At 42.1% G+C, this 60,948-nt stretch overlaps 3 protein-coding genes across 6 annotated transcripts in view; 1 reads left to right on the top strand and 2 right to left on the bottom strand.

Annotated features, from left to right (window-relative positions):
* The window catches only part of RBP7 (retinol binding protein 7), a 23,140-nt gene extending 21,090 nt beyond the window's left edge, over window positions 1–2,050 (bottom strand). The window contains 1 exon segment of the mRNA XM_018060370.1: window positions 1,906–2,050. Within this exon segment, the coding sequence (XP_017915859.1) occupies window positions 1,906–1,978 (73 nt within the window). The 5' untranslated portion in view covers window positions 1,979–2,050.
* Window positions 15,585–43,759, bottom strand: NMNAT1 (nicotinamide nucleotide adenylyltransferase 1). 3 transcript variants are annotated; one of them, XM_013970282.2, is made up of 6 exons: window positions 43,658–43,759; window positions 42,410–42,538; window positions 21,812–21,980; window positions 20,051–20,234; window positions 16,896–17,041; window positions 15,585–16,142 (listed from the first exon to the last, which is right to left on the bottom strand). In XM_013970282.2, exons 3-6 carry the CDS (start codon window positions 21,924–21,926, stop codon window positions 15,742–15,744), a joined length of 846 nt encoding a protein of 281 aa, XP_013825736.1. In that variant the 5' UTR covers window positions 21,927–21,980; window positions 42,410–42,538; window positions 43,658–43,759; the 3' UTR covers window positions 15,585–15,741. The 3 variants fall into 3 exon arrangements, with proteins under 3 accessions (XP_013825736.1, XP_005690773.1, XP_005690774.1); XM_005690716.3 differs by lacking the exon at window positions 43,658–43,759 and adding an exon at window positions 43,220–43,332; XM_005690717.3 differs by lacking the exon at window positions 43,658–43,759 and adding an exon at window positions 43,009–43,206.
* LZIC (leucine zipper and CTNNBIP1 domain containing) lies at window positions 43,330–52,849 on the top strand. 2 transcript variants are annotated; one of them, XM_005690719.3, is made up of 8 exons: window positions 43,330–43,401; window positions 44,017–44,175; window positions 47,431–47,539; window positions 49,052–49,187; window positions 49,758–49,856; window positions 51,158–51,253; window positions 51,551–51,632; window positions 52,124–52,653. In XM_005690719.3, exons 3-8 carry the CDS (start codon window positions 47,439–47,441, stop codon window positions 52,180–52,182), a joined length of 573 nt encoding a protein of 190 aa, XP_005690776.1. In that variant the 5' UTR covers window positions 43,330–43,401; window positions 44,017–44,175; window positions 47,431–47,438; the 3' UTR covers window positions 52,183–52,653. The 2 variants fall into 2 exon arrangements, with proteins under 2 accessions (XP_005690776.1, XP_005690775.1); XM_005690718.2 differs by having other exon boundaries at window positions 43,391–43,481; window positions 52,124–52,849.

The raw sequence follows: 60,948 nt of genomic DNA on the forward strand, positions 1-60,948 counted from the left end.
GTCTGACTCTTTGCAACCCCAAGGACTGTAGCCTGCCAGGCTCCTCTGTCCATGGGTTTCTCCAGGCAATAACACTGGAGTGGGTAGCCATTTCCTTCTCCAGGGGATGTTCCCAACCCAGGGATCAAACCTGCATCTCCTGTGTTGGCAGGCTGATTCTTTACCACTGAGCCACCTGGGAAGACCAAAATGGTACATTCCAAAATGGCTAACGTACCTGATTTTATGTTTTTTTTTTTTTTTTTTTTAGGTGTGGTTAAAAGAAAAAAAAAATGGACCCGCTACTCTCAGTTTGCAGATGGAGAAACCCAAGCCCAGGTCAGATAATGCAGAAGAGGAGCCAGAGCAGCCCCCAGTCAGCCAGACTTCTGGAAGCTCCGGCCCTATCAAAATTGCCCCTGATCAGGGACTTCCCTGGTGAGCCAGTGTCTAAGACTCCATGCTCCCAATGCAGGGGGTCTGGGATCCATCCCTGGTCAGGGAACACGTCCCACCTGCCCCAACTAAGAGTTTGAATGCTGCAACTAAAGATCTCACATCTTGCAACTAAGACCCAGCGCAGCCAAATAAAAAAATAAAGTTCAAAGAAGATGCCCTATCTCCTTTCACCATTCCTATAGCCTTCGCAAGTTCTGCTGGCTGGTAGGGTAGCCAACTTCCACTTGTGTCCGTTGAATATTAGAAACATGGCTACTTCTGACTTGAGGTGTGCTGCCAGCTTAAAATGAACTCCTATTTAACAACAGCAACACAAAAAGGTGCCTCTGATTGCTGGTATTTAGTCAGAAGCGCTAGGCATGAGCAGGTGCTCAGAACCACCAACGCTGACGAATTAAATTACCCGCAGGAGGAACTGAGCATCAGTACCAAAGGGAAGCATTCTACCGTCAGGGCAGGAAAGAAACTCTGCGGACTCCGTCGCCCCCCTACACCCCCTGAGGCCCCTCCCGTACTTCTTTCTCCCTGCCCCGCAGGGGAAAGTGGAAGCAAACCCTCCAAGCACTGACCCACAGTCCTCCTGGCTGGAATTGGGCCCCGGGGGGAGGGCGGGGAGGGGGTAGCGGCTTCTAAAGGGTCTGGGTTTATTAACCCCCGCCCCTCGATGAGAAGAGAAAACCAGAAAACTAAAGATTTCAAATATGTCTCCAGAACTCTAACCCGCACTAGAGCCGCCGGAGGTCTCGGGGCGGGGGGCGGGGCGAGGGCGGGGCCGGAGGCCTGGCTCGGGACGCTACTCTGGGGCCCCGGAATCTGCGTCCCGGAGCATCTCCAGGGGGCGCTGATGCTGCGGGCCGGGACCTCCCCTGGACTCGGGGATTCCCTCAGCCCGTTGCCCAGAGACCCGCGTTAAAGCGGCGGCGGGGCTAGGATCTCCGGGGAGGGGCTTCGGGTCGCGGCGCCTCCCCCGACACCCATGGGGAACCCCATCGTGTCCCCAGCTCTCCCTGCGAGGTGGCCTACGCCACGGTCGCCCCCACCTGCTTGGGAGTCCGCGATGGGACAGGAGCCTTGGCCGCGTGGACCGGGCACCGGCGGACAGAGGAGAGGGCAGACAGACTGGCGGAGTAGGCGAGAAAGGACGGGAGGGACCAGGAGACGGCCAGACGCGTGGAGAACAGGGGGATGCGGGAGACCGAAGGATGGGGGGACAGGCGGCTGGACTGAAGGACTGGCAGACGGACGGAGGTGGGAGACCGACGACAGTCAGATGGACGTTCAGGGGGATGGAGGATAGACGAGGGTGGGGAAGTGGGGGACCCGGTGAACCCGTAGTAAGACGCGGGGGACACACGGGTGCAGGTGAGGGGACGCAGGGAGACGGACCAGCAGGCAAGCCCGGCCGCCTCTGCCCCGAACTGGACGCGTGGCCGAGCCGGTGGCTCCCGCACGGCCCCTCCCGCCTACCTAGCGCCCGCATGTAGCCCTCGACGTTGTCGCTGCTGAGCAGGTTCCAGGTGCCGCTGAGGTCGGAAGCCATGGCGGGGCTGAGGACGGCACTGACCAGGGGCAGCGGGGACTGGGAGGCCAATGTCTGGCCGGGGAGGCAGGCCCGGAGGGACCGTGAGGGGACAGAGCAGGGAGGGGCCTTGCGGGGAGCTTTGGGCACAGGCCTCCTGGAAATCCGGTCCACTTCCAGCCTCCTGTCGACGTGCTCCTGGGCCTCTGTCCTCTTCTGTTTTAACTCCAAAGTGGACGTACCCCACACCGGGATCAGAGCTACACTTTTTTCTCTGCCTACATGTTAATATGCCTTTCCCAGGTGGCTCAGTGGTAAAGACTCCACCAGCAATGCAGGAGACACCCGGTCAGATCCCTGGGTTGGGAAGATCCCCTGGAGAAAGAAATGGCAACCCACTCCAATATCCTTGCCTGGGAAAGCCACAGACAGAGGAGTTTGGCGGGCTCCAGTCCGTGGGGTTGCTGGGGTTGCAAAGTTGGACACGACTGAGCCCACGCACACACATTAATAACCAAGAGACCTCCTTCAAATACATGGCATGGATTGCTGGGTCAACTGCAAATAATATACCAATAAATCCAATGCTAGTGGTCTCAATAAAGAGGCGGTTATCTTCCTTACCTATCAAGCTGTCCTGGGATAAGTGGCAACTCCATGACATAGAAGTGGCATCTCTGGACTTCCTTGATGGTCCAGTGGTTAAAAATCCACCTGCCATAAAAGGGGACATGGGTTCCCTCCCTGGTCTGGGAAGATTCCATATGCCATGAGCCATTAAGCAGGTGCGCCACAATTACCTGGCCCCAACCCTAAAGACCATGCTCTGCAACAAGAGAAGCCACCGCAAGGAGAAGCCCACAGCCCGCGACTAGAGAGTAGTCCCCCGTTCTGCAACTAGAGAAAAGCCTGAGCACAGCAATGAAGACCCAGCACAGCCAAAAAAAGCTTATTAATTTAAAATATTACATATTTAAAAGTGGCATCTCTGTATTCTCCTGGCCTTTCATCCCTGCTGGTTACCTCACTGTCATGAGTTGGCTGCTGGAACATCCACATTCAAGGTGGGAAAGAAGAGGCAGAGAACCACCTGCCATTGTCCCTTCACCAGATTCCTGTTTACACTCGTTGGCCAAAACCATGTCATAGGCTACTTCTAATTGCAAGGGAACCTGGGAAATCTAGCATTCAGTCTTCAGTCTTGACAGTAGAGAAGGGCAAAAGAGGAGGGTGTTGGGGATATGGGCTAACCTATAACGTTAGCCCCAAATAGCATCTCTATAGGCTGGCTCCAAGACTTACCTGTTCATTTCTTTTTTTTTTTTCTTTAAACAAAAAATAATATTTATTTGCATTATAAACAAAGTCCTGTTGATGGTTTGGGAGATGTGTGTGTATACGGTCACAAATTATCCTTCATAAAACCTGAAGCAAAACTGGCCACCCTGTTGGCATACCCTCATTTACACAAATCTGATACGTTTTTCTGGGTTTTTCTTTTTAAAGGTAAAAAAGAGAGAGAGAAAGAGAAACATGTACACAGTACGGAAGCTTTTTGTCAATTTCTCAACTGTGGCAAGAGTTTCATCTGCTGCCTTGAAGAAGCTCTGGACACCAGCCCTGTGAGGTAAAATGCAGTTGGGCAGAGTTTCCATGGCCTCCCTCACATGCTGAGTGCTGGCTTGCTCAGGGACCCTCCCCCGGCCTTCACGCAGTCCAGCCACCTGGGAAAACAGAGTTTGGAGAAGGAACAAAACTGGAGGAAGATAATGGAATCCGTGGCTTTGTTCTCTGGACACGAGGCATTTCTTTCTTTTTTTTATTTTTTATTGCTGTAGAGTTGATTTACAATGTTGTGTTAGTTGGTGTACAGCTTATCTGTCCATTTCTGATCTCTCACATAAGCGCCAGGCTCAAGTACATTAATAGCCAACATCTATTGAGTGATTGGTCATAACTTTTCTTTCAAGGAGTAAGCGTCTTTTAATTTCATGGCTGCAGTCACCATCTGTAGTGATTTTGGAGCCCCCCAAAATAAAGTTTGACACTGTTTCCACTGTTTCCCCATCTATTTCCCATGAAGTGATGGGACCAGATGCCATGATCTTCGTTTTCTGAATGTTGAGCTTTAAGCCAACTTTCTCACTCTCCCTCTCACTTTCGTCAAGAGGCTTTTTAGTTCCTCTTCACTTTCTGCCATAAGGGTGGTGTCATCTGCATATCTGAGGTTATTGATATTTCTCCCGGCAATCTTGATTCCAGCTTGTGTTTCTTCCAGTCCAGCGTTTCTCATGATGTACTCTGCATAGAAGTTAAATAAGCAGGGTGACAATATACAGCCTTGACGTACTCCTTTTCCTATTTGGAACCAGTCTGTTGTTCCATGTCCAGTTCTAACTGTTGCTTCCTGACCTGCATACAGATTTCTCAAGAGGCAGGTCAGGTGGTCTGGTATTCCCATCTCTTGAAGAATTTTCCACAGTTTATTGTGATCCACACAGTCAAAGGCTTTGGCATAGTCAATAAAGCAGAGATAGAGGTTTTTCTGGAACTCTCTTGCTTTTTCCATGATCCAGCGGATGTTGGCAATTTGATCTCTGGTTCCTCTGCCTTTTCTAAAACCAGCTTGAACATAGGGACTTCATGGTTCACGTATTGCTGAAGCCTGGCTTGGAGAATTTTGAGCATTACTTTACTAGCATGTGAGATGAGTGCAATTGTGCGGTAGTGTGAGCATTCTTTGGCATTGTCTTTCTTTGGAATTGGAGTGAAAACTGATCTTTTCCAGTCCTGTGGCCACTGCTGAGTTTTCCAAATCTGCTGGAATACTGAGTGCAGCACTTTCACAGCATCATCTTTCAGGATTTGAAACAGCTCCACTGGAATTCCATCACCTCCACTAGCTTTGTTCGTAGTGATACTTTCTAAGGCCCACTTGACTTCACATTCCAGGATGTCTGGCTCTAGATGAGTGATCACACCATCATAGTTATCTGGGTCGTGAAGATCTTTTTTGTACAGTTCTGTGTATTCTTGCCACCTCTTCTTAATATCTTCTGCTTCTGTTAAGTCCATACCATTTCTGTCCTTTATCGAGCCCATCTTTGCATGAAATGTTCCCTTGGTATCTCTAATTTTCTTGAAGAGATCTCTAGTCTTTCCCATTCTGTTCTTTTCCTCTATTTCTTTGCACTGATTGCTGGAGAAGGCTTTCTTATCTCTTCTTGCTATTCTCTGGAACTCTGCATTCAGATGCTTATATCTTTCCTTTTCTCCTTTGCTTTTCACCTCTCTTCTTTTCACAGCTATTTGTAAGGCCTCCCCAGACAGCCATTTTGCTTTTTTGCATTTCTTTTCCATGGGGATGGTCTTGATCCCTGTCTCTTGTACAATGTCACGAACCTCCGTCCGTAGTTCATCAGGCACTCTATCTATCAGATCTAGGCCCTTAAATCTATTTCTCACTTCCACTGTATAATCATAAGGGATTTGATTTAGGTCATACCTGAATGGTCTAGCAGTTTTCCCTACTTTCTTCAATTTCAGTCTGAATTTGGCAATAAGGAGTTCATGATTTGAGCCACAGTCAGCTCCTGGTCTTGTTTTTGTTGACTGTATAGAGCTTCTCCATCTTTGGCTGCAAAGAATATAATCAATCTGATTTTGGTGTTGATCATCTGGTGATGTCCATGTGTAGAGTCTTCTCTTGTGTTGTTGGAAGAGGGTGTTTGCTATGACCAGTGAATTTTCTTGGCAAAACTCTATTAGTCTTTATTCAAAAGCAGAGACATTACTTTGCCGACTAAGGTCCATCTAGTCAAGGCTATGGTTTTTCCTATGGTCATGTATGAATGTGAGAGTTGGACTGTGAAGAAGGCAGAGCGCCAAAGAATTGATGCTTTTGAACTGTGGTGTTGGAGAAGACTCTTGAGAGTCCCTTGGAATGCAAGGAGATCCAACCAGTCCATTCTGAAGGAGATCAGCCCTGGGATTTCTTTGGAAGGAATGATGCTGAAGCTGAAACTCCAGTATTTTGGCCACCTCATGCGAAGAGTTGACTCATTGGAAAAGACTCTGATGCTGGGAGGGATTGGGGGCGGGAGGAGAAGGGGCCAACAGAGGATGAGATGGCTGGATGGCATCACTGACTCAATGGACGTTGAGTCTGAGTGAACTGGAGATGGTGATGGACAGGGAGGCCTGGCGTGCTGCGATTCATGGGGTCGCAAAGAGTCGGACAGGACTGAGTGACTGAACTGAACTGAACTGATTGAGTGATTACTATGTGTATTATCATTTATTACAAAATCCTACCTCTCCAATAGTTACTTTATTTATCTCCATTTGAAAAAGCCAAAACCTGAGACAAAGAGAGGTTAAGTGACTTACCCAAGGTCGTACAGTTGGTGGAAGAGTCTAGTTTCAATCTCAGATAGCTCGACTACCAAGCTCATGCGTCACATCTCACCACTTAAGCTGCCTCTTGGATGTCCTAAAGGCACTCAAATGTAATATATCCAAAGCAGAAAGCATAAAATAAAATTATTCCTCAGCTTTCCTCATCTCTATAAATTGTACCACTAGTCACCTGTTAAACCCAAAGCCCAGTAAACACTGGATTTTCCCCTTTTCTACTCACCCATATCCAATCCACCAGCAAATCCTGTTGGTTCTTCCAAGCTACCATCATGTCTTGCCTCCTCCCTGGGCTTGTTGCTTCAACTCTTATCCAACCAAACTATTTTCCATTCTGCAGCCAAGAAAGCTTTTGAGAAATATAATTCAGATTTCATTACTCCCAAGATTCAAATGCTTCAGTGTGTAAATATTTGAATCTCTTAAAAAATCTGAGTCACCTTTTCAGAGCAACCTTCTGGTATACAATTACTCTGCATCACAACTCTGCTTATATCCTTTGTAATTACCATAGTCCATAATTATCTTTTTTTTTTTTTGCTTTGTTTACTGACTACCTTTTTCATTAAAATGTCAAGAGTAGAGACTGTGTTCATCTTATTCACCTCTACAGTATCCCCAGTACTTAGCATGCCTGGCAAGTGATTATTGAATGTTTGTTGAGTGAATGGCTATGAACTTTCCAGAGGAAAGATGCTATTTTTACTGAGGAAACCATAGCAGCATTGTGCTTCCTTGGTGGCTCAGACAGTAAAGAATCTGCCTGCAATGCAGGAGACCCAGGTTCAATCCTTGGGTCAGGTAGATCTCCTGGAGAAAGGAATGGCTACTCACTCCAGTATTCTTGCCTGGAGAACTCCATGGACAGAGGAGCCTAGCGGGCTACAGTCACAAAGAGTCAGATATGACTGAGCAACTAACACTTTCACATGGTGACATTCAGTTCAGTCACTCAGTCATGTCCGACTCTTTGTGACCCCATGGACTGCAGCACGCCAGGCTTCCCTGTCCATCACCAACTCCTGGAGCTTACTCAAACTTATGTCAACTGAGTCAGTGATGCCATCCAACCATCTCATCCTCTGTCGTCCCCTTCTCTTCTCGCCTTCAATCTTTCCCAGCATCAGGGTCTTTTCCAATAAGTCAGTTCTTTGCATCAGGTGGCCGAGATACTGGAGCCTCAGCTTCAGCATCAGTCCTTCCAATGAATATTCAGGACTGATTTCCTTTAGGATTGACTGGTTTGATTTCCTTGCTGTCCAAGAGACTCTTTTTTTTTTTTTTTTTCAAGAGACTCTTAAGACTGTTCTCCAACACCACAGTTCAAAAGCATCAATTTTTTTTTTAGGTTTAAAAGAAAAAGCACAGATAAATGTTTATTTGTACATTTTTACATTTGTGTGGAAGGAAAGTCAGAGGATTCTTCTCTACTGCTTGTCAAACCAAGAAGAGGCTATTTACAGTACTAGTTTTACTAATAAAATTCAAATAGTAAACAATTATAATTTTATTGTGCACACACACACATACACACACACACACACACTGGGTTTTCCAGGTGGCGCTCGTGGTAAAGAATCCATTTGCCAATACAAGAGATGTAAGAGACGCGGGTTCAATCCCTGAGTGGGGAAGATCCCCTGGAGGAAGAAATGGCTACCCCTCCAGTATTCTTGCCTGAAAAATCCCATGGACGGAGGAGCCTGGAGGGCTACAATTCATGTTGCAAAGAGTCAGACACGACTGAGCATTTAAGCATATATATATATATATATATATACAGTTGTTGGGGTTTTTTTTAAGTGAAGTGTTTCTTTACTGTTAGGCAAACGCTACATTAATTAGTGCTCTAGCAGAAAGAGCGGAGAAGGCAATAGCACCCCACTCCAGCACTCTTGCCTGGAAAATCCCATGGACGGAGGAGCCTGGTAGGCCGCAGTCCATGGGGTCGCCAAGAGTTGGACACGACCGAGCGACTCCACCCCGACCCCTCACTTTCATGCACTGGCAAAGGAAATGGCAACCCACTCCAGCGTTCCTGCATGGAGAATCCCAGGGACAGCGGAGCCTGGCGGGCTGCCGTCCAATGGGGTTGCACAGAGCCGGACACGACCGAAGCGAATTAGCAGCAGCAGCAGTAGCAGAAAGAGTGTCAAAACTAATAGCCTTTGTTTTATTTAGAAAACATGCTGCTCAAAAGCATCAATTCTTTGGCATTCAGCTTTCTTTATAGTCCAACTCTCACATTCATACATGATTACTGGAAAAACCATAGCTTTGACTAGATGGAATTTTGTTGGCAAAGTAATGTCTCTGCTTTTTAATACACTATCTAGGTTGGTCATAGCTTTTCTTTCAAGGAGCAAGTGTCTTTTAATTTCATGGCTGCAGTCACCATCTTCAGTGATTTTGGAGTCCAAGAAAATAAAAATAAAGTCTGTCACTGTTTCCATTGTTTCCCCATCTATTTGCCATGAAGTGATGGTACCAGATGCCATGATCTTCATTTTCTGAATGCTGAGCTTTAAGCCAACTTTTTCACTCTCCTCTTTCATCAAGAGGTTCTTTAGTTCCTCCTCGCTTTCTGCCATAAGGGTGGTGTTGCCTGCATATCTGAGGTTATTGATATTTCTCCTGGCAATCTTGATTCCAGCCTGTGCTTCGTCCAGCCCAGCATTTCGCATGATGTACTCTGCATAGAAATCAAATAACCAGGGTGACAATATACAGCCTGGATGTACTCCTTTCCCAATTTGGAACCAGTCTGTTGTTTCATGTCCAGTTCTAACTGTTGCTTCTTGACCTGCATACAGATTTCTCAGGAGGCAAGGTGAGGTGGTTTGGTATTCCCATCTCTTTCAGAATTTTCTAGTCTGTTGTAATTCACACAGTCAAGGCTTTAGTGTAGTCAACTAAGCAGAAGTAGATATTTTTCTGGAACTCTTCTGCTTTTTCTATGATCCAGCGGATCTTGGCAATTTGATCTCTAGTTCCTCTGCCTTCTCTAAATCCAGCTTGAACATCTGGAAGTTCTTGGTTCATGTACTGTTGAAGCCTGGCTTGCAGGGTTTTGAGCATTACTTTGCTAGCATGTGAGATGAGTGCAATTGTGCAATAGTCGAACATTGTTTGGCATTGCCTTTCTTAGGGATTGGAATGAAATCTGACCTTTTCCAGTCCTGTGGCCACTGCTGAGTTTTCCAAATTTGCTGGCACATTGAGTGCATCACTTTCACAGCATCATCTTTTAGGATTTGCAACTTGAATTCTATCACCTCCACTAGCTTTGTTAGTAGTGATGCTTCCTAAGGCCCATAGTGACATTGCCTTACTCAAAATGAGGCTACTGATTCTCATAAGTACAAAACATTGATTCCTTTGGTGGAATATGATGGGATGATATCAAGTCCTGAGATTAGATAAACTTTACCACTTTAAGGGCACAGAACTATGAACTCTGACCAGATTTCTGGAGCATGAAACCTATTTAAATTCCAGATAACTAAGGGAACAGGACATGGAGAAATCATATTTCCTTCCTACCCTTAAAATCTTATTGTTCTAAATGTTGGCCTGAAAATGAAATTCATAGGAATAATAGTGTCAGCAATTGTGCTGGTTAGTATGGCTCTTGGCCAGTTTGGGCAAGGACCATCTATTATGGGTAGGGTTGAATGGATGTTGAAGTAGATTGGACATAGATTGGACTTGCCCATGGGAGAAGGAGAAATCTTCTCCTCTACAATTCCAAGATCTTTCTTCCTGACTAGGACCAAAGCTATGTCTGGAAAGGAAAGACAAATGTTACTTGTCCAAATTTGTGCTTTCTTTCCTTCCATTTGATACTGGCAAAGTGAACCATAAAATTAAGAGCCAAGATGCAGTCCTATGCTTGTGGACGAGCAGTGCTTTCTCCTAGACAGTGATGAGCAGGAATGATGAGGGGCATTTGTAGTGGAAGCATTTTTCTGGCATTTGATGGAATCTGACACTGGTCCAGGAAAGAACAGTGCATTCAGTAAAGACATAAAATAAACTTCACCTTAACTATACCTCCCCTCCTAACACAAGGAGGCAGCGCCATGAGGGAGCTTGGTCCCATTTCGGGGATAAGACCTAGATACACAGGGGATTTATTACACTTCTTTTTGGCGGTGCTGGGTCTTCGTTGCTGCACGGGCTTTGCTCAGTTGCAATGAGCGGGGCCCACTCTCTAGTTGTGGAGCACGGGCTTCTCACTGCGGTGGCTTCTCTTGTTGCACAGCATGGGCTCCAGGTGCACGGGCTTCAGTAGTTGGTGCACATGGGCTCAGTAGTTGTGGCGCATGGGCTTAGTTGCTCCAAGGCATGTGGGATCTTCCCAGACTGGGGATCATACCCATGTTTCCTGCATTAGCAGGAGGGTTCTTTATCACCAGGGCTTCCCCGGTGGCTCAGAGGTTAAAGTGTCTGCCTGCAATGCAGGAGACCTGGGTTTGATCCCTGGGTCAGGAAGATCCCCTGGAGAAGGAAATGGCAACCCACTCCAGTATTCTTGCCTGGAGAATCCCATGGAGCCTTGTAGGCTACAGTCCCTGGGGTTGCAAAGTGTCAGACACGACTGAGCTACTTCACTTTCACTTTATCACTGAGCCACCAGGGAAGCCCCTATTATACTTTTATCACTAATTCTGTTTGAAAATTTCCCTAACATTTTTAAACATGTCATTGTTGTCATGTTACCCACTGGTCTGGAAAAACTTGGGCACTTGATTTGGGAAACACTGTCTGCTGCATTATTGACTGATAAGGCACTTGAGGCAGACATGGATCTGAATCTCAGCACTGAAACCAAGGTGATTTCCTGAGCGGAGTGGGGGTATTGTCCCAGAGGAGGAGTCCAACAGACAGGAATTCCCCACCATGTGCTGGTGCTACTGTAACGGTCAAAAACTGTATGTGGACCCCACCAAGCTTCCCTCCTATGAGCCCCACATCCCACCCCACACACTTGACTTCAGTCGGGCTGGCTCCATGAATGGGCTTCTCCATACTTCCTCTCAGATTTGTTCTTCAAATAAACTAGAAACAGGATTCTCAAGTTTCAGATACATGATAAATAATTTGTAGTATTTATTAGGCATTCTGGGTGGCTCAGTGGTAAAGCATCTGCCTGCAATGCAGGAGACCCAGGTTCAACCCCCCCGGTCAGGAAGATCCCCTGGAGAAGGTCATGGCAACCCACTTCAGTATTCTTGCCTGGAGAACCCCATGGACAGAGGAGTCTGGCGGGCTACAGTCTATAGGGTTGAAAAGAGTTGGACACAACTGAAGCAACTTAGCAGCAGCAGCAGCATATAAACAAAAAAACCACCACCCCTACCAGCATCAAATAATACACCAGCTCTGCATAATTCCTAAACTAAATTCACATTATAAGTGCCAAATATGAGACATGATAGAGAATAAACAATGGCATTTTCCCTTCTTCCTCAATGAAAGCTGCAACAGTTACTATTTATTTTCTTGTTCAATTCACTGTCCTAGTTTCATTATCCAAAGAGGAACCTGTGTCCTTAAGGAGGCCCCAAAACATGCTATTATGCATGGCATTAGCAGCATCCTGGTATGGGGACAAAAAGCCAAGCAGCTCCTTCTGTGTACAAAGTTGCTGATTCATAAATGCCACAACAATAGGACCATTTCACTGTTACCAGGTCTCCTGGGAGGGTCCCTATGAGCCTTACCCAGCAGGCCCTGAGGTCAATACAGTCAGCAAACTTTGGGCACTTCTAGATGAAAAGGCTTCATAGTAGAAAAGAAGTTTCTAGCACTGGAACCTTCCTGCAGTTCAGACATACTTCAGATAAACTTGTGTAATTTTCCAGGAGAAGAAATCAAAGTTAAATTTTGATAACTTCATCGACTTCTAGCAAGTTCTATTGCTATTTTTCAGTACTGCTCCAATTTTTAAACTCCAAAAAACTGAGGAGCAGGGGAACGATTCTCATTTCTATGATCTGAGGTTATGACCTTTCATTCATTCAGCAGGTTAAGAGACTGAAACCACTGAGTGTCAAGCTTTGTATTCTCTGTCTTTGAGAAACAGATCCATTGACTTCAGTAAGAATAAGCCAGGAATGGGGACTTCCATGGTGGTCCAGTGGTTAAGAATCTACCTTCCAATGCAAAGGACACAGGTTCAATCCCTGGTTGGGGAACTTAGATCCCACATGCCACAGTTGGTGAGCTGCCACTATTGACCCTGGGGGCCTCAGCTAGAAAGAAGTCTGCATGCCACAATGAAAGATCCCACAGGCTGCAACCAAGACCCAATGCAGCCATAAATAAATAAGTAAAAATTAAAAGAAGAGGCCAAGAGCCATATAATTTACATTTGCCAACTTTATTTCCTTTTTAAAACTGTGGCTTCAGATAAGACTATTCAACTACACAGATTTAAGTGGTTTTTTTTTTTTTTTCTTCTGCAGAGGCATAAATCCTTCATCCAGAGTAGTGTAGTATGAAATGTGAATCATTCGGTGTAGGTAAGCAAAGGTAAATTATTCTACTTTCTTTAGAAAGTTAACTTTAGTCCTGTTTCTATCACAGAATGATTTTCATGAACAATAAAACTATTCTAAAAAAAGCTATTTCTGGCCTTTGTGCTTTCAGTTCAGTCGCTCAGTCGTGTCTGACTCTTTGCGACCCCATGAATTGCAGCACGCCAGGCCTCCCTGTCCATCACCATCTCCCGGAGTTCACTCAGACTCATGTCCATTGAGTCAGTGATGCCATCCAGCCATCTCATCCTCTGTCGGCCCCTTCTCCTCCCGCCCCCAATCCCTCCCAGCATCAGAGTCTTTTCCAATGAGTCAACTCTTCGCATGAGGTGGCCAAAGTACTGGAGTTTCAGCTTCAGCATCATTCCTTCCAAAGAAATCCCAGGGCTGATCTCCTTCAGAATGGACTGGTTGGATCTCCTTGCATTCCAAGGGACTCTCAAGAGTCTTCTCCAACACCACAGTTCAAAAGCATCAATTCTTTGGCACTCAGCTTCTTCACAGTCCAACTCTCATATCCATACATCACCACTGGAAAAACCATAGCCTTGACTAGAGGGACCTTTGTTGGCAAAGTAATGTCTGCTTTTGAATATGCTATCTAGGTTGGTCATAACTTTTCTTCCAAGGAGTAAGCGTCTTTTAATTTCATGGCTGCAGTCACCATCTGCAGTGATTTTGGAGCCCAAAAAAATAAAGTCTGACACTGTTTCCACTGTTTCCCTGTCTATTTCCCATGAAGTGATGGGACTGGATGCCATGATCTTCATTTTCTGAATGCTGAGCTTTAAGCCAACTTTTTCACTCTCCTCTTTCACTTTCATCAAGAGGCTTTTTAGTTTCTCTTCACTTTCTGACATAAGGGTGGTGTCATCTGCATATCTGAGGTTATTGATATTTCTCCCAGCAATCTTGATTCCAGCTTGTGTTTCTTCCAGTCCAGCGTTTCTCATGATGTACTCTGCATATAAGTTAAATAAGCAGGGTGACAATATACAGCCTTGACGTACTCCTTTTCCTATTTGGAACCAGTCTGTTGTTCCATGTCCAGTTCTAACTGTTGCTTCCTGACCTGCATATAGGTTTCTCAAGAGGCAGGTCAGGTGGTCTGGTATTCCCATTTCTTTCAGAATTTTCCACAGTTTATTGTGATCCACACAGTCAAAGGCTTTGGCATAGTCAATGAAGCAGAAATAGATGTTTTTCTAGAACTCTCTTGCTTTTTTGATGATCCAGCAGATGTTGGCAATTTGATCTCTGGTTCCTCTGCCTTTTCTAAAACCAGCTTGAACATCTGGAAGTTCTCGGTTCACGTATTGCTGAAGCCTGGCTTGGAGAATTTTGAGCATTACTTTACTAGCATGTGAGATGAGTGCAATTATGCGGTATGGGTAAAACTGCCATAGAATTTTAATCAGTAGCAAATCATATAACAAGTTTGTCTTTTTAACATAATGTTATGACTTCAATTATTATTTGAGTGTTCTACTTTGGTTAAAGTTCATACAAAAGAACAAGAGACAAAGCATAAAAAACAGGCTCTTTTTCTGCTTAAATTCACAAATGGCAGATTCACAGGGAATGGAACAGAAACTGCAAGGGTCTTTCAAAACTCAAGAGTTTTAGATTGAGACTGTGGAGCTTTCTTGCACAAACCATTCATCAGGGCCTCAACTCTGAGCTAAAGGAACTGCTGGGCTGACTCAGTATGGTATTTCTCATGTCCCTTCATTGTTTGATTATTAAGCTATGAGTAAAAGCTAAGAGCATTCACACTTCATAAAATCCTTGAATGAGGCCTCTTTGATTCTCTGGCATGAGACTCCTTGAATAAGGGACCTCACTCTCAGAGGTCTCTTATGTGCTAAGAGAATCCGTGCATAACATGTGGACAGCAGAGGCTCCCTATCTGTCATGGGCATCAGAAACACCTGTGTACCTTTCTAAACGTTCCAGGGCCTGGACGCCTCTTCCTACCTCCAAAAGTGATGCTGCAGGCAACATGCCTTAGCAAAGCTTCATTGGCCTTCTGAGATGTGTCAGAGAGAACGAACAACTGGTGTAAAGTGTCTTCCAGATCATTCACAGGTTGTATTCTGCACAGCGGGAGATAGCTGATGCCTTTTACAAGATCATTATTTTAAGAGTTGTTTGGCCACTTTGGGTGGCGGGCGGGGGGGGGGTGCCCAGAAATAGGCATGCATAAAATGTTCATTCCTTTCATAACTTAAGTCAGGATCTTAAGTGGACTCTTAATTTTCTTCTATTTTTTTTTTTTTTTTTCGCTGCACAGCATGTGGGATGTTTGTTCCTGATCAGGGATTAAGGAAGGCCAGGCCCTCGGCAGTGAGAGTGCAGTCCTAACCACTATACCACCAGGAAATTCCTAGACCACTTTTCGCACTTCACTTCTCTTTATGTGGTAAAGTCAGGGTGCTCTTTTTGAATTGTTTTTGTACTTAGTTTGATGGAATGTTCTTCTGGTTTTAGTCCTGCTAATCTCTTGTTTTAAAGATAAAGGAATTTGTGGACTTCCCAGGTAGTCCATTGGTTAAGACTCTGTGCTCCCACTGCACTGGTTCGATCCCTGTTTGGGGAACTAAGATCCTGCATGCTGCATGGCATGGCCAAACTAAAAACAACATATTGAACACATTCATCTTAGCAGCTTCTAGTAAAAAGATAAACCTAACTTTATTTACTGCTGATTTTACCAAACTGTTAAACTTTATTAAAGAGGATAACAATTTCTTCCCCTAGTTACTAACACCCACATGGTTTCAAACTCCCAAAAAAGAAGTCTAAAATACCATGCTATAGAATTTCTTATGCCTTAACTTCTGTAGTGTTTCTCTGCAAAGGAGCCAGGACCACTCCAACATTCCTCTCCTCACTCTCAGAGCTATACAGATTATGCTTTTCAATATATTCTTGTACAAGATCGGGGACCAAGTAGCGAATGCTCTGGCCCCTCCTGAGGGCTCGCCGGATCTTCGTGGAGGAGATGTCATTGGTGATCCATTCGTTCACCAAGTGAATGTTGTTCTGGTGTTTCCATAGCACGTCGGATTCGTAGATGAACTTCTGGGCATCATTCCCAGCCCGAGTAATACATATGAGCCCGTGGTCTCCCAGGATTTTGGTGATATCCTCACTCTTCCATAGATTGGGCACACCAAAGGACTCCAAAAAATCTGCTCCACACAGCAGCTTCACCTTTGGCACACCTGGGAAAAAGGGAAAATAGAGCCTCAGGGATTGTTTTTTTAATAACTCCTGGCATCAAAATGAATGTGTAGGACTCTCCCTGGTGGTCCAGCGGTTAGGAATCCAGCTGCCAATGCAGGGGACATGGGTTCAACCCCTGGTCCAAGAAGATCCCACATGCGGTGGGGCAGCTAAGCCCATGGGCCACAACTACTGAGCCTGAGCTCTAGAGCTGGTGTTCCATAACAAGAGAAGCCACCTCAATAAGAAGCCCATGCACGGCAACAAACAGTAGCCCCTGTTCACTGCCACTACAAAGAGCCTTGGTGCAGCAACAAAGATCCAGTGCAGAAAAAAAAAAATGTGTATGTCTGTTTTTCTGAGGATTCATAATTTTTATCAGATTCAGCTTTTCCAAAAAGAGATCCAGACCTGACCTACCGCAGGAGAAATAAACTCAGGGTGCCTCTGACTCTTCTTTCCTCCTATCAGAAAACTAACACGGGGCAGAGAGTTTCCTCGTGGCCTAGTGGTTACAAATTTGGGCTTTCACTGCCGCAGCCTGAGTTCAATCCCTGTTTGGGGAACTGAGATCCCACAAGTTGTGTGATACAGCCAAAGGAAGAACAAAAAGAGAAAGAAAAAAGAAAACTAACAAGGGGCATTTTCCAGGCACCCAGACACATTGAATATGAAAGCAGATACAAAGGGGGCTTGCCTAGCCTTAGAGTCTTAACAGCCCTCATTGCTAAGTCCTGGGAAAACATACAGACCTTTCGTTTTTGTTTGCTCTAGGGATTTCTTTTCACTAAAATCTTGTTTTTGTTCAGCCCACTTTCTTTTCCGTCCAGGCTTTTCCAGCACAGGTGAGTTCTGCTGGGGATCACAGATACTGGCCTCCAGCTTCTCTTGATGGTGTCTATAAAACAACAAAGCAACAGAATATTTATTTCTCTTTCTCACAATGCTCAACTGAAATATCATCCCCATGGAGAGGCCTGAGAGCCTCTGACACAAAGTTAAAGGTTGGGAGCTGTTAAAAATGTGTAACCACAGATACACACAATACCTGATTATTCAGAAAGGATACCTTCAAGTACACAGTACTGTCAGGTCAAGATGGATGCTGGTCAAGACACAGTGGCCCTGGGCTCTGGCTGTCAAGAATGGAAAGCAACAGGGACTTCCCCGGTGGTCCAGTGGTTAAGAATCCACCTGCCAGGGCAGGGGACACAGGTTCAATCCCTGGAATTGAACTAAGGGACTAAATCCCATGTGCCACAACTACTGAAACCTGCATGGGCTACAGCCTGTGCTCTGCAACAAGAGAAGGCACTACAAAGAGAAGCCTGTGCACGGTAACTAGAGAAAGTCCTTGCACAGCAACAAAGACCCAGCACAGTCAAAACTAAACTAAGAAAATAAATTGAAAGAATAGAGAGTAGGGAAACTCCTGGGAGCACAGCAAATGGTAGCTATTACTATCCTAAGCTGTATGTGTCTGTGTCACAATGACCAGAGTTAAAACGCTGATTATCTATTATGTGTTAACCACTACACCAAATCTCTTCCATGAATGATTTGATGAAATCTTCTCAACATCCCATTTCATAGTATTATTATCCCCATAATGGAGAGGAAGTGCAGGCTTAGAGTTTGTACCCCCAGCTTCTAGTAGAGCCTCTTAGACATAGGAGGTAGTCAAGAACAACAAGATTGAGTAAATGTTTTGGTTACTATAAAGCAACTATAGTACTGCCAGCATTCTATCAGAATTGTTTATTATACCTATTGAGAGAGGAGGACAGTGACCAATTTGGCCAAGGTCATTTAGCTTATAGATGGCAGAGCCAGAATTTGAATCCCAACAGCCTGGCTCAAGAGCCCACACCCTTGACCACTGAGGAGCATGGCCTGCCTAGGACTTCCCTGGTGGTCCAGTGGCTAAGACTGCACGCTTCCAATGCAGGGGACCCAGGTTCGATTCCTGGTCAGGGAACTAGATCCCACATGCCACAGCTAAAGATCCTTCATGCTGCAACGAAGATTGAAGATGCCATGCAACTTAACTAAGACCTGACACAGCCAAATAAATAAATAAATATAAATATTTTTTAAAAAGAGTATGGCCTAACCTAGTAATGAAGAATTCAATGCCGAGGATAAGGTCTGAGGGTGTGGCAAGTGTCTGAAGCCTAAGCGGAAGGGCCCACAGGCAGGATCTGTATGCAGCTTCACTCTGGCTGGCAGGATGTCCACGGCTTTATAGTGGTAGTTACCCAGGTAACAGGAGCAACATGTGTGAGAGACAACTGTGGGCCCCTGGTGCCCGTAACCCCCTTCCCTCAGGAATGAATAGGAAGGTTATTCTGGAGCCAAAGAGGGCTGGGTGAGGAGGAGGCTGGTCTCTGATGGGAGAACTTCTGACCAATGAATAGAAGTCACCCTCTTCTCCCTGCTAAGCTTCTGGGTAAGTCACTGGGTTGGACGTTGTCTGCTGGCTGGGTTCAATCCCACCCTGAAATCACTTCCCAGAGGTCCTCAGAGGCAGAGAGATTTGGGAGGCTCTGGACCTTGACAGGTTGGCATGGAGGCCAGACCCTATATTCTACTGTCCTGTCCCTCACGCTAGGAGCCTGGGACAGTTTAACAGCCGCATTTGTGGCAGCAGAAGCAGGAATAGTTTCCTGAACTTCAGCTGCAGTTAAGGGGACATGATCTTGAAACAAACCACCACTTCCACTCCTCCAGCCCTTTCAACCTAGACCTAAAGTCCCTTTCTGCTTAAAATGCTCAGAGTGGTTCTATTTCCTATCCAAATCGTAATTAATATGGTTAGAACCAAAAGATTCAAAGAATAGACATTTCTAATAGACATCTCTAAGAATAGACATGAGACAGAAAGGTTTTTCAAAAAGCCCTTGTGTTTTATACTCAAGAGAACTTGCTTGCTTAGTAGCTCAGTCGTGTCTAACTCTTTGCAACCCCACGGACTGTAGCCCTCCAGGCTCCTCAGTTCATAAGATTTCCCAGACAGGGATACTGGAGTGGGTTGCCATTTCCTCCTCCAGGGGTTCTTCCCAACCCAGGGACTGAACCCACGCCTCCTGTGTCTCCTGCATTGCAGGCAGATTTCTTACTCACTGAGCCACCGGGGACATGCCACTCAAGAGAACATTAAGTAGTAATTAGATGTCACTCACTCTGGGTTCTGAATCCTTAAACTGGAACGGTTTCAGAGTCCTGAGCACAGTGATCTGTGACAACCCCCTATATGCTATAATGGAAGCAGCGTCCAAACCAGGTCTCTCTGTGATCAAGAATCATGGCCTCTCTTCCTTAAATTACCTATCTTCATCTTTCTATATATATATAAAATTTTATTTATTTATTTATGGCTGTGCTGGGTCTCTACTGCTGTTTGGGCTTTCCTCTAGCTGTGGCGAGCAGAGGCTACTCTTAAGCACAGGTTACTCTCTAGCTGCAGTGAGCAGTGGCTTCTTTTGTTGCTGAGCATGGGCTTCACTAACTGTAGCACATAGGCTTAGTAGCTGTGGTGCTCAGGCTTAGTTGCTCTGTGGCACAGGGGAACTTCCCAAACCAGGGAATGAACCAGTGTCTCCTGCATTGGCAGGCAGATTCTTTACTGCTGAGCCACCAGGGAAGCCCAATTATCTGCCTTTGTCTTTTATACCTGAGAAGACTGACCACAGTGTCATCATCTTACAGCTTTACCTTTTTCACCAGGGCACAGACAGGCCAAGTATACTTCCTGTTCTTTTACAGGGATGTACACAGTTAACAAGCATGCAAAACATCTCAAAACACAATGAAAGACACAAAGGCTGAATAGTACCCAGGCCTGTTCATGTGCTTCGCAGCCTTGTGATGACCCCACACAGGAACTGCAGGACTTCACCATGATTACCTTAGCACCTTGGCTGTCTCTGTCCACTCTTTCTGAAGACTTTCCCATGTATCAACTTCTATCCATTTTGAGTTCTTGGTGGCAAGTTCTGCCATGATAACTCGGTGACAGGCAGAGATGAGTCCTTTCTTCTTATATGCATCGCCGACTGGAGAAATTATGCCTTTGATAACTTTATATTTTCCTGGGGTAAAGAATTAGACTTCACATAAGGTACAACAGATTAGATTTTATGTACAGGAAATAGAATCATCAATATGGTTTCATAGTCACAGGTCCCCTTCTCCTTTTTTTTAAACAATGACACAGGTTTACTTATTTATTTTTAAATGTGGTAAAATATACATAACATAAAATTTATCATTTAAACCATTTTAAGTGTACAATATTGTGACATGTTATACAACCATCACTACAATCCATCTCCAGAACTCTTTCAACTTCCCCATCAAACAGACCACCCATTCGTCAGCAGTTTATTAATAATTTTGATTGATATTGCCAAACTGTCTTATGTGTATGTTAGTCGATCAGTTGTGCCCGAAACTGCCTTGTAAAAAGCCTTAATCCATTGAATATCCAAGAGCCCATTCCTTCCCAACACCTGATATTTGACATTATCAAGTTTTAAAAATTCTTGTCAAGGTGATGGGAAAAATATCACTCTATTATTTTAGTTCCCTGATTATTAGTGAGTTGGCACACTCATCCATTTATCAACATATAGCATGATTATTTCCATAACAAAACAAAATGAATCTGTGTATATGCAGGGGAGAAAAAGTTTTCTTGCACCTTCTTAGGGCCCCTGGCTGGTATAAACTGACAAAGAATAGATTGACAGGAGAAAAGCATATGAATTAACTTAATGTAAGATTTATGTGACAGGGGAACCTTAACAAGGAAATGAAGAGCCCAAGACACAGTTAAACCTAAGTATTCTTATGCTAGGTTTGATGAAGAGTGAACAGTCATGGGGAAAAATGACAGAGCAAGGAGTGCAGGAGATCAAACCAGTCAATCCTAAAGGAAATCAATCCTCAATATCATTGGAAGGACTGATGATGAAGCTGAAGCGCCAATATTTTGGCCACCTGATGCAAAGAGCTGACTCACTGTAAAAGACCCTGATGCTGGAAAAGACTGAAGGCAAGAAGAGAAGGGGACGACAGAGGACGATATGGTTGGATGGCATCACCAACCCAATGGACATGAATTTGAGCAAGCTCTAGGAGACGCTGAAGACCAGGGAAGCCTGGTGTGCTGTAGTCCATGAGGACACAAAGAGTTGGACAAGACTGAGCGACTGAACAACAACAAAGAGTACAAGGTAAGTGTAGGAGCTTGGGGGAATCCAACAAGGCCTGTCTGCTTGGCATTCCTTTCTCTTCATAGATAAGGACGCTCCATTTCTCTGAGTTTAGGGAGGGCATCTGTCATGTGAATGTTTTACAATCTGCTTCATAGGCTTCCCTTGTGGCTCACCTGGTAAAGAACCCACTTGCAATGCGAGAGACCTGGGTTCAATCCCTGGGTTGGGAAGATCCCTTGGAGAAGGCAAAGGCTACCCACTGCAGTATTCTGGCCTGAAAAATTCCATGGACTTTCACTTTCAGGGAAGAGGGGTGGAGGGCAAAGTGACCTTCCTGCTTCTGCTGTTTCATCAAAATCCTCCAGCTTAAAATGTCCAATAGGCCAAGGTGCCACATTTTACGGCAGTGTATCCTGAACCCCATCGTTGCTGCTGGTTACTGTTCCTACCTGTTCCATTCATGTAGTCCTTGGCCAGCTCAAACAGCCGGAGGTGCATGTTGGTGATAGGATTAAAGGACCCACAAGCAAGGAGAACTACTTCTGTCTTCTCTGGGTTCTCCATGCTGAGAATTTGCAGTTGTTGATCTAAATGGAAAACTGACACTTCTCTTATTGCCTGCAAAGGAAAAAGAAAGTAAGTTCAATTCAAGGTCTTTTGATGTCTTTCCACATACTCATTTCAAGCAAATGGAGCGACTTTCCTGGCGGTCCAGTGGTTAAGACTCTGCACTTCCAATGCAGTGTGCTCGGGTTCAATCTCTGGTTGGGGAGCCAAAATCCCACATGCTGCAGTCAAAAAGTAAGAAACAAACAAAAAACATCACCAATAAAAAACCCACAAACCAAAGAGATGGAAAAAATGCTTGGCTTCAGTGACTACACTGGGTGAATTGCAAAAATGGCTCCATTTCCCCACCCTTCCTTTCCAATGTGATTTTATAGCTCTTTTCATAAAGGAATGGAATCTTCCCACCCTCTGTGACTTGCTTTGGCCCAAATAACGTGGCACATGGGAAAACATGTCCATTCTGATCCTAGGCCTCTGAGGCATTGTGCACACCCACTCTCCTTTGGACTCCTGCCCTTCCATGAAGACAAGCCCAGGCCAGCCTGTTGGAGGATGACAGAACCTGCAGGACAGAGACGATGCTCCTGCTGACAGACAGCCAATAGCCAGCTGCCTGGCCGAGGCCATCCTAGATCAGTCAAGCCTCAATCTGCCCAGAAGCACAAGCAGGTCAGGTGAGGTCAGCTGAGCCTGGATCAGCTGGCCCACAAGGTGGGCCTAGACTTATGAGCAAACATGAAAGCTTAATGGTGCTGAGATTGCACTATTGTGGCCATGGGTAACAGAACAGTGACACTGTGCAGTGTGCCACTATGTCTAGCTGCTCAGTCACGTCTGACTCTTTGAGACCCTCTGGACTGCAGCCCACCAGGTTCCTCTGTCCATGGAATTCTCCAGGCAAGAAGACTGGAGTGGGTTGCCATTTCCTCCTCCAGGGGATCTTCCCGACGCAGGGATCAAACCTGTGTTTCCTGCACTGTAGGTGGATTCTTTACCTGATGAGCCACCGGGGAAGGCCCACAATGACATTATTATCCACCAAAGATAACTCCCCAACAATCCGTCCTTCAAAACTGTACTTTTCCTCTTAGTCAGCAAGGTTATATTATCACTTTCAACTGAGTAACAGTTTACAATTGACAAAGTCTTCTTGATACTGATTATTCCATTTGATCCTTCCAAAACCCTACTGAAGTAATGCAAGGCAACTTATTTTAAATTATTTAATTTTTTTTTAATTAGGAGGAATTTACCAAAATGTCTTAAAAATAAACTCATACTTTCTATTATTGCTTTTTTTTCCGATTTTTATTTTATACTGGAGCATAGTTAACAATGTTGCATTAGTTTCAGGTGTACAGTCAAGTGATTCAGTTATACATATACATGTATCTACTCTTTTACAAATTCTTTTCCCCTTTAGGTTATTACAGAATATTGAGCAGAGGGACTTGGTGAACCTTTCCAACTCATATCACTCATTTCTAATAACTTACCTCTTTTTAAAAAATATTTTAATTTATTTTTGGCTGCACATTGGTGCTATGCACAGGGTTTCTCTACTTGCAGCAAGTGGGGGCTACTCTCTAGTTGCAGCGTGAGGACTTCTCACTGTGGTGGCTTCTCTTGTTGCAGAGCATGGGCTCTAGAGCACCAGCTGAGTTGCTCTGCAGTGTGCGGGACCTTCTCAGAATAGGGACTGAACCTGGGTCCCCTGTACTGGCAGGCAGATTCTTTATCACGGGAGAACCAGGGAAGTACCAGCTCTAATCACTTCTTTAACAAACACTCTATTAACTATCAATTAAAAAAATACCTTCACTACTGTGAAGTTTAAAATATTCTTACATATCAAGTTATGTTTCAAAATTCTGAGCACTTACAAAGATAATTCCAATGATGCCAAAATGCTCAAAGCACTTTGGGAACTTTTGGGGGATCACCTGTAGAGCTCAAAGTATTTTTATGATTAATGTAGAAATACAATGAATGACCACAAACAAACCAACATTTATAGGATACTTCTCAACTTATAAACTAATTTCATGCACATTATCATTTAATTTTCACCAAAAAAGAAAAAGAATGGCCGAGGACATTTACTTTACTCCAAATAATAACCTATTGCTACATATTTAGTTTTTCCAGTTAATCACCTATCATTAGTCATTTAGGTTTATCTAATTCTCCATTATTACGAACATCTCAAAGAAGAAATAATGAGTTGAAAATGAATTCGAAATTAAGGCTATAAAACCCCTCATTCTGTGCTCCTAAGTCTTGCCAACACTCAAAGACCTGCATAAGGACCATTTATTTATAGCCCAATAGTGTTCAGACCAAATTGCTAGGATGACCAACTTACTTTTGCTCCAATTTTTTGCTCTCATTGGACAGAGTTACTGAGTGGTGACCCAGGGCTAGAATTTAGGTATTGTGACTCCTAGGTTCTCCAGCACCAAAGAGAAAATTGAGAGGTAAATTGGGGCTGTGTAGATTGGAAATGAGCCCGCCTAACTGAGAAGCTGAGAAATGGCAACCTCAGTTCCATAGATAACACGAAACTCTGAAGGTTTCTGAGCAATGGTGTGACAACAGGGTTCTAGAAAAACAAGGTGATGTTGGTGTTACATGGTTGTATGACCGATTTTATTTTCTTGGGCTCCAAAATCACTGCACATAGTGATTACAGCCATGAAATTAAAAGACGTTTGCTCTTTGGAAGGAAAGCTATGATAAACCTAAACAGCATATTAAAAAGCAGAAACATCACTTTGCCAATGAAGGTCCATAGAGTCAAAGCCATGGTTTTTCCAGCAGCCGTGTATGGATGTGAGAGTTGGACCATTAAGAAGGCTGAGCACCGAAGAATTGATGTTTTTGAACTGTGGTGTTGGAGAAGACTCTAGAGAGACCCTTGGACAGCAAGGAGATCAAACCAGTCAATCCTAAAGGACATCAGTCCTGAATATTCATTGGAAGAACTGATGCTGAAGCTGAGGCTCCAGTACTTTGGCCACCTGATGCAAAGAACTGACTCATTGGAAAAGACCCTGATGCTGGGAAAGATTGAAGGCAGGAGAAGGGGGTGACAGAGGATGAGATGGTTGGATGGCATCACCAATTCAAGGCACATAAATCTGTGCAAATTTTGGGAGATAGTAAAGGACAGGGGAGCCTGGAGTGCTGCAGTCCATGGGGTCGCAAAGAGTCGGACACAACTTAGTGACTGAATAGCAGCAAATGGCTGTATGACCCTGACCTGACCATTTAACTTTGTGTCCTCATCTGTAAAATAGAGATAATGCCATGATATGGCAAAACACTGATCATACTGCCTGGCACAGTGTCAAAATAAATGGTAGCTGTTATTTGTGAGGAAGTGATAATACTGATGTCAGTGATGCTATCAGATTAACTGGAAGGGGCAAAGCAAGATAGGAAGTCCAGTTAAAAGTAATGAGAACTTCAGTTTAAGTACAGTTGGTGGGAATGGAAATTAGGAAACATGTATTCAATAAACACTTGAGGTCTACTCCAAACAGCGGCAGGAATCACAGGGACACTGCTAACTGTGAAGAGGAAATAAAGGGGAGAAGGATCAATAATGCTTCACACAACATTAAAAAAGAGTTCATGGGTTAGAATGATTTAAATGTACCTTTCAATTATCATCCCGAGGATGACACCAGGATTCACTTGGGGCTTATTGCCTCTGCCCACCTGTTACCTGCCCCACCCCATTACTCATGCAAACAAAGCACCTATGCTATTATGGGGTGGTCTGGGCACACCGGGAAATTAGGGTGTCTGTCCAGCTACTGAGCGTGCTCTCAAGGACCCTGGTGAAGGCTCTCGGTTCAGCTGGAGTCCAGCCTTGGTTCTGGTCCCAACCATCTCAAGTTTCAGGTACCACTCTCCAGGGAGAGTGAGCAGGTCTTGGAGGGAGGGAGTTGCTTGCTGTTCAGAGAAGGAAGGATGAAAGAGCCTGAAGGGCTCTCCTTGCCCTTGGGGATGGGCTCAGGTTTCCAGGTCCTCCCCAGGGGAAGAACTGAGAAGGGAAAGCTGATCTCTCAGCCTAAAGGAAGCTTTCCCTCTTTTCACATTCGTGACCTGTCTCAAATATCCAACTCAGTGTTACTAATTCACTGTTAACACAGCCAGCTTTAGACTTCAGAACCTTAAAGCCATAGAAGAATCAAGTTACAGGGAGCTCCTATCATAGCCTAGAGTGGCTTTAAAAGAACTAGGACCTGTCCCTCTCCCCTGGAGAGAACTTCCTCCGTATTCCCCAGGGTTCGCAGGGTTGGTGTGTAGGGATGGAGGCCCTGGCAGGTGGAGAAGAGGTCTAGAAGCTCTAACAGGACTGTTCCGGATCCTCCGTGCCCTGCTCCAGGTGCTCAGGGACCCGGGTCACCATGATTCACTTCTGTCTGGCTCACTCAGCCTATCGCTTGCACTGTTGGCTGCCAAGATCTCACCAGCTCAGGCTGTAAGTGTCCCTCCCCAGCCCACTGTGGCAAAAAGATCATTTCTTCCTGGGGCTGTCTTGAGGCTTAAGGGCTTCCCTGGTGGCTCAGATGGTAAAAAATCTGCCTGCAATGCAGGAGACCTAGGTTCGACCCTTGGGTCGGGAAGATCCCCTGGAAGAGGGTGCGGCAACCCACTCCAGTATTCTTGCCTGGAGAATACCATGGACAGAGGAGCCTGGCGGGCTATAGTCCATGGGGTTGTAAAGAGTGGGATACCACTGAGCGACTAACACACTTGGAGGTTGAAGGGAAATTACTTTCAGTTTTAAAATTATCACTAAGTTTCAAAAACACTGATGTGTAAACGTTAATGAAACATTTTGCAAACATTAAGTCAGCTTTTAAAACATAAACTTAAAAAAAAACTGGTTTTCTTGTCACACTTCAGGATGCTCAGTACAATTAAATCTATGTTGCCCGACTGCTAATGGGATTGACTTGGCAGCCCCTCAGATTTACAGCTCTAAAGGTACACTAGTTAGTTAGGATGTTAGTTAGCTCAGTCAAGCCCGACCATGCCACCCCCTGGATGGAGCCTGCCAGGCTCCTCTGTCCATGGAATTCTCCAGGCAAGAATACTGGAGTGGGTTGCCATTTTCTTCTCCAGGAGATCTTTCCGACCCAGGGATTGAACCTGGGTCTCCTGCACTGCAGGCAGATTCTTTACCGACTGAGCTACCAAAAAAGCCAAAGGGACACTAATGCTTTTATAATAGTAACCTTAAACCCGAGACTCTTTTAGTTCCGTGTGCCACTGCTTCAAATAGTTTGGGGGTGAGGGGGCCTTCCCTGGCATTCCAGGGGTTAAGACTCCAAGCTTCAGATCTCACATGCCAAAAAATAAAACAAAATAATAAATAAATAGTCTGGGGGTTATAGTTTCAAATTGCTTATTGTTTTGAGTATCTTCACTGGGGATAAACCTTTGTCTTTGGAGGGGAGATCTGATTCCTACAAGTGCCCTAAAGTCATTCAGTGCTAAATCCAATTAATAAAATAAATAATGAAGGCGAATAATAGTTTACAGTGAAGAAAGAGGACTGCTAGTTAAGGAGAAAGATTTTCCTATATGCATGGAAGCTGCTGCTGCTGGTGCTAAGTTGCTTCAGTCGTGTCCGACTCCGTGCGACCCCATGGACTGCAGCCCACCAGGCTCCTCGGTCCATGGGATTTTCCAGGCAAGAGTACTGGAGTGGGGTGCCATTGCCTTCTCCGTGCATGGAAGCTATGTACATGTAATTTCAAAAGAATTTAAAAAATGTTTGAGCAGTAACCACAGACCTCATTTCATTGTGTAAGTTGTGGTGGGCAGTTAACTCACTCAATGTGAGTTACCCAGTGTGAACTGCAGGTAGGGCTAACATAGCATAAGGGCGTGGCTGGGACTCAGTCGCTCAGTTGTGTCCAGCTCATTGCAACCCCGTGGACTGCAGCACGCCAGGCTTCCCTGTCCATCACCAACTCCTGGAGCTTGCTCAAACTCATGTCTATCAGGTTGGTGATGCCATCCAACCATCTCATCCTCTGTCACCCCCTTCTCCTCCTGCCTTCAAACTTTCCCAGCATCAGGGTCTTTTCCAATAAGTCAGTTCTTTGCATCAGGTGGCCAAAGTACTGGAGCCTCAGCTTCAGCATCAGTTCTTCCAATGAATATTCAAGACTTATTTCCTTTAGGATTGACTGGTTTGATCTCCTTGCTGTCCAAGGGACTCTCAAGAGTCTTCTCCAACACCACACTTCAAAAGCATTCTTTGGCGCTCAGCTTTCTTTATAAATAAAGTCCAACTCTCACATCCATACATGACTACTGGAAAAACCATAGCTTTGACTAGATATATGGACCTTTGCTGGCAAAATAATGTCTCTGATTTTTAATATGCTGTCTAGATTGGTCACAGCTTTTCTTCCAAGAAGCAAGTGTCATTTAATTTCAAGTGTCTTTTAATTTCACTGCAGTCACCATCTGCAGTGATTTTGGAGCCCCCCTCCCCCAAAATAAAGTCTGTCACTGTTTCCATTGTTTTCCCATCTATTTGCCATGAAGTGATGGGACTGGATGCCACGATCTTAGTTTTCTGACTGTTGATTTGTAAGCCAGCCTCTTCCTCTCCTCTTTCACTTTCAGCAAGAGGCTCTTCAGTTTCTCTTTGCTTTCTGCCATAAGGGTGGTGTCATCTACATATCTGAGGTTATTGATATTTCTCCAGGCAATCTTGATTCCAGCTTGTGCTTCATCCAGCCTGGCATTTCACATGATGTACTCTACATAAAAGTTAAATAAGCAGGGTGACAATATATAGCCTTGATGTACTCCTTTCCCAATTTGGAACCAATTCATTGTTCCATGTCTGGTTCTAACTGTTGCTTTTTGACCTGCACACAGATTTCTCAGGAGGCAGGTAAGGTGGTCTGATATTCCCATCTCCTGAAGAATTTCCCACTGTTTGTTGTGATCCATACAGTCAAAAGCTTTGATGTAATCAATAAAGCAGAAGCAGATGTTTTTCTGGAACGCTCTTGCTTTTTCTGTGATCCAACAGATCTTGGCAATTTGATTTCCTGTTCCTCTGCCTTTTCTAAATCCAGCTTGAACATCTGGATGTTCTCTGTTCATGTACTGTTGAAGCCTCCCTTGGAGAATTTTGAGCATTACTTTGCTAGCATGTGAGAAGAGTACAATCGTGTGGTAGTTTGAAAATTCTTTGGCATTACCTTTCTTTGGTATTGGAATGAAAACTGACCTTTTCCAGTTCCGTGGCCACTGCTGAGTTTTCAAATTTGCTGGCATATTGAGTGCAGCACTTTCACAGCATCATCTTTTAGGATTTAAAACAGCTCTGCTGGAATTCCATCACCTCCACTAGCTTTGTTTGTAGTGATGCTTCCTAAGCCCTACTTGACTTCACATTCCAGGATGTCTGGCTCTAGGTGAGTGATCACACCATCATGGTTATCTAGGTTACTGAGATCTTATAGTTCTTCTATATATTCTGGCCACCTCTTCTTAATATCTTCTGCTTCTTTCAGGTCCACACTCTGTTTTTTATTGCACCCATCTTTGCATGAAATGTTCCCTTGATATCTCTAATTTTCTCAATAGAGATCTCTAATCTTTCTCATTCTGTTGTTTTCCTCTATTTCTTTGCATTGTTCAGTTAGGAAGGCTTTCTTATCTCTCCTTGTTATTCTTTGGAACTCTGCATTCATATGGGTGTATCTTTCCTTTTCTCCTCTGCCTTTTGCTTCTCTTCTTTTCTCAGCTATTTGTAAGGCCTCCTCAGACAACCATTTTGCCTTTTTGCATTTGTTTTTCTTGGGGATGGTCTTGATCACTGCCTTCTATACCATGTCATGAACCTCTGTCCATAGTTCTTCAGGCACTCTGTCTATCAGATATAATCCTTTGAATCTATTTGTCCCTTCCACTGTATAATCGTAAGGGATTTGATTTAGGTTATACCTGAATAGTCCAGTGGTTTCCCCTACTTTCTTAAATTTATGTCTGAATTTTGCAATAAGGAGTTCATGATCTGAGCCACAGTCAGCTCCTGGTCTTGTTTTTGTTGACTGTATAGAGCTTCTCCATCTTTGGCTGCAAAGAATACAATAAATCTGATTTTGGTTTTGACCGTATCGTGATGCCCATGCGTACAACTGTCTCTTGTGTTGTTGGAAGAGGGTATTTGCTATGACCAGTGCATTCTCTTGGCAAAACCCTGTTAGCCTTTGCCCTGCTTCATTTTGTACTCCAAGGCCAAATTTGCCTATTACTCCAGGTATCTCGTGACTCTCAGAACTGGATTAAACTGTAGCTTTACCGCTTACTCCAATATTCTTACCTGGAGAACTCCATGGACAAAGGAGCCTGGTGGGCTACAGTCCATAGGGTCCCAAAGAGTCAGACACAACTGATCAATTAACACTTACACTTTTACTTTACTGCTTACTATATTAGGTGTTTGTCCAGAGATAAGACATTTAATTTTTCTGAGCCTCAGTTTCTTCATTTATAAGATAGGAAACCACAATCTCATCTCATAGGATTGTGTGCATTTTAAAAAATATATATTTACTTATTTGGCTGTGTTGGGTCTTAGTTGGGGCAGATGAGATCTTTGTGAGATGCCTGGACCCTCTAATTGAGGCTTGAGTCAGTAGCTGTAGTGCCTCAGCATGTGGGATCTTAGTTCACAGACCAGGGATCGAACCTGTGTTCCCTGCATTGCAAGGCAGATTCTTAACCACTGGACTACCAGGGAAGTCTGAACTGTATGCATATTAAGTGAAAAAGTAAATTTAAAATGTGATGTATTTCTCTACTAATTATGAACAGTAATAACTCTTATTATTGCTTGTGGGTTGTCTTTTGGCATTAATTTACAGCCATGGTAAATAAATCAAGGTACTCAAGATTCCTTAGAGACCAGTGTCACAGTGCCTGCTACATAGTATGTGCATGATCAGTCATGTCCAACTCTGTGCAACCCCATGTACTGGGGCCCACCAGGTTCCTCTGCCTGCGGGATTTCTTAGGCAAGGACACTGGAGCACGTTGCCATTTCCTTCTCCAGGGGATTTTTCTGACCCACAGATCCAACCCTCATCTCCTGCATTGGCAAAAGGACTCTTTACCATGGTGCCACCTGGGAAGCCTGTCTGCTACATAGTAGGAACTCGATAAATGCTAACTATTGTCCTTAGTGTAGTATCATTAGACAATTTTGTTCTAATGGGATGGATCTCAATTCATCTTTGCTCTGTTTAAAATTTTATTTCTGAGGTTTGACGTAACATTACCATGAAACAGAACCTGAATTTGGTTTCTTAAAGCCATTCAAATCACTGAAACAGTAATGTACAATGTAATTCACTGTGTCCCATGCAGCCAAGTGACAGTGTTCCTGTTTGCCATCACCATTCTGACCCTCCAGTTCTATGTCCTGCTAAGGTAAGTTCTCTCTCCAGCCACCTCCGCACCTGGCAGCTCAGCATGCACATCTTACCTGTGGGGTTGGTTTGGGTGCCCACTGCCATTCCTGTTATGTGCTTAAATGCAGCCTGCCCCATTGTTTTGCCCCTCTTATCAATGGCAGTCACCTGCTCCACCTCTTTGAAAAGTCAAAACTCTCAGTCCAGCGAGGAGAGTTGGGATTTGGGCAGACAGAGTTTAACTTTAAACCAGCATTATACAGGTTAAAAGTTATACTTCCAGTAATAAGAAGTCCTTAAACGGGAAACAATGAGGGTGCGAATATTTCACTTTATGGATTCCCAAGAGACCAGGGCCAACAGCCTAGCATTAGCTGATGTCTCCAAGGCTGAGGGCAACACAGGCACACTCAACTAGATTATGACTTGACCTATTATTTCTGATTCTATGTCAGAAATCCATCTTGGCCAAAAAAGTCAGTTAATACCTTTTTCAATGGTCAAATGAAACAAATACAATTTTACACATTTAAAATAAACTGCAGTCCTAAAAACATGAAAATTCTAATAAAAATCTGAAAACTGAGATTCCACTTAAGTGATGGGGAAGGGCTGGAAACTACCTTGTAATTTACCTAAATTACCCCTTGTAATTTGCCTAATTCAAATTTGCCAACTTCTACTAGGAGAGGTTTGTGTACTTCTACTATAAGATGCAGGGTATATTTCCTTACTCTAGAGGCCAGAATTTCCACAAAATGTTTTTTCACCAACGTATCAAATTAACATGAATTTTTAAATGGTAGGATTTCCCTGGTGGTGCAGTAGTTAAGAATCTGCCTGCCAATACAGGGGACACAGGTTTGATCCCTGGTCTGGGAAGATTCCACATGCCACGGGGCAACTTGGCCTGTGCACTGCAACTACTGAGTCTACGTGCTACAACTGCTGAAGCCTGTGTGCCTAGAGCCCGTGCTCCATAAGAGAAACCAATGCGAGGAGAAGCCCCTGCTCACAACTAAAGAAAGCCCGAGAGCAGCAGTGAAGACCCAGCACAGTCAAAAATAAAAAAGAGTTCTTTAAATTAAAGTAGGAAAAAAAATGGTGAACACTGTCCACACATTAAGAATATTAATAACTCTTAGCATTAAGAATATTCATAACTCAATATTGTCATTAATGCTAGCACTAATTTGCAGTCATGGTAAAGAACAAAGGTTCTTAAGAGAAGGGAGTTGCCTGGAGCCAAATGAACCTCATGCCACAATTAGAATTCAAGGGTCAGCGCCACCTGGTTTTATGTTAACAGTGTGGATTTCTTCTAGTAATCAATTAGTGTATGACCTGGTATATTGATTTGTAGGCCCAGATCTTCTCGATACTGCAGTCAACCTCTCCTTACCAACCTGGTTAGCAATATCATCTTTACTTTCTTCACCGTTGGTAAGTGTGGAGTCATAAGTGTAGTCATATACTTATTGTCTATTTGCCAGATGCTGCTAGAACAAAAATGGATAAGACAGGACTTATTGCTCTGCAAGAGCTCACAGACTGAAACCTGAGAAAAAACTCACATTTAAAATTCACGTGAAGGGGGAGAGGGGTTCGGGATGTGGGGGACACCTGCATCCATGGCTGATTCATGTCGATGCGTGGCAAAAACCACCACAATATTGTAAAGTAATTACCTTCCAATTAAAATAACTTAACTCATTTTTTTTAATGAAATAAAATTCAGATGAAGGAAAATTTTAAAATGCTCCTTAGTGTCTCTTTGAGTTGTCCTACTATTTGAATATGAAACCAGTTTAATATTGGGTTGGCCAAAAAGTTTATTCAGGCTTTCTAAACAAACTTTTCAGCCAACTCAATATAAACATTTTGATATTATAAAATTCTTTATAGTTATAACATAAAAATATCAGATTTACCCACTCATTTAATAATTAGATACTGAGAGGATGACATGGGTAGAAACACAGGGACCTCAACTACTTGAAGTCAAAAAGTGACACAGAAGAGTTGGACTCTGAAATGTGTAGAAGTTTTAGGAATATTTTGGCTAATATATTTTAGTTATATTTTCTTTTGTATGAACTTCTAATAGTGATGTGCAATTTAAATAAAGACATTTTCTAAATTTTTATAAAATGAAAATAGTTATTGGGGTGCCATAAGGCAGGGTTCTAGAAAGAGTCTCTACTAAACCCCAACTCCACAAGAGGCAGTGTGTCCAATGGACAAGAGCACCAGCTATGGAGACTGAGGGAGGCCAGTTCAAACCCCCACATCCCAAACAGAAGAATCTGTTAATACTTCACCTCCCAGAGCTTCCCAGCCTTATCTAAGGGAATTCCCTGGAGGAAGAGCAATTAGGACTCCATGCTCTCACTGTCAAGGCCCACACACCTGGAACTAAAATCCCACAAGATCCTTGGTGCAGCCAAAGAAAAAAAGAAGGAGATTAAAAAACCTGCTTCGCAGTTTTGCTGTAAGATTTAAATGAGATAATGGGGTTATTATTTTAAAAAAGAACTGTCACAGTTACTATCACCAGCATTGCCAATAGTAAGAACACGACCTCTATTGAGGAAAACCTTAGCCTGGCCAAGTTTTGAGCACTTTTGTTCTACAATAGATACACAAAGAAACACCATGATTTAGCTTTGCATTCAAGAATATATTTCTGAATGAAATAACGCCATTTACAGCAACATGGATGGACCTAGAGATTATTATACTAAGTGAAGTTAGAAGTGAAAGTCGCTTAGTTGTGTCTGACTGTTTGTGACCCCATGGACTATAGAGTCCATGAAACTCTCTGGGCCACAATACTGGAGTAGGTAGCCTTTCCCTTTTCTAGGGGATCTTCCCAACCCAGCGATCAAACTCAGGTCTCCCACATTGCAGGGGGATTCTTTACCAGCTGTGCCACAGGGAAGCCACAAGTGAAGTCAGAAAGAGAAAGATAATACCACATAGTATCACTTGTAGTCACTCTAAAGTATGCCACAAATGAACGTATCTCTGAAACATATCTCCGAAATAGACTCACAGACACAGAGAACAGACTGTGGTTGCCAAGGCAGAGGTGGGGTGGGGGAGGGAAGGATTGGGAGTTTGGGATTAGCAGAGACAAGATATTACACACTGGATGGATCAACAACAAGGTCCTAAGGTACAGCCCAGAGAGCTATATTCAATATCCTGTGAAACACCATAATGGAAAAGCATATAAAAAAGAATGTGTACCACTGAATCACTTGGCTGCACAGCAGAAATTAACACATTATAAATTAACTATATTTTAATAAAATCTAAAAAAAAAGAATATTTCTGAGGCAATTCAACCCAGTAAACTGATGCTGTTCTGCCATCTTTTTAGGTTTTACTGTGCTGCTTATTCGGATGGAACCGGTCCCACAGGCACTAAAGAGGATGTTTTCTGTATTTGGTGTGGGATCCTTCATTGAGGGAGTCTGCACCATAGTGTTAACATTTTTGGCAACCGACTGTGTACGTTTTTAAATATTGAATTTCTAAAGGCTCATCTTAATCTGAAAGCTTGGCTGTATACAATGCACTTTTAGTCTTCAACATTTATTTTCTACCTCAAACTAAAAAAATAGAGATGGAGGCTTCCCTGGTGGTCCAGTGGTTAAGAATCCGCCTTGCAATGCAGGGGACACCTGTGCGATCCCTGGTCTGGGAAGATCCCACATGCTGCAGAGCAGCTAATTCCATGAGCTGCAACCACTGAGCCCGTGCTCTGCAACTACTGAAGCCTGTGTGCCTAGAGCCCGTGTTCTGCAACAAGAGAAGCCACTGCAACAAGCAGCTCGGGTACCACAATGAAGAGTAGCCCCTACCTGCCACAACTAAAGAAAACCTAAGGGCAGCAATTAGACCCACCACAGCCAAAAAATTTTAAAAATAAACCTTTTGAAAGAATAAAGATGGAGAGACAGACCTCCTAAGTAGACACATGTCACAGTTAAAACATTTCACCAGGGAAGTTTAAAAACTCCATGAGAGATTTTTCTTTTTGGAGGGTGAATTCCACTTTACCAGAACTATACATACAAAAAAAGTTAAGACATTAATCAACTGTGGAACTGGGTTGGCACATTAAGCAGCAAGCCTTCCATCTCTTGCTAAATTGGTGCCTTTTTAAAAATCCTTTCAGCAAAAACATTTAAAATATGTGTTGCAATTATAAGACAAGTAATTCCTCACAGTGCTCTTTTCTTCCCCAATACAGGCAAAAACCACTCCTGAACTGTACTACTTGTCTGCGCTGCTCTCAGTGAGCAGCTTGGTTTCTACAGGTAATCACAAACTTCCAGAGTAACCTATCCCTGTCAAAGGTGTGCCAGTCCTTCAAGGGAAGTAAATGCTCAGCTAGAATTGTTATAGGTTGGCCAAAAAGTTTGCTCAGGTTTTCCCACAAGTGGAAACTTATAGTCAACCCGCTACGTTACAAGGGGAAGCCCTAGTTCCTCTTAAAGCAGGTACTCCAAGAAGCACATAAAAGTGGAGAGTGATTTCCCTGGCGGTCCAGTGGTTAAGACTCCGTGCTTCCATTGCAGGGAGCACAGGTTCAATTCCTGGTCAAGGACTAAGATCCTGCAGGCAGCATGGCCAAAAAAAAAGGAGAGGCTTAGAATGGGATATAAAAAGCCATCCTTCCCTGGGATGTCCCTGGTGGTCCGGTGGTTAAGACTCCATGCTCCCACTGCAGTGGGCACAGGTTCAATTCCTGGTCAAGGACTAAGATTCCAAAGGCAGAATGGCCCCCCAAAATGGAGAGGGTTAGAATGGAATATAAAAGCAATCCTTCTCTGGCAGTCCAGCGGTTAACCCTTTGCCTTCCAAAGCAGGGGCTGTGGGTTTGATCCCTGGTCAGGAAGCTAATATTCCATATGCCTTGGGGTCAAAAACCAAAACATAAAATGGAAGCAATATTGTAACAAATTTAATAAAGACCATAAAAATGGTCTACATTAGAAAAAATAAAAAGTCATCCTTCTCACATTATTTCTGCTCCGTTTAATTAGATCCCATTTTTTATCCTACAGTGCTTTTCTCAAGCCTGGGACTGACTTGGCTGTCCCGCGTGATCTGTCCAAGGCCAGACGCTAAACCAACAGTCTGAAGCTAGCATTTGAGCCCTGCTGGTCCCCTGCTTTAGACAGGTATCTTTAGCAGGTTGAATCTTTTCCAGGAGCCTTGTCACCTAACAGCTGCAAGCAAGCACATATGACCATCTTCACCCTGCTACTCCTAGATGAAGTGGTCAGTAGAACATCAGAGCCATGACAACAGGAAGCACATCAAGACCAGTCATTAGCAAGAAAGCTGTCAGGTGACAGTTTTATGAGCACTGATGATGGATAAAGTAGAACAGTTCAACCAAAATCACTGGGATGACATCACAACCAAATTCAGCCTCAATAAGGATCTCCTATTAGATATTCTTAAGAACATCACTTGGACTTCCTGAACCTCCTTTATTCTGTTTCAGTAAAGCTAGTAGCATCTACTGGATGACTGTGATAAAAATAAGTACAGAGAAGGAAAAATAAAAATAAAAATCTTAGTAATGAATAAGGGGTCTAATTTCAAAAGAACACAGTGATCCAGACTGTATATTTGAACAAGGTTAATCTATGGCTTCTTTAAAGGTGCAGTGGCAACTTTTAGAGTAAAAATCATCATGAACTCCTCCACCTGAGTGACACCAATTTCTTGCATCATGACAGTAAACTGCTCTCTAGAGAAAACAGCCAACTGACCTGCCATGCTACCCAGTATTCTGGCTTGTTCTGTATGTATTCATAGATTCTAAGGGGTTTTAAGAAGGAGCTAGCCACTCATAGATGCTCTAAAGTCTTTGGGATGGGGAGAAAATGCTGTTTCTTGCGGAAAAAGAAGAGTATTTCTTGGCAGAAGAAATCAGTTCATTTAAAAATATATTTATTTATGTATTTATTTATTTGGCTGCACCAGGTCTTAGCTGTGGGATTTTTTTCTTTAGTTGCAGCATTTGAGATCTTTAGTTGAGGCGTGTGGGATCTAAGTTCTTGTTCCTTCTGGGACTTCACTGGGAGTGTGGAATCTTAGCCACTGGACTGCCCAGGAAGTCCCAGAAGGAACAAGTTTAATACATACATCTCCAAGCACATTGATGACAGACACAGACCTTCACAAATGGGAATGACTGCTTTCCATCTGCTTCTCTGTTCAGGTGGTACCTCCACCTCAACACACTATCCATTCTCCACACCAACACTTACTGAGCACCTTCCACGTTCCAAACATTGCACTAAAACTTAGGAATTAGAAACTCGAGTAACTCGTATGTTGACAGTGAAATCCCCTTAAGTAATTCTCTTACTATGATTAACAGAAACTATTTAAAAATAACATGCGCTTCCCTGGTGACTCAGATGGTAAAGAATCTGCCTGCAATAAGGAGACCCAGGTTCAGTCCCTGGGTCAGGAAGATCCCCTGGAGGAGGGAATGGCTACTTACACCAGTATTCTTGCCTGGGAAATCCCATAGACAGAGGAGCCTGGTGGGATACAGTCCATGGGATCCCAAAGAGTCGGACACGACTGAGCAACTAACACTTTCACTTTTAACAGCCTTTTTACATTCTTTAGATCTTATTAACATGTCAAATAAATGTCAAATGTCAATTTACCTCAAGATTTTTATCAGAAGTTTCTCTTTTTTTTTCTGAACTATCTTGCCCCTGGGCTTCCCTGATAGCTCAGTTGGTGAAGAATCCACCTGCAATGTGGGAGACCTGGGTTCTATCCCTGGGTTAGGAAGATCCCCTGGGGAAGAGAACCCACTCCCAGTCCATGGGGTCGCAAAGAGTTGGACACAACTGAGCGACTTTCACTTTCACTTTTCCGACCCCCAAATCTGATCTACTTGAAGATCTGAGCTGATGACAACTCCAGCCCTTCCAGTTGCTAAAGTCAAGTACCTCAAATCATCCTAAATCTCCTCATACCCCATTAGGAAATCTCAAGGGCTCCATCGTCAAAGTACATTCAGAATCCAGCCATTTTTCTCTAGCTGAAAAAATTTAACTGACTCTTTCTAAATACAAGAGGCTGCTCCTTAAGACCAAGGCTGCTTAATACTTTTGTGTCTTAAAATTATGCAACATTCTGAACATAACTCCAGAAAATGAAATTCTATTTCTTAATTGATAAGCATTAAAGCAGCACTTTAATCCACAACCTACAAAACTGAATCTTCACTTGCTTTTCTCTTTAGTTCCTTTTATTATTATTATTATATTTTAAAATCTATCTACATGAACAGTGAAAGTGTTACTCGCTCAGTTGTGTCCGACTCTTTGCGACCCCATGGACTATAGCCTGTCAGGCTTCTCTGTTGGTGGAATTCTCCAGGCAAGAATACTGGGGTGGGTTGCTTTTCCATTCTCCAGGGGATGGATCTTCCTGACCCAGGGATTGAACCTACATCTCCTGCATTGCAGGCAGATTCTTCAGGGCTTCCCTGACAGCTCAGACAGTAAAAGAATCTACATGTATATACATTTTTTAATTGGAGTATAATGGCTTTACAATGTTGTGTTAGTTTCTGCTGTACAACAAAGTGAATCAGCTACACGTATACATATTCTGCTTCCTCTTGAGCCTCCCTCCCACCTCCAGCAACCCACCCTTCTAGGTCGCCACAGAGACCTCGGCTAAGCTCCCTGTGCTCTACAGCTGCTTTCTGCGGGGCTCTATTTTACACACGGCGGTGTATATAGGTCAGCACGATTCTCACAACTCATCCCACCCGCCCCTTCCTCACCCCACATCCAATGTCTGCTCTCTGCGTCTGCATCTCTATTCCAGCCCTCTAAATAGGTTCATCTATACCATTTTTCTAGATTACGTATCTATGCATTAATATATGATATTTGTTTTTCTCTTTTTGACTTACTTCATTCTGTATGACAGACTCCAAGTCCATCCACAGCTCTACAAAAGACCGAATTCATTCCTTTTTGAATTTTCATTTGCTTTTATGGTTTTATCATTTCCTCCAAAACCAAATCTCGTTTTACCAGACTTAAATTCATTAAACAACATTTATTTGATGTTACTCATATCTTATGAAATATAAATTATGCTCTTTCTGATACAGGTGAAAATTACACAGTTTTAAAACTGCCTTTTTTTTAGCCCCCTAATACTTGGAACAGCCACTAGCAGCAGTACTCTCTCACAGACTGGCAACACTTTCTGATATTAACCATATTCGTTTGGAGTGGAAAACTTCTGAGCAACATTGTGGGGGGATGCTTTATTTTAGTAGTTCTTCATCTGGGACCTGGGCTTCTCAGGTGGCACACTGGTAAAGAATCCATCTGCCAATGTAGGGGACGCAGAAGACACTGATTCGATCCCTGGGTCAGGAAGATCCCCCATTGGAGGAAATGGGGAGTATTCTTGTCTGGAGAATGCCATGGACAGAGGAGCCTGGTGGGCCAGACCATGGGGTCACAGAGTCAGACATGTACATCGCACATGTGGGACCTGGGATCCAGGGGTATAATGTCTCTGAAGCAAAATGTTGGGTATGTGCCCCTAGTAGCAACTTTCTGGGAGAATGTCAGAGGAAGTTTCAAAAATAAAACATTAAACATCACACTCATTAAATTTACTATAAGAAAAAAAAATTTTGATGTTTGATACCTACTACACTCCATTTAAAATTTAAAGAAATTGAAATTTAAAGTTAGTCTTTCCACTACTTTTTTCACAGCTGTTAAACCCTGACAGTGAAAACTTTCTAAATACTAATTGAATTGAATGGAACACTGAATTTCTAAATGCTCAGCTAATCTGAAACCTTGGCTGTATTTAATATACCATTAGTCTTTATATTCTACTTACTGTAAAAATAAAGATATGTAAAAATGGGATTCCTAATTACATATGTCATAGTTAAAACATTTCATGGGGGAAAACGTCAAAAAATTCCATGAAGAATTCTCTTTCTTTTTCTACTTTCCTATAATTTTTAAAAGTTAATATGGAACTACTGGGGACTTTCCTGGTTGTCCAGTGGTTAAGAATCCACTTGCCAAAGCAGGGGACACGGGTTTGATCTCTGCTCTGGGAAGATTTCACATTCCTCAGGGCAGCTGTGTACCACAGCTACTGAAGTCAGTTGCCCAAAAGCCCATGCTCTGCAGCAAAAGAAGTCACTGCAATGAGAAGCCTGCACATTACAATGAAGAGTAGCCCGTGCTAGCCACACTAGCTACACATGCAGCAATGCAGACCCAATGCAGACAAATATATCTATATATTTATCTCCAATTATGGTTATGTAATGATGGTGATAAATATATCAGTAACATCCATTGAATTCTTCCTGTGTACCAAACAAGATACTAAGCAGAGACATCACTTTGATGGCAAAGGTCCATATAGTCAAAGCCATGATTTTTTCAGTAGTCCTGTGTGGATGTGAGAGTTGGACCATAAAGAAGTCTGAGCACCATAGAAATGACACTTTCAAACTGGTGTTGGAGAAGATTCTTGAGAGTCCCTTGGACAACAAGGAGATCAAATCAGTCAATCCTAAAGGAAATCAACCCTGAATATTCATTGGAAGGACTGATGCTGAAGCTGAAGCTCCAATACTTTGGCCTCCTGATGTGAAGAGCTGATTCATTGGAAAATACCCTGATGCTGGGAAATATTGAGGGCAAGAGGAGAAAGGGGCAACAGAGGATGAAATGGTTGGATGGCATCACTGCCTCTATGGACATGAGTCTGAACAAACTCAGGGAGATAGGGATGAACAGAGAAGCTGCAGTTCAAGGGATCGCAATGAGTCGGACTGAGTTAGTGACTAAATAACAACAACAATGATGTGATACTTATAACATTCCAGTAAAGTAGGTACTATTATTATCCCCTCCTTTTTTTGGCGGGGGAAGGCATGTGGGATCTTAGTTCCCTGACCAGGGATCAAACACATGCCCCCTGCAGTACAAGTGTAGTCTTAACCACTGGACCACCAGGAAAGTCCCCTGTCATCTCTTTTTTAGCAGATGAGGAAACTGAAGCTGAAAGAGGCTGATCAACTTGCTCAAGATCTCAGTTTGTGTAACAACCTTGACTCTGAAAGTTCATGCTCTTAACCACTACACAGACTTACAACGGTACATTATCTACTGGCAGACATTTAAAAGAGGCCCATGTGTTCAGAGTGCCTTTGGCTCATGGTACTTCTTGTTAGCCACTTAAGTTTCATCTGACCCTGCATTTTCCTTACCTAGCTGGAGAGCTCTCTGGACTCTCATCCCAAGTCCAAGTTTTAGTGTCCTAAACTCCTCCAGCTGCCAGATAGTATTTATCTGGTTTTCCAGTTATGACTCCCAGTTCTGAGGTTACATTCCCCAACGGTCTCTCCTTTGATGACCTATTTAACGTTCATTCCTTTTTCCAATTTCTTCTCCTCTCTTCCCAACCTCCCTCCAGGCTTGGATTCTATTTTTGTTTGAGAAGTGGATCCTAAACCAATTTATCTTGCCTATGCACTAGAAATACTTTTTCATTACCCACTAACTCTAAACAAGAACCCAAAGTACGTAAGAAAACTCTCAACACAGAGCCTCTGAATCAGATTAAGTCACCATGAAAGAGCAGGCAAATATTAATACAATGCACATATGGAGAGGCCTTTCCTTCACTGCTTCTAAAATTACACACACTAAAACCAACACAAATGCCTAAATAGAACATCTTATTATCATCATCAAAATTTAGGGTACAAACACAGGGAGATGTTTATTCAGCAACATCGTCAAAAGATAAAAGGCGTATATTTCCCAATTTTGTTTTCTGTGGCACTGACCCTAATTATTTGCCACTGGGAGATCCATATTATTCCCAAACGTTGACACTTCCACCCATATTCACATATCAAAAATTAGAGCTAATTTTATGAATATAACTCTTACTTACTTTTACAACGGAAGTTCTGTGAATCCAAAGCGTTTTGCAAAGTAGGCTATTGGAACCATTCCAACTTGTGTGTCAACAGTCTTTCCTAAGTTGAACTTGGAACAGTGGTTTCACATACAAACTGTAACCCTGAAAAGACAACTTACTGTGATAAGCAAGAAATTCTATGATCGGACAGATAAATCATTTTGGTGGAGTTCTATGGTAATCTTGGAAGTTTATCCTGAGTGATAGAAACAATTATTTTTAAAGACAAAACCGGAGAAACAATTTCTCCGTAAACCTTGATGTTGTCCTGTGGACTAATAACTTCAAGGATATGGGCTGCGAACATCTGAAGACGGTTTTCACTTAATTTCTGAGTAACTTTTAAGAATGGTGCCAACAGCTAATAGTCTTCTCAAAAAGAGTGAGTATCAAACCGCTACCAGGAAGGTGGATCTAGTCTTTTACAGATTTGGAAAGAAGCAGTTCAGAAAAAAGAGAAGCGCCCAAGCTTCCACCTCGCTTCCACCAAGCCCAAGAAGCTTCTAGGAAAGAATTTAGGTTTTTTTTTTCAGAGTTAAGTCACCTGTTCCAAAGGCCAAAGGGAAATTTACCAAGGGTTTTGGTTCCACGGAGAGAAGCTGAAAAAATGAAGGGGCAAGACTCCTTGTCCCAAAGTTGAATGTGATCTCGCTTCAGGGACAGTTGTATTTGACCCTCAAAGAGCCTAACATCTTGGACTCGTCTATGCTGGCGGCTTTAAAAAGGAATCCTGGGCTGCCTCGGCCAGAGACAGATTCTCAACGGCTCGGTGTGGGGACTTACCACGGCTTCACCACGGCCTCACCACGTTTTCAGGGCAGAGCGGCCCGAATCCTCCGGGAGACGCTCCGCAGCCCGAACACCAATGAGGGTAACACCCGGGCCGCATCCACATTGGCTCCGGGAAACCGGATGTGCGTGCGTCTGAGTGAAGTGCTTCTCCGACAAGCTTCCGCCGAGCTCAGGTAGGCGGGGCCCCTGGCTCCTAACTTTGGAACCTTCGGGTAGGCGGAGGTGGAGAGGGGACCTCGAGAGCCCTGAGGAGGTAGTTTGATTTCTGGTCTGGGACGAGCGGAAGAGTTTTGGGGACAGCGGATTCCCGGCGACCTCTGGTGGCAGCCGGGCCTAGTCGAGCCCGCCGCCGCAGGGCCCAAATGTGGGAGCTTCAAGTTCCCCGGTGGGAAGTGGGATTTGGGGCTGTGACCGGAGCTGCTCCCTTACCGCGTCCGAATGCTTGAGGTCCGCTGCTCATTTCCAGGCAGGAAAACTTGTGCGCTCCACCTTTACTGTTTCCGTGCTTCTGGGTTGGACAGCTTCCCTCAAGGCAGGTCTGGGTGCGGGGTTCTCCTTTGTCACCCCTCTTGACTTCAGAAAAACCTGAGAACGACTGTCGGAGACACAGTCGAGAGAAAATGGGTTTCTCCCCCCTCCTCCAACCCCCTACCGCCCATTTGAAGTCTTCCTGGAAAGAGAGGTTTTGTTATATTCTCTGGCTGCCTAAGTGGAATTTTCGGGACTGCTTTAGGCCACGTTTATATATAGTAAATAAAACCACTCGTTAATCGTTTCCTTTTTCCCAGACAACTCCACCCCTAGGTGGTTTGAACTTTGAGCCTGTTTAGTCCTGATGAGAAGTTTGGCTTTCCTCAAGTTTAAGACACTTGGAACTTCAAGAATTGGAGGTTTATGCCAATTGAGACCGGTCAGCACTGAGCAGAGTTAAGAGTACTAAGAGGCAGGTGAGCGTAAATGAGTAACTTCGTCTCCAGATTAATTTTTGAGAGTATTTTGCAGTTTTGGTAAAAGGTGCACCACCTTTATTGAATACTAGGTGGTGCCCGCGAGTTAATCTTTCTGAGCTAAATCTCAAATGATGTAGCATCAAGGTAGGGTTTTTAAAGAGTTTCTATCTTCCCTGAAATTGTTTTAAAATACCCTTACCTGGAGAAGGAAATGGCAATCCACTCCAGTACTATTGCCTGGAAAATCCCATGGACAGAGGAGCCTGGCAGGCTACAGTACATGGGGTCGCAAAGAGTCGGACACGACTGAGCGACTTCACTTTCCTTTCACTTACCTCCTTAAAATACGTTGTGCCTTTATACAGTTCATTCAGTTATTGACTATCTAGTTTGTATTAAGTGCTGAAGACTCTAAGAAAGGATTCAGACTCAATTTTCTGCTTGCAGTTTACAGTCTGGAGAGGAAGAGAGACAAACCACAAGCTATAATGAAATCACATATAATTCGTCAGATATAGTGCTTAATAGAGACTAAGATGTAGAATGCAGTGGATAAAGCAGTCAATTCTCATTATTCGTTTACTTTTATTCGTTTGTTTATCCAGTACTTTCTGTCTGCCCAGCATTGTGCTAGTTGGTGGTGTGTAAAGAAAATGTAAAACCCTTATTCTCAAATAAGTCACAATCTAGTGACTGGGAGGGAACCAAGGAAGGCAGTATGGAGAAGGCGAAATTTGACCTTGAAGAATGAATGATTTGGCCTTGATAAGTAGAAAAAAAAAAAACAGGCTCAAAAGAGAAAGATGAAAGTGCATGATATGCTTTGAAACAGCGAGTAGTCCAGTGTGGTTAGACTGTAGGAAATTAAGCCTGAAAAGACACTTTATTTTACATTAGGTTTCCCTTGACTTACACTGAAAAATTCAACAGATTTAAAATTTCAGTGTGTATTTCCAGGAGAAATTATACATGAAACATAGTTACAGTAAATTACTTTCTGGCTAACCTATTATACATGAACTAAACTATAATAAATTACACTTCTGGCTATAATGTAGTTCATTTATGTTTACATATTCATGATTGTAGATGATTTCAGCCAATTTTTTAAAATACAGTAAAAAAATATAACATGCAGTAATAAGTCTAGCTTTTCACTGACTGCATCCTGTTTTGAATATCATATAAGGAATCTCCTTCATTAAAGTTCCACATGTGGAATCACTTGGAAATGATTAAGTGTAGGAAAATTTTAAGTGCTTTCAAAAGTTACCCTGAAAGAAAGAAAGTGAAAGTTGCTCAGTCTTGTCCAACTCTTTTCGACCCCATGGACTATACAGTCCATGGAATTCTCCTGGCCAGAATACTGGAGTGGGTAGCTGTTCCCTTCTCCAGTGGATCTTCCCAAGGATTGATTCTTTACCAGCTGAGCCACCAGGGAAACCAAAAATTTACCCTAGGATTTAAGTTTTGATGAATATACCTAATATTAATGTTTCCTAAAAGGAATGTGAGTGTAATTTCTGTAAATGGAAAAACTCAAACGCTATAAATGTTAAGGTAAATGCATACAATATCAATACACCAAATCAGGAGCTTTTCTATACCTTAGCAATAATCAGAAATTGTAATAACAGGGACTTCCTTGGTGGTCCAGTGGCTAAGACTCTGCACTCACAATGCAGAGGCCCTGAATTCAATCCCTGGTTAGGGAACTAGATCTCACAGGCTGCAACTAAGATCTCACATGCTGCAACAAAGACCTGGCATAGCCAAATAAATAAATATTTAAAAAAAAATAGAGAAACTGTAATAACAAAACCACTATTTCCAATATTAACAAAAAATACAAAATATCTAAGAACAGCCAGTGTTCAAAGCCTTTGTGAGTAATGCTTTTTTTTTTTAAACTAAAGACCATGAAAGAAAGCCTAGGTAATTGGAGAGATATATTGCTTAATTGAAAGATTCAAATTTCAAGGATTCAGGTTTTATCCATATTAATTTTAATGTAACTCTTGTCAAAATTTCAGTTGAATTTTGGGAACTAGTTGTCAAACTGATTCTTAAATTTATTTATAAGAGAAAATGTACAAGAATAGCCAAGAATTTGGAGGAAAAAACCCACAATAATAAAAGTAACTCCTTATCAGTCATCTGTATACACAAACTTTAAAGCTGTAATAAATAGCAAAGTAATGCCTTAGGACCAGAATATTGTCAACGAAACAGAGTCTGTTTCTATTGAATCTCAAAGGTAGCATAAATAAATACCAGTAGAACAGCTTTGGGGCAGTTAGTTATCCATTTGAAAGAAAATTAAAGATCCCTATTTCACAGCACTAACAACAACAAAAAAAACTGTGGGTGCTTAAAAGAGCTCAATGTAAAAAAAATCTATAAAAGTCTTAGAATACAAAATAGTATATTTTTTGGAATTCCTGGTGGCCCAGTGCTTAGGACTGAGTGCTTTCACTGCCAGGGCTCAGGTTCAATCCCTGGTTGGAGAACTAAGATCTTGCAAATTCTGTGGCACAGACCCCTCTGCCCCTCCCCCCCCAAAACCAAAATAGTATATATTTGAAAATCTTGTAGGGTTAGAGGCTGCTTTCATGGGACACAAAACTAAGAAGACGTAGAGAAGATAGGTTTGGCCATTAAAAATAATAATTTACCATAACAAAAAATACCATAGGTAAAATTTTAAATTAGGAGATAAGAGGTAATATTTGCAACATAAAAACAAAAGACTGTATATCCATATTATATGAATCAGTAAGAGAAAGATAATCCTATAGAAAAACGGGCACATTTCCAGAGAAGAAATTCATATCAGAAGTTGTTCATGCCTGCAAGTCATTAGGTAAATGTACACAAAGGTCAACAAGATAACACTAGGAGAATTCTGAGTCCTGGAGTGTACTTACTAAGAATGAAAAAGGATGTTAAAATGAATCTTGTGGAGCAGAGGCACACCTGATCTGTTTCCTTATGAAGCTGTCTTTTCATCTATCAAATTTGTTTAGTAAGATAGATCAATAGTTAAAACTTCTGATTAATTTGTCAAGTCAATTAAGACTGCCAGGCATTTTTGTGGGGATGTTTATATGAATTTAAACTTTTCTGTTTCTTTGCACAGCTATCTTCCCCACACCTGTAGCTCAGAAAGAGTATAATCTAGTTTAAATTACACTGCTATATTGAATCATTTCAAATAACCAGTACTGCATGTGGGTTTATTGTTCTCCTTAGAGATTAAAATGGCTTCCAGAGGAAAGACAGAGACAAGCAAACTAAAGCAGAATTTAGAAGAACAGTTGGATAGACTAATGCAGCAATTACAAGATCTGGAGGAATGCAGGTAATAGTATAATTGTATACTGCTATGCTGTAAAATGGTGTTTTTTTCTACAGTTAGATTATAAGCTCTGTGTGTGCAGTCCTCTGTGTGATTCTGGTTTCCCCTGTAATGTTCTTCACAGTGCTTTGTCTGCTGGATAACTAAACTCAGTATAGGTTTTAGAGTTAAAGAGCAAGTCTTTAGCTTAATTACAAAGTGAGTGTGAACTTGGGCAAAATGCTTAACCACCTTGAGTTTCCATTTCCCCAAGTGTGAAATGGAAATAATAACACCCATCTTGTCTTCAGTATTTAAAGTAGCCCTGCCTTGTATCAAACTGAAAAAGTATTACTTGAACTTTCTGGTGTGTGCTGTCACCATTAACTGCTCAAAGGTCTAAGATTGCTCATTGCCTTTTTAACAACCTTGAAGATTGTTGTAAACATTACAGATGAAGAGACTGACTTAATGCTTGGCCCAAAGCAAATGTTTATTAAATGGCTTGTTTGGAGTCCCCAGATGCCAAGTGCTGCATTGTTGTTGTATTTCAAAGTACATAAAATTTTATCCACCATTAATATTTTGATGGCTCTGAAGGGGCGGGTGGGCTAGAGAACAGTTGTGCTGGTGGTGGTGATAGTGGATGAGCTTCCTCACCCAGAAAAATCTTCAGCTAGCCTTTTCCCTGATAGGGAATCACAGAGTAGGTAACGAAACTCCCTTAGCACCTGTATGGAAATGACGTTCTCTGGCTCTCCGACAGTAGGAGATCAAACCAGTCAATCCTAAAGAAAATCAACCCTGAATATTTACTGAAAGGACTGATGCTATGTAGCTGAAGCTCTAATACTTTGGTCACCTGATGGGAAGAGCTGACTCATTGGAAGAGACCCTGATGTTGAGAAAGATTAAGAGTGGGAGAAGAAGGGGGAAGCAGAGGGTGAGGTGATTGGATGGTATCACCAACTCAGTAGATATGAGTTTGAGCAAACTCTGGGAGATGGTGAAGGACAGGGAAGCCTGGCATGCTGCAGTCCATGGGGTTGCAAAGAGTTGGACATGAGTTAGCGACTGAACAATGATGATGATGATAATTATGGCTATTTATTAAATACCTATTTTATACCAAGAACTTTTCATATTTCATTTAATGCAAGGAAGGTACTATCATCTGCAGCTTATAAATAAACTGAGTCTTGGCTAGTTAAATATCTTATATTTAACTAAGGTTATACCTAAGGTTATACCATTGATTCAGAGACTGTCGAAAAGGAAGTTATATAGTTTGTTAAGCATGCCTCACTTTGGTAAAAAAAAAAAAAAAAAGGTTATCAATGTTGCAGGATAATGCCCACAGTAGTATCTGAACATATCCATTAGATGTATTTTTGATATATTTCCTTTCAGCCTTTTTTCCACCAACATATTTTTTGTATATATATATGTATTTGAAACCTTGGTGTATAAATACTGATTTTTTTTGTCTTCTCTTGAAACTCTATATTTTTTGGTATTATGTCCATTATACTTTAGAGAGGAACTTGACACAGATGAATATGAAGAAACCAAAAAGGAAACTCTGGAGCAACTAAGTGAATTTAATGATTCACTGAAGAAAATTATGTCTGGAAATATGACTTTGGTCGATGAACTAAGTGGAATGCAACTGGTAAGCATAATTTACTTACATTGATGACACAATTTGTTGTGTTTTTTTTCCTCAGTAAATATATTTAAAATATTAATAGAAAATATACCCTGTTGAGGGCTTAACTTCTGGAGGAATGTCTGCTAAGTCACTTCAGTCGTGTCCGACTCTGTGCGACCCCAGAGACGGCAGCCCACCAGGCTCCCCCGTTCCTGGGATTCTCCAGGCAAGAACATTGGAGTGGGTTGCCATTTCCTTCTCCAGTGCATAAAAGTGAAAAGTGAAAGTGAAGTCGCTCAGTCATATCCGACTCCCAGCGACCCCATGGACTGCAGCCTACCAGGCTCCTCCATCCATGGGATTCTCCAGGCAAGAGTGCTACTGATGGATAAAACAGCATTTGCTTCCAGATCTTCATCTAGTTGTTTGTTTTACTCCAGTGACTTGCATGGAAATAGCAAATGGAAATTAAAGTTGTAACAGTATTTAATGAACAAAGAAGACCTATTAAAAATTGAAGACCCATCAATCAAATATTGTAATATTTGATTTGTTGAACTTTTTTTTTTTTTAACCTTCTTGTATTTCTAGGCTATTCAGGCAGCTATCAGCCAGGCCTTTAAAACCCCAGAGGTCATCAGATTATTTGCAAAGAAACAACCAGGTCAGCTTCGGACAAGGTTAGCAGAGGTAAAGTTTCTTTCAGTTGATCTAATCACTTTGTGTATTTCTTTTCTCAGCCCAAGAATTTGCTCAGTGTGATGTTCTGAAGTTTAAAACTTGGTCAGTTGAAAATGTACAACAGCAAGAGTGAACCCTAATGTAAAGTATAGACTGTGGGTGATTATGATGTGTCAGTGTTTGTTCATCAGTTGGAACAAATATACACTCTGATAGGGGATGTTTATAACGGGGCGACTGTGCATGAGTCGGGGAGGCAAGGGATGTATGAGGAATCTCTGTACCTTTTGCTCAATTAACTGTGAACCTAAAACCGCTCTAAAAAGTAGTCTTATTTTAAAAAATTGGTCAGTTGATTTTAGAGCTACAACCCACAGTTTCCTGATAAAATTAATCCTTTATTGATAACAAATACAGAGGTTTAAACAGCATATGGCAGTTGAAATTGGTACTGACTGCCTCTACCAAGATGCCACATTTAAAGTTTTACTATTTAGTTCTGGAGCTCTGAATTGAAATCCCATCTAGCATTCATTAGCAGCACCAGTGCTTATGCATGTGTAGCCTTCCTATCTAAGAATTTCAAACATCCTTGTAAACCTGATACTTGAAGAAGTCTGTTTATAGTCATGAATATAATTAAGATGTTAATAAGTTATATGCAGCCATTGGTAATTTAATAGCCTAGTGATTAAGAGCATGGACTTGGGACAGATCAGCTGAATTTGTACCCCTGTTCTACTATGGACATATGTGATGTTGGCGGAGTTCTCTTCTTCGGTCTCTTTTGCTGTTTCCCCATTTGTAAAAAGGCAGTAATGATACGTCTTCCGGTTGTTATGCGGTTTAAATGGAGTAATATGTGTATGTGCACTATTACTAATGCAGTGTCTATGTACATAGAATACTACCAAGGCATAGTACATGCTGTCCATGTTTCTGGTGGTAGAGGTGATATTTAATCGAAGTTCCGGGGGACCTGTAACCGGTTGTCTCTTTCAGGCCTGTAGACCATGCTTCAGTGTAATGAAATGGAGTTCTTAGAGGTAGCTCCTCTTTAAAGGAAGCTGTTGACCTACTAATTCCTTAGTAGAGTTTGTAACTAAGACCATGGTGATGATTAGTACCAAGAAATATTAGAACTGTGTGAGAACATTCCTATCATGTTTACCTTGAATTGTTTCTATAGTTTTTTTATAATATTAATCAGTAAAGGATCTTTTCTTAAAGAAGTAGATCTAAAAAGCTTGATTTTATGCAAAGAATGTTTTTACCTTAATTACCATATGCTTCACATTCGTCTGTTATAGATGGATAGAGATCTCATGGTAGGAAAGCTGGAAAGAGACCTGTATACTCAACAGAAAGTGGAGATACTTACAGCTCTCAGGAAACTTGGAGAGAAGGTATCTGTATTTAATTGAATATATTAGGTATAAGGAAAATGTGGGAAGTGTTTGATATAGAACCCCCGCCCCTGCTGGTTTCTTGGCTTGCGGGATCTTAGTTCCTGGAGCTAGAACCTGTGCCCCCTGCAGTGGAAGCGTGGAGTCTTTAACCACTGGACCGCCAGGGAAGTCCCTAGTATATAGCTTCTTGATCTGTAATTTAATTTGTGGTCCTATGACATTCTTAACAGTGGTTCCTAGAACCACTTGTTAACATCTGAACTCAGTCCTTTGGGCTTTGTTTTGTTTGTTTAGCTGACTGCAGATGATGAGAACTTCTTGTCAGCAAATGCAGGTGCTATTCTCAGCCAATTTGAGAAAGTCTCTACAGACCTTGGTGAGTACTCTTGTATTTCTGAAAGCTGGACGTGAATTATTGCTTCAGATTAACAGATGGTGTGGGTGAGATAAAATGATGGTCTTTTCTTGAGTTAGCAATGAAACCAGAATTATTTTCTCTATAAACCTCTTTTAATGGGTTTATTTCCCAGTACTTTATAATTAAAAATAATCAAGTTAGTATAGCTTAATGTTTTAAAAACATTTGTAAGCTAAATGTAAATAGAAAAGTAAATTAAGATTTTACAGGTTCTATTTCATACCTGAATTAAAGTGTCTGTAACCAATAAATTGCCTGTGTAGCTGAGCTGTTTGTGCAAGGGAAGGAAATTGGGATGGCAGTGGGAAGGTTTAGGGATAATGCACCAATAATAGAAGGTCATTTTATTTCCTATTTTAGTATCAGTGTGATAGGTTTTCCTTTCTTTACCTGGAACTGTAAATGCATTTGAAATGACATCTTTGTTTATTATGTGTCTTTCTCCTTAGGCTCTGGAGACAAAGTTCTTGCTCTGGCAAGTTTTGAGGTTGAAAAAACGAAAAAATGATATGGTGTGAAAGCTTGGGAGATTGATCACATTCTTATTGTAAATGGTATTTTTCCTCTGGGGAGTTTGAGTTATGGCAGAGAAGTCAAGAGATTCATGAAATGTGTACATAACCTAAGAAAAGGTGACAGAAAAACGTACTCACTGCTTTTGTTTATGCTCTTCGTCATTGTGCTTTGTGTAGGGATACACACTTTAGTCATTCTGGCCTTGTTGGGATAGAAGGCCTCATGAACCTTGTTCATTATAGTTTGTCTGTTTAAGAGAAAACAGTGTCTCTGCCTGTTTTTATTAAACTTCTCTGCTCTTAAGTGCTGATAGTAAATGAAAAGATGTGAAGTGACAGTTCTTTTCTGCTCATAATTTATCCCCATTTGTTGGAGTAAATAATGTAGCAACATCAATAGACCTCATATATGTTCATAGCATTTTAGAGTTCTATGTGATCTTAGAAATCATTTTCATGTTACATACAAGGAAAATGAGGCTCAGAAAGAGCAAGTGACTTGTTTGTAGTCTTATTAGAGACAGAGCTGGGGATAAGACTTGGGTGTCCTGTCAGTGTAATGTCCATTGAGTTTTATTTGTTTATTTTGTGCTACTTTTAAAAAATAATTAAGACATATTTGTACAAGTCTGTGTTTATGAAAATTCAGTGTCCCAATAAGTTGTCACTGAGGGACTATTCTCCAGCCTGTAAGCTCTCAGTATGAATGGTGCCCATTGTGTCTCTGAGTTTTGAGCTTGGAACAATGGGAGCCCTGTTGCGAGTCTCCTGAGGTGGCTTAACCTCCTGTGTTGTTTCACCAGGGAAGCAATTGGAAGTGGCAGCTCGAGGCCCTCCCTGTGTGTGACCTCACCACCCAGAGGGTGGTGACCGTAAACTACTGTTTACTGTTCAGTTTTTGGAGAAACACAAAATAAGTTCCAAGGAGTAGCCAGTTTCTCGCTCCTGAGTGTTTAGTCTCTCTGCACACTCAAATATGTAGATTTTCACATATGTATGTACGTGAACTTGTTTCCCAGGCTCTGGCCACTTTATATTCTTACATGTTTTTCTCAGTATTCTTTTTCTTTTAAAAATGAAAAACATTCTTAAAATGTTTAAAGCTTCTTATATACTGTAAAATCTAGGTGCTCTGCCAACTGGACAAATTAGGGGAACTCAGCTATATTAATGCCTTATATGGAACTTGTAATGGGTAATTTTTTATGTATTGGTTTATGATGATCCAAAACTCATTAAATTGTGACAAACTAAGGAAAAGCAGATTACCTGCTATTTGTTTAGGGCTTTGCGGTCAGTCATCATCATTTCATTATTCTGTGTGTTCTTTTTAACCAAAGTGAAATTCACATGACATAAAATTCACCATTTTAAAGCGTACAATTGAGTACACTCACAGTGCTATGTGGTGATCACCATTATCTAGTCCAGAACATTTTCATCACCCCCAAGGGAGCCCCATCCTTACTAAGCAGTCACTCACTCCTCCAGCAATCACTCATCCACTTCCTATCTCTGTGAATTTACCTATTCTGGACATTTGGTATAAGTGGTATTATATAGTATGGGACCTTTTGTGTCTGGCCTCTTTGAGCATACTGTTTTTGAGGTTAATCCACACTGTCGCATGTATCAGTGCTTCGCTCATTTTTAATGGCTGAAAATACTTGCTTGTGTGGGTACCATATTGTGTTTATCCATTTATCTCTTGATGGACATTGTGTTTTTTCTCCACTTTTTGGCTGTTGTGAATGGTGCTGCTGCTAGCTCAGTTGGTAAAGAATTTGCCTGCAGTGCAGGAGACCTGGGTTCGATTTCTAGGTCGGGAAAATCCCCTGGAGAAGGAAATGGCAGCCCACTCCAATATCCTTCCCTGGAGAATCCCATGGACAGAGGAGCCTGGGAGGTTACAGTCTGTGAGGTAGCAAGAGTTGGACACGACTTAGCAACTAAACTACCACTACAATGAACGTTAATGCATAAGTATTTGTTTAAATACCTACTTTCACTTCTTTTGGGTATGTACCTAGGAACAGAATTGCTCTTTTGGGTGTTTGGGGTTTTTTTTAAAATTCATAGCAATATTTTCCCTTCCCTTTCAGTAGTAGTAGGACAAGGAAAATTGGAAGTATTTTATATTTGAAAGGGGCCTAAATGAATCTGGAGTCCTTAAACTTTGGTTTCCCTTAAACTTTCTGTAAGACTAACCTAAGTGAAATATTTTGCCATTAATCACAATAATGTATTCATTTTGTAAGGAATGACTACTACTCAATTTAAAATTAATCTTCCTTTGATAGTGGCCAGGTTTGCAGTGCCTAGCAAGACACTGTCAGTCAGGGCCGTGTGACCTATGGTAGGTTACTTAATCTTTTTGAGCCTAATTTTTCTCTTCATTTGAGTGGGAGCTACCCACTATATAGGATTACTGTGCATTGTCCTCTCTTTGTTAATATAGAAAGATGTTTTACATTGGAGCTAATCTACCATTTAAGTTTTTTCAAGAGCCATATGATATATTTTGTTTCACAAATTTGGTATCAGTTTAGAGTAATTTGAAAAGTGAATACTTTGAAAAGTCTATTTAATAACTGTAGTTATTAAATGACTTGTAAAGTATGTTTATATTCATATTTTGCTGTATTTAATCTTCTGGTTTTTTAGACCTCTTGGGAGGTCTCAGACTGCAATAACTAATGCTAGGGTGGCTGTTTGACATCTTTGGGTCAAGCTAATATTTTAATGAAAGAATACCTGCATTTATCAAAAAACTGGGGTTGCCACAGAAGTAAATTCTAATGATCAAGTGCCCAACCTGGCTGTTTAAGGAAATATAATTTGAAACAATTTCTGTTTCAATGTTTAGCTTTTTTTTAAACCTGGTGAGTGGTTAAGTTAGGTATTCTAGGTGCGTGGTAGAAGAAGGAATCAAGCATTAGAATGAGTTATCCCGAGGAATGAGTTGGAGTTGGAACAGATGGATTTTTAACTTTGGTTGTTAGGCCTCTTATTGAAGACGCTCAGCCAGAGAACGATCATCTTAGGCAAAATGAAAGACTGAGCAAATCCACTGTTAGAAGAGTGTCTTATTACAGGGAATGGTGGATAGTTTGAAAGTATTACAGCAAAAATAAACCTGGACCATTTTGCCTGGAGCTTTTCAACCACTTTCCTGTCCATTTTTTTCTTATTCTAGTCATTACCAAGACCAAAAAACACTCTTTGCTTCTGAAAATGTTTTTCAGGCATTAATATGTAAATTTAAACTGTTAGCATTCCCACAGACCCCCATGAATAAGCTGTAATTGCTTCCAGTCTGTGTAGCCTTGGAATTAAACTGAGGAAACTAGTATTTAGTATTTTCATTAAGTTGGAAAAAGTAGGTTAGAAATACGGTTCTACTAGGTATGGCCTTTTGACACCCTCACTCTCTTTTTGAAAGCCCCTCTCCCTGTTCACACTAACAGCAAAGCGGAGACACTGAGCTGCTGAAGGGACCTGAAAACAAGGGGTCAGTGGCATTCTTGAGAGTTCGCAGTGGAAAGTCCATGCTGTTCCAGGCAGAGGGACCACTGGAGAGGTTTGAGGCTGTCAGTTTGTAGCTTCCTAATGCTTGGTTGTTTTCCTCTGAGAACATCAGATTCCTTGCAGCCTCAGACAATGGACAACCATTGAAAATAAACAAGTAAAAATATTTTCCATAAAGGAGGTCAAGGAGAGCCACCAGTTTTCTTTTGAATTAAAAAAGAAGATAATGCTAGTAAAAATTCTTATTAAGATTATGCATCAGTCACAGGTCCTCTGCCCCAAATGCTGGTAACTGTGACCGTGAACTTCTGAAGCCTTCCCAGAAGGACTTCTGATTGTGTGTTTCTGTCATAATTTCATTACATGGTTTAAAAGTTTGTAATCTTAACTGTCTGTTTACTCCACAATGTCTTAGTAGTTCAAGTACTGTTTTTTTGGTTACTGCTAAATTGTCATATATACATGGGACTTTTCTTTCCTATAAGAAAGAGTTCAATGATTTTTATTTTTTTTCCACTTTTGGCTTGTGTGGTAACTAGATTCTTTAGGCCTGGCCTTATTCCCACAGTATTCATAAACTAGGCCAAGTTGAAAACTGAGGCAGTGACCCTTGATGATAATCAGAGAGATAAGTAATTTAGGTAAAAGCAGATATTTGGCCTGGATTAGACTATACGTGATTGCCTTAATCCTATGGTTGACCATGTTTTTAGAAAATGTGGTGGTTTTTTTTTTTTTACTTCATCTTTCAAAAAGATTTTTTTTCTGGCTGCCCTACTCAGCATGCAGGCTCTTAGTTCCCCAAATAGGGGTCGAACCCATGCCCCCTGCAGTAGATATGCAGAGTCCTAACCACTGGAGTGCCCAGGAATTCCCTTAATATTTTTTTTAAACTTTGTTAACACCTCAAATTTTACACCAAGTTTATTCTAGGTCTTGGTAAATTATACCTTAGATTTGATTTATAAAGCTTTGAGCTTATAAATCAATTATACTTCAGTAAAAATAAATAAATTTTTTAAAGACAGCAGAACTGTAAGAAGCAGTAAGTCTGGCATCCTGTGTCAGTGCTTGGAAGAGAGCCACCCACCAATCAGGAAAGTTCACTTTAAACTCTTGGAAGCAAGAAATAAACTTCTATTGTGTTTGAACCACCAAAACAAACAAAAGCTTCTGGGCTTTTTCTTTTATTTAAATATTTTTGTTTCACAGTTACCCAGGAGATGAGCATTTGTAATTTTGGAGCAGACAGGCAAAATCTTAGTCCCTTAGCCTCAGCCTCGTGGCATTTCTTTTCATCCTGCCTTCCAGAAGTGTGCACTGTTTATTCCTCTGCAAGAAAATATGAGCAAGTAAAAGAGTACATGCAGACAGAACCTAAATCTGCTTTTCACTCTCAGGAAGGAAAACGTAGACTCTTGTCTCTAACCTGTGCGCTTGGGGTAGAGATGAGGGATGTGAGTGTGTACTCATGTGTGTGCCTGCCTCCCGGGAGCCTGACTGCTCCCACAGTGCTGGCTCAGATGACTGCCCATGGTGCTACTCTTGCCAGAGAGGGTGGTTGATTATGCCAGGTTAATTTTGTTACAAAGTACTGGACAGATTGTGGATACTAGTCCCTTTTGGTTTGAAAAACCCAAAATGTACTTTTCCCTGGTGAGGATTAGGTCTTGAAAGTGAAGAGTATGTGCTTTAGAGAAATCTTAACAGTAATTCTTATGTGGAAGCCAGGATAGATTCTTCTATCTGCTCCCTCGTCTGATTGTGATGTTGTCTATTCTTCATCAGACATTTATTGAGTGCTGATACATGACAGGCATTACCTAGCTCTTTTTTGTTAAATTTTCTAAAATGTATATTGGATAGAGTCTTTAAAAAATAAGACTCTTAAGGGTTTATATGGTAACAGAGGTTTAGATGTCAGACTGTATCACCAAGAGATTTATTTTATAATGATAAAATCGTGTTTTAAATAGATCTAAATCTCCACCCAATCTGTTACTCTGTTTTAGTTGGATGGGTCCTTAGAATCATTATTTCAGATGTGTATTCACATATTGTAAGAAGGATTATGCTTGGAAATAATTCTGATCTGTACAATTTGAACTAAATGATCTCTTTCATCTATATTTACCTCATTTTAAAATCTATCTTGTAGGGAGTTCAGTGGTTTTCTAGTGACTTTCACTGCTGTGGGCCTGGGTTCAGTCCCTGGTGAGGGAATTAAGATCCTGCAAGCTGCGCAGAGGGGCAAAATACTAAAATTATAAAATCAAATCATTAAAATGCATATCTCACTAAAATACAATTGATCCTTGAACAGTGTGGGGGTTGGAAGTACCCACCGTCTGTGCAATTGAAAATCCATGTATAACTTGACAGTCAGCCCTTGGTAACCATGGTTCCACATCCATACATTCAGCCAACCACAGATTGTGTAGTACTGTACTATGTATTTAGTAAAAGAAATCTGGGTATAAGTTGACCCACACAGTTCAAACCCATGTTGTTCAAAGGTTAAGTTGTTTTGGAGAATATTGAATGGAGAGAAAGTGAGAATACTCCTATAGGGGAGGAAAAAATATCTTTCCTCTACTTTTTTGTGTTCTTGACTGGTACCCCTATAACAAAGGCAGATTAACAGGAGAAAAGCATACAGATTTATTTCCTGTAAGTGTTATGTGACATGGGAGCCTTCATAAGGAAATGGAAGACCCAGAGAAGCCATTAAACCTGAGTGTTTTCATGCTAGATTTGTTGACGAGTGAAAAGTCTTGGGAAAATGTGATAGAACAGAGGTGAGCTAAGTGTAATAAACTGAGAGAAACAGCCATATCTGTTTGTTCCAATTGTTTTGTGTCTCGTCTTCAAAGGTAAGGATGCTCCTTCCTTCCAGGTGTTGGGGAGGGTACATCTCATATGAGGGTTTTGTGACCTGCTTCATGGGAAGGTCAAAAGTATTATTCATGCCATTTCTCAAGTTCCTTCAGCTTAAAATATTCAATCTGCGAAGGTGCCATATCGTGGGATGGTGTGTCCTCTGAACCCTGTCACTGCATTTCTAGTCCTAATTGTGCCACTCTTTCATATTTAACTTTGGCCCCAGTTTGTTAAGTCACCTCTATATATTCACGTAGATACTTTGTGAAGGATGGTTATTAAATGTTTAAATTGCTTCGAAGCTACAGTATAAGGAACTGTATGAAATTAAATAATGCCATTTTCATTAAAATTATATAAAATCTTTAAATATACATTTTAAGAATACAAGTAAAATGGAGGTGTTTTTGTTTGCTTTGGGGCTTCCCTGGTGGCTCAGATGGTAAAGAATCTGCCTCTAATGCCGGTGACGAGGGTTTGATCCCTGGGCCAGGAAGATCCCCTGGAGAAGGGAATGGCTACCCACTCCAGTATTCTTGCATGGAGAATCCCATAGACAGAGGAGCCTGGTGGGCTACAGTTCATGTGTGTTTGGTTTGGCCAAGGGCAGCTTGTATTCATATCTAGATATTTGAAGTAGGAGGAAATTAAAATCATAAATTAACTAGGAGTATCTAATGTGGGAAAAGCCTACAATTCTGTTTCTCCTGTCTTTTCCTTTTCTTGGATGTGAGGTAAATCACCTTTTCTGTTAAGTTTCCTTTAATGATATAATTTGTGCTAAAGAGATCTTGTAATAACCCAAGACATTCTAGTGAAAGGTTGTTAACTGGATTTGTGGGAATTTGTGTGTTAATATGATAGTCTGTCTCCATAGGGTGTCATTAGCAGCAGAAATGGAAGGCAAATTACAACCATCCCCTTTATCTTTTCCAGACACTGCAGCCCCTTCAGCATGCTGTTTCTATATATCTTCTTTGAAAAGAAATTAAGTGGAAATTGCCTGCTCAAAGTTGCTTTAAAAAGTCACGCATGTCACCTGTATGCTAGCTTGAGGATTCCTACCTCTTCCCTATGAGCATGTCTTCTGCTCTAAGAAAGCTTTTTCACTTATTAGTAAAAAATGTGTCCTTTTCTGTTCTATCTGTAGTTAGCCACCAATTAGTAAAGATGAGCAGAAACACTCCCATGCTGAGCACTGTGCTAGGGGCATAGAAGAGGCTGACACCACTTCGTGATGCGAGCTCTGTGAGCGCCTTTTTATCTCCCAGGAGGGATCCTCAATAGGTTTGGGCTGCCCCCTGGAGCCTGTAGCTATTTCCGTCTAACTCCTCATTAAAGTCAATCCAAGATACTGCTAAAGCCTTTGGATTCTTTAAGTGAATTGCCTCCACTTGAATTCAGCTAAAAATGCTTCACTTTCACTCCCCAGGGCTGCTTCCAAGCTGCATGAACTCTCCTCTCCTCAGCCTCACACCCCACCAAAAATATTGATGTCCGCACAGCAAGACTAGCTTCTTATTAGAGATCCAGGACTGTTGCTGTGAATGCGTGCCTAACTGTAAGAAGAGAAAAAAGAATGAATCCTAGTTAAATCTGAGCACAAAAATGTGACATAAATCAGGACTTGGGGGGGGGGGAACAGATTTGCTTTCCTCTCAAATAATTTTTTTTAAGAAAAAATGCACCAAAAAACCCCATACCCCCCAAAATAAATTAGATCTAAAAATTGATGAGAGTACATAGCACTATGCCAGACTTTTCCATTGTAAACTGAGTTTCTACTATGCCTTTCTAAACTGATAATATTATATAGTTTTATATTCTATTCTTTTTGCCTTTTCATACTGTCTATGGGGTTCTCCAGGCAAGAATACTGGAGAGGTTGCCATTTCCTTTTCCAGTGGACCACGTTTTGTCCGAACTCTTCACTATGACCCGTCCATCTGGAGTGGCCCTGCAAGGCATGGCTTACAGCTTCATTGAGTTATGCAAGCCCCTTCACAAGGTTGTGATCCATGATCAAACCTGTCATTCCTAAAGGAAATCAACCCTGAATATTCATTGGAAGGACCAATGCTGGGAAAGATTGAGGGCAGGAGGAGAAAGGGGTGATAGAAGATGAGATGATTGGATGGCATCACCAACTCAATGGACATGAATTTGAGCAAACTCAACCACATCATGCGAAGAGTTGACTCATTGGAAAAGACTCTGATGCTGGGAGGGATTGGGGGGAGGAGGAAAAGGGGACGACAGGATGAGATAGCTAGATGGCATCACCGACTCAATGGACGTGAGTTTGAGTGAACTCTAGGAGATGGTGATGGACAGGGAGGCCTGGCGTGCTG

Source organism: Capra hircus, chromosome 16, assembly GCF_001704415.2.
Source record: "Capra hircus breed San Clemente chromosome 16, ASM170441v1, whole genome shotgun sequence".
Lineage (NCBI taxonomy): Eukaryota > Metazoa > Chordata > Mammalia > Artiodactyla > Bovidae > Capra > Capra hircus.

What these genes read in the sequence shown, in the direction of transcription:
- LZIC (XM_005690719.3), top strand. Translation starts at nt 47,439, where the DNA reads ATGGCTTCCAGAGGAAAGACAGAGACAAGCAAACTAAAGCAGAATTTA. An exon ending in TCAGGAAACTTGGAGAGAAG is followed by an intron (nt 51,254 to 51,550) that starts GTATCTGTATTT and finishes TTGTTTGTTTAG; the next exon opens with CTGACTGCAGATGATGAGAA. An exon ending in GAAAGTCTCTACAGACCTTG is followed by an intron (nt 51,633 to 52,123) that starts GTGAGTACTCTT and finishes CTTTCTCCTTAG; the next exon opens with GCTCTGGAGACAAAGTTCTT.
- NMNAT1 (XM_013970282.2), bottom strand. Translation starts at nt 21,926, where the DNA reads ATGGAGAACCCAGAGAAGACAGAAGTAGTTCTCCTTGCTTGTGGGTCC. An exon ending in GGACTACATGAATGGAACAG is followed by an intron (nt 20,235 to 21,811) that starts GTAGGAACAGTA and finishes TCTTTACCCCAG; the next exon opens with GAAAATATAAAGTTATCAAA. An exon ending in AGAGCAAACAAAAACGAAAG is followed by an intron (nt 16,143 to 16,895) that starts GTCTGTATGTTT and finishes CCTTTTTCCCAG; the next exon opens with GTGTGCCAAAGGTGAAGCTG.